Raw genomic sequence first — 72,089 nt, 5'->3', positions numbered from 1 at the left:
AGTTAGTGGGTGTTGTGTGCCTCCAGCACAGCACAATATACACCTATTTCTACCCTTTATTGCTGGTGTTCTCTAATACAGCCATCTGCAGGAGTTAGTGGGTGTTGTTGGCCTCCAGCGCAGTATACACCTGTATCTACCCTTTATTGCTGTTCTCTAATAGAGCCATCTGCAGGAGTTAGTGGGTGTTGTGTGCCTCCAGCATAGCACAGTATACACCTGTATCTACCCTTTATTGCTGGTGTTCTCTCATACAGGCACCTTCAGAATTAAGTGAGTGTTGTGTGCCTCCAGCACAATATACACTAACCAATTGCTGGTTTTCCCATCTCCATGCAGGCCATTACCATGTCTGGAAGGCCAAAAAGGAGAGGCAGACAGGCACAAGCCAATAAAAGAGGGCAAGCAGGTTCTTTGTCTAGAGACAACAGTGCTGGTAGTGGATGCTGTGCATTGTCATCAGCACGTGGCCATGGGACACGCTTGTCCTTATTTTCGTCAGCTGGATGTGTTGAGCCACATCATGCCGAAGACTTGGTAGAGTGGATGACCAAGCCCTCTTCATCCTCCTCATTCTCCCTCACCCAGGCTCAGGGTACCAGCAAAGCAGCTGCCAATGCATCCTCTTCCCTCATCTCAATGTCATCATCAGTCACTCCTTCCTTAGACCCACCATGTCCTCCTGAGGAGTCCCCCAAACTGTTTAAGCACAGTGTTGGGTACATGCTCCAGGAGGATGCCCAGTGTTTTGAAGGCTGTGATGATGGTACTCAGCTAGAGGAAGGCAGTAGCATGAGCGCAGACAGAGGGGATGCTCAAGAAAGAGCGCAATCTGGCAGTCATCTTCCACAAGCTGCAGCATACTGCCAGGTTTGCTCCAGTGATGAAGAGGGAGGGGGTGATGAGGTCACTGACTCCACGTGGGTGCCTGATAGGAGAGAGGAGGAGGAGTAGGAGGAGGAGGTGGGGGAGGAGTCACATCTCCTCCGGGGGCCATGTTAGGGGCAGCACACCGATTGCATCACACCGCAGAGCTCCGCCTGTGCAGGGTGCTGCCTCTGTACGTTATTCCAAAAGTTCTTTGGTGTGGGCCTTTTTTGAGACGAGTGCATCAGATCGCACCGTTGCTATTTGCAATATATGTCTCAAGCGTATCTCGCGTGGTCAAAACATTAGCCGCTTGGGCACCACATGCTTGAACAGACATATGTTGACCTGCCATGCAGCTCGTTGACAAGTGTACCTTAAAGAGCCACACCAAAGAACAAAGCGGACCTCTCTTTGCTCCTCATCATCTGGGATCTCCATCCCCATTAGACCTTCAGTCCACTCTGAAACCTGCACTGAGAGGAATAAAGGTATAGAATTAGGTATGTGCTTGTGGGAACTCTGCTAGCAGTACACCGAAGTCCGATTATAGCAGGCAAATTTCCCTGCCCCAGCTGCTGGACCATAGAAAGAAGTTCACTCCCAGCCAACCACATGGCCAACGGTTGAATGCTAGCTTGGGTAAATTGCTAGCACTTCAACTGCTGCCTTTTCAGTTGGTAGACTCCGGCCCCTTTTCGTGAGTTTGTGCAATGTGCGGTTCCTCAGTGGCAGGTCCCTAAATGTCACTTTTTCTCATGGAAGGCGATTCCAGCTCTCTACCGGCATGTGGAAGGCAATGTCCTCGCTGGACAGGGTGGTCAGCGGTAAGGTGCATATTACCGCTGACTCATGGTCCAGCAGGGACGTTACCTATCTTTCACGGCCCATTGGGTTACTCTTCTGAGAAGCTGGGAAGGATGCAGGACAAGGTGCAGTAGTGTTGGAGGTTGTTGCACCACCACGCTTCCAAAATGCTACTACTGGTTGTGACACACGTCTCTACTCCACCCCATCATCTTCTTCTTCCTCCATGGCCTCTTCTAATGCTCTTTCCTCTGAACCAGCAGTGCTCCATAGGTGTTCAAGGGCTACGCAAGTACGCAGGCTAAAAGATGCCATGCCGTGCTTGTGCTGGTTTGTTTGGGGGACAGGAGCCATTCTGGGGCAGATATTTGGTCAGCTCTGCAGGGGTAGGCTGAGAGGTGGTTGTGACAATGGCACCAACCTCCTCTCCGCCCTCCGACAGGGACAACTGACCCTGTGTGGCTCACGTCCTTAACCTGGTGGTGCAGCGGTTCTTGGGCAGGTACCCAGGCTTACAAGATGTCCTGAAGCAGGCCAGGAAAGTCTGTGTTCATTTCCGCTGATCATTTAATGCCAGTGCTCGGTTGGCTGAGCTCCAAAAGGAGTTGAACCTGCCTAAGAACCGCCTTATATGTGACATGCACACCAGATGGAACTCAACATTGGCCATGCTATAGCGGCTGCACATGCAGCAGAGGGCGATCAATGAGTAACTGTGTGACTACAGCACCAGTACAGGATCAGGGGAGCTTGTTTTTTTCTCACCACGCCAGTGGGGCATGATCAGGGATGCATGCACTGTCCTGTCACCGTTTGAGGAGGCCACAAGGATGTTGAGCAGTGACAGTGCATGCATCAGTGACACTGTACGTCTTGTCCACCTGTTGGAGCATATGCTGCTTGGAATAATGGACAGGGTACTTGAGGCTAGTTGGCCTGTACAAGGGATGGCACTGTGATGGAGTAGTGCTCTTGGGTTTACCATTACTTGAAGCAGACTGGCTGCTTAGGGCTTCAGGATCCCATTGGCCTGGTGGAGTGTCGGCAGTGCCGGGAGCTACTGAGAATCAAGAGGCCTCTGGAGTCAAGAAGTTCCCTTTCTGATGTTGGACTGAGTAATAATACTGAGTAATAATGAACCATGGATATGACCTGAGTTACCAAACCCCTCTATAACTGAATTTCCGGGAAAGCTCTTTCAGGATTCTGAGGCTTAGATGATCCTGCTGGAAAGGTGGTTACAATTTTGACATATCCCAGTCACTAGGGTGAGAGCCTAGGGTTAATAATCTGCTTATACATTGGGCATAGTTGGCATCAAGATTGACTTGACTGTAAACAGTTCAATTTGTTTATGTTATCACAATGTATGGAAGGCTTAAGAGCATCAAATGGGCAAGAAAACAGAACAGACACGGAATCATGAAAAGAAAGAGAAAAATGCTTTTTATCACATTACATATTTTATTAGAAATGCTTTATTTTCTATTTAACTATTGTTTTTAGAAAATCTTTTCATGTAAATTTTAAGCAGACCAAAGCTTTAACTAAAATACAAAGACCTATTTTCCTCTTTTCTACAACTAAATAAACTCGAGGATCTAAATCTCTGCACTTCATGTCTTTATAAACCGAGCACAGAGGGCTCCGACCTGCTGCACCGACAGACACGGCAGCTCACACCATGTAGTGTGGTGTACAGATTTTTTCCCTCTGCATTTGTTCGGATTTATGGAAACATTTCATTTTTTAAAACAATGTGGCCTGTTTTATTAATGTGTTTAACATTATGTCTGATCAATATCCACAGTCCATCACCAGCTTGTCACCTCCAGATTGAACCGGCGTACGAGGATTATGAATATGTTCAGGATGGAGACATCATCATCGGAGGAGTCTTCACCGTCAACTGTCTCATGGCCGGGTACAAGATCCCTGAGAAGCCGAATCTTACTAGAATGTTCTGTATAAAGTAAGTAACTTGAACAAAAAAATATTTTGATACTCATATCTGTAAGGTAATGAAATAATGATGAACTGAATAATTGCAACAATCACGTCTAACAAACACAATTTATGATACCAGATTACTGGATGACGGCTTATGTATTGCTGCATTTTACATATCATTTGCTCCCTTTATTCAAAATAAGTGACTGTGTTGTTTTTACTGATGCAAGAAAATTCTCTCTAAGTTGGTAGAAAAGTCTTTACATTTGTCTATAAAACAATCTCTAAAAGTGACCCTATCAGAAAAACAAATGAAAGTACTCTGCTGTAGAAGAAGAAATCTACTGATCTCTCTGAAGACTCATGTCTCCTACCTCTGCCCAGTTGCAGAAATTACATATATTTCAGCAATCAATTGCACTTCTATTGCAGGGACCGTTCACAGTCACTTTAAGCCCAAAAGAGTTTTCCAGTCTTTTGATTCACAAGTTTTCTACCATATAGACACTAAGGTGAATCTTTCAATAACTCAAATATCTCAGCAAACAAGCTAAGTTGGGTTACAACTCTTATCTAACCCGACCTGAAGGTCTTCCCTATTCTCAGGTTTACAGTAATGATACAAAATGAAATCCATCGCACATACCTCTGTGGGAAGCTTCTGATTCAAGCTGATTTTTTTCTCACTTTTTGGCTCAGGCTAGATGTAGGGCAATTAGGCCGTGCATATTATTGCTATTATACTACAACAGAGTTCAACCCAATCAGACTTCACAGATATATTTTACTAAGTTTATTGACTGGGGAGTAGGGATGGGCCACAAACCCCCCTGTTCAGTTTGCAGCAGTTCTCCCAAACAGGGGAAATTTTCTAACCTGAATGGCAAATCCTATTCAAGTCTATGGGAGCCGAACAGGATAATTCAAAAGTGACCATTTTGAAGTCTTACTGTATATGCAAATAATTGGCCATGAAAGGAGTATGGGGGTCTGGGTACTGACCTGGGAGACATGTATCAATATATATATATATATTTTTTTTTTTAAAACCAATCTTTTTTCCGGAGCTTAAAGTGTAGCAATGAAAAAAAATCCTTTAAATATAAGAAATAAATGGAGTCAAATCCCATTTAAATTGACTCGCTATGCGCTATAGTCGTTACACGTCGGCAGAATGGCTCTCCTATGGAAACGTATATACCTTTGTCAGTTCACAAAATCAGGATAGTGGGTGTGCCGCGGGAGTGTGCCCGGGGGTCCCACAGATGCTATGTCCTGTGATGTCGGCAAGGAGAGGCAGAACGGGGAACTGTGAACAAGACATATACCTGTTCTGCCTAGTGACATGACAGGGATCTGCTGCTCCCAGTGACTCCTCAAAAAAAATCTGAAAAAAATCTTGCCAGGTTCCCAAAATAGATAAGGGGTAGTCAGATGGGCTCTATTGGTTACAGCAAATTCCACCCATGCAGCCATCAGGGTGTGTTTGAAGTTGTCGTTGTTTACAAGGTAGAAGAGGAAGTGCCACTTGCCCAAGGTACGAGGGGATTTGAGCCCCAACAGCTGCAAGATGATAGAACTGTGGTCCGAGATGACCATGTCACTTATGTCAGAGGAAGTCACCAGAGGAAGCAGGGCAGAGGAACAGAAAGGAGATATTTAAAGTCGGTTGGATGAGAAGTGGACCATACATCTAAGAGATGTATGCTTGCTCACTAGAGATCGAGTGGGCAAGCATAGTGGAGGCTGTGGTCTGAGGCGTCCGTCAATTGAGGCTCGGGGTACGATCCTTGGTGGGGTGCATAACTGAATTAAAATCACCACCAAGAAGATTAAAGAGGTGTTAAAGGGTCGTCTGCTACCAGATGAGTCTTCTGAAGGAGAACAATATCTGTCCACAGGTGTTTCAGATGTCACAAAATTTGCATGCATTTATTAGGGGAACGCAGCCCTTAACAATCCACAAAATTACCTTAAGATGATCCCCAGCATCCAAAGGAGCCATGGCCGTTGCAATGAAGTGAAGTGAAGCAGCCCAAAAAAAGGTAAAAAAAGGTAAAATACTGCATCAAGCCCTGTTGATTCAGGAATCATTGTTGTACTGGAAGAAAATAAAGAAAAAAAAGCAAATAAAAAATTAGGCAAAGCAGAAGCAACAAGGAGGATAGGCCTCCAACAGAACATTATGGAATTTACCTCTTTCCACATGGAGCTAACTCCCAGAATGCTCCCGCAGTGGGTGCTTCCTTCAGGGCAGGGATGTCCAAACTTTTTTCAAAGAGGGCCAGATTTGATGAAGTGAACATGCGCGAGGGCCGACCATTTTGCCTGACATTCTTTGAACCATTAAAATTCGGTCTAAGTGTGTCCATCCGAGCACTAATACACTTCCCCACAAGAATTCTCTTGATTTGTGGCTGTGTGTGGTGAATAGATGAGCTCAAGTGTATTATTTGGATACACCGTATTTATTGGTGTATAACACGCACCTTCACTTTAAGAAAACTTCAGGAAAAAAAAAACTTAAAATTTTAAATAAAGAACTGTGAAGCAAAACAAGGATCAGTGTCTATCTGCAGACCCACAATTGCTAGGAATGCAGCGGCCACCATTGCCAGGGATGCACCCACCATTACCAGAGAATTCACTCACCATTGCCGGGAATGCAGCCACCATTGCCAGGGATTCACCCGCCATTGCCAGGGATTCACTCACCATTGCCGGGAATGCAGCCACCATTGCCGGGAATGCAGCCACCATTGCCGGGAATGCAGCCACCATTGCCAGGAATGCACCCGCCATTGCCAGGGATTCACTCACCATTGCCGGGAATGCTGCCACCATTGCCGGGAATGCATCCACCAATGCCAGAAATGCAGCCACCATTGCTAGGAATGCAGCCACCATTGCCAGGAATTTCACCCACCATTGCCAGGAATTTCACCCACCATTGCCAGGAATGCAGCCACCATTGCCAGGAATTTCACTCACCATTGCCAGGAATTTCACCCACCATTGCCAGGAATGCAGCCACCATTGCTAGTAATTCACTCACCATTGCCAGGAATGCAGCTCCACAATTGCAATTGCCAGGAATGCAGCCACCATTACCATCAGTGCAGCCATGGAGGGCAGGACGAGCGCCAAAGACATCTTACAGGAGAATCTCCTGTTTACACAACGGCCTCTTTAAGAGAAAGTCCCGCCTCCTTTGATGGACAGCACAGTCGTCCAATGGCAGAGACGGGACTTCCTATTACAGCTGCCGTATAAACAGGAAGTTCTCCTCCTGTGTGCACGGCACTCGTCCCGCCTCCTCCCTCCGAGGCAGCCGGACTATACATCTTTTGTGTCCCCGGCGCTGGGAGATCGCCGGGAGCCACAAAAAATATATATGTTTAAACAACCAGGCGGGCCGTTCAAAACCGGACCGCGGGCTGCAATTGGCCCGCGGGCCGGACTTTGGACATGCCTGCTTTAGGACAAAGAGCATTGAACAGCTCCAAGGAGGGGAAGAGGGTGTAGGGAAAAGATAGTAGGATGGAAGGATAGAAGGAAAGGGAGAGGAGGAGGGGGAGAGCGAGGGGAAGGAGGGAGAATCCAGTAATTTAAGGTGCCTGTGCGGCAGATGAAATGGCAATTGGTGAAGGCAAATATAAGGGAGCTTACACAAGAGAAATAAAATGGGCCAGATCCCTACTTCCCATAATGGGGAGAGCCCATATGTTCCAAGAGAGAAACCAATTTGTAGTATCTAGCAGATAAGAAAACAAACTAAAAACCAACCAGAGAGCGTTAACAAACAATGAGAGTAAATCAAGTGTAAGCTTAGGTAGAGCAGTTCAGCAGTTTACAGAGATTCTGAGGGCTTTGTGGATTCCATGAGGATAAATCAGATCTTCCAGGGGAGCAGGGTCCATGACAGGGGGAATATTCTTCTTGATCCATAGCAGTGAGTTGAGTACTGTTGAGGTAGTGCTCCACTTCCGAGGGAGATATGAAGGAGATGTAGTCTCCAGTGGAGGGTTGAATATGGAGAACAGCCAGGCATGCCAAGGCAAATTTGACATAGTTGTTGTAGAGGGAGGAGCAGATGGATGAGAAGGCTTTCTGTTGGAGCAGCACCTAAATGGAGTAGTCAGCAAAAAGTAGTAGCAGATGATCAATGGAAAGATTACATATCCACAGGAATTTTTAAAGAATGGCATGTTTGTTGGCATAATTGAGGTAGAGGACAATTAGCATTCAAGGCTTGAAATGGGACTCTGAGGGTGCCCAATGTGATGAGCATGCTTCACCAGGCATTTTGAGCCGAGACCCAACTGTTCTGGGGCAGAAGTGGAATGTGTAGGATTCTGGTAGCCCTATGATGCTCAAATTGTTGCATCTTGATTGATTTTCCAGGTCATTAACCTTATCTTGAAGCTCCCTTTGAATGTTAGAGAGTCTAGCCACCACTGCAGATACTTCTGCAGCTTCATCTTCAATAGGGGAGATCAGCTGCTCAGTCTGCCACTGAGGTGCCAGAGTCAATGTAAACAATGGGCGCCATATTGGCTACATTGGGAACTGTGTCCCCTGTGGCTGTTTGAGAAGACATGACTTTGTGAAGGATTGATCGCTCTGCAAAGCGATCCATAAAGTTCCCCTGGGCAGTGTTGTAGCAGCAGGTAAACGAGGAGTGCAATGTTGTGAGCCAATGCAACCCAGCTCCTCTCCATATGGCGCCAGAACTGGAAGTCTTAGTTTTAGTTTAATGTTCAGAACAGTTCAGTAATCCTCCTGCAGAACAAACAGATACATTTTACACCCCGACAAGTTTACTTCCTGGTGTTGAAAGTAGAATGGTTTGCTATGGTTCAGGATGGTGGTCGCCTGTTAGCTGCCCCTTTCCCATTCCTGTCCAGCCAGGCTACACATAATGGTCTGGAGTTGATTCCAGGAGGACTGCATCCCATATTTTTTTAAGTTTTTTGTGTGATGCCCCCTTCAAAATCCAAAAGGAGAGGACTGGGCTATGATAATATCTGATCAATGAAATCACCCAGGATAGCTGCTGGATTGGTCACAATTTAAAACAAAGATGGTGGGCAGCCTGAAAATGTCATCGGTTAGTGGCTGTACTGATACCACCATTAAATTACTTCCTTCTGCAGTAGCCAATGATTCAGGTGGTGGGTGAACTGACCAATACTAGCCATTTAATTTGTCCATTCAGCAAATGGCAAACAGCTTGGGTTAAGGTTGAACTCATTTCAATCAGCTTCAGGTTCAGTAACTTGAACCTGAAGCTCATCCCCATTGGTAAGCTAGTTTATGAGATATTAACTGAAACAATACTGATTTCTGTATCTGTCTAAGTTCAACTTTAATGGGTTGGTATAAGCTTTTTCATTTCCATTTTGGTATTAGACCAAAAAGTGTTAGGAAACTGATGACTTCTTGTACCCATATTATGAATCCATTATATTAACAGACCTATGCAACATTACTACAAGAATATTCAAATGTTCCTTTTTGCCATTGACCAAATTAATAAAAATCCAACAATCCTGCCTAATGTGACCCTAGGATATCATCTTTATGACTCGTGTTCTGATCCCAGAAAAGCCATAAAAAGTGTTTTACAGATTTTATCCGGACCGGGGGAGACTATCCCAAATTATTCCTGCCGAGATCACCATAAATTAGCTGGTTTTATTGGAGACCAGAGTTTAACCACAACCTTGCCTATATATCAGCTGTTATTTGTATATAACTACATGCATGTGAGTATAATAACATGAATTATGTCTGAAGTCTGGTATATCAGGGCTGTTTTGTCAGTCTCATCTGTTATTAATTTTTTTGCATAAACATTTTCAGAAAACTTTTCAACATTACAGAAGTTCAGTATAGCTGTCATATGCATAAGCATACAAGTACAATTAAAAACATAAATATATATATAAGTGAGTACACCCCTAATTTGGAAATTTCCAAATTGGGACCAATTAGCCATTTTCCCGCCCCGTTGTCATTTGACTAGTAAATGTTACGAGGTCTCAGGTATGAATGGGAAGCAGGTGTGTTAAATTTGGTGTTATCGCTCTCACTCTCCCATACCCGTCACTGGAAGTTCAAAATGGCACCTCATGGCAAAGAACTCTTTGTGGATCTGAAAAAATAATTGTTGCTTTACATAAAGATGGCCTAGGCTATAAGAAAATTGCCAAGACCCTGAAACTGAGCTATAGATAGGAAATTGTTCTGGACAGCCAAACTCCGAAGCAAAATTCCTTTTATTAAAAAAACTAAATCCAAGAGTACATGTCACAGCAGAACAAGAAAGTGACTTGTTTCGCGCTACAAACATTGCTTAATTATAGCTCATGATTGCGTGCGGCTGTCCAGAACAATTTCCTACCTATTGTTATAGCATTGCCAGCACCCGTGGCTTCCAATACTGGTGAAGAGGTTTACTGCTGGTTGATCCTCCTAAAGCGGTGACACTCCCTTTCTCTAACCTGAAATTGAGCTGCAAAACGGTGGCCAAGACCATACGGCAGTTTAACAGAATAGGTTCCATTCAGAACAGGCCTCACAATGGTTCACCAAAGAAGTTGAGTGCACATGCTCAGAGTCATATCCAGAGATTGTCTTTGGAAAGTAGACGTATGAGTGCTGCCAGCATTGCTGAAGAGGTTGAAGGGGTGGGGAGTCAGCCTGTCAGTGCGCAGACCATACGCCGCAGACTGCATCATATATATATATATATATACCTGTACTCTCCACTATATCCATAGCTCCATCAGAGAGCACAGACACATAAGCAGTGACTAGTAATCTCAGTAATTATGAATAGTAAACATAATTTAGCTCTTTTCATTTTGATCCCAGCAGAGGATCTGGCATTGGTAAAGATAACTTAAAAAACCTAAAAGGCTCCTAACGTGTCCTTGTGTTTTTCTATGGTGTTCCACACTGTGTATTGCCATATCCCTCAACTGTTGGCTCTCGCATAATGTTGGACCATAGCTGAAAACACCTCCTACAGGTAAAGGAACCTTCAGGCCGCGTACACACGAACGGACTGTCCGCTCAACCTTGTTCGTCAAACAATTTCCGAAACAGTCCGCTCAAACTTCGAATGAACAAACTTGCCTACACACGACGAACGAACAGTCCGCTGAAACCTAGCGCAATGACGTATACAGCACGTACGACGGGACTCGAAAAACGACGTCCTATACACTGCAATGCAACCTTCACCGTGAAAATCCTTTCTGAGCATGCGCGCAACTTAGTTTGTCGAACAAGCCTACACACGAGGGAACAAAGTTTCAGCGGACAAATTTTCGGAAATTCCGAAAAACTTGGTTCAGCAAACTGTTCGCTGAAACTGTCCGCTGAAGCCCACACACGAGCGGACTGTCCGCTGAAACACGGTTCAGCGGACAAAGTTGAGCGAACAGTCCCCGCGTGTGTACGCGGCCTTACCCTAAAAAAAACAAAAACAAAAAAAAACAACAGTTGGTGTAAAAGTGACAATGGCTAGCTGTGGGCTGAAAGCTTTTTATGTCAATGAGGACCATAACCTGCATGTGATCACTATGTCATATTTGGATACTGATCATTAGTTGTATTCCATCTGTCAGTGACAGAAGGGATTGAGAGGCAGTAGTCATGCAAAGTTTCCACTAGTGTCCCTCAAAGGGAGGCGATCTTTATGGCTTTATGGATCTCCAAGAAAAAAAAGTTTTTAGGTGGCTATTAAGTGAATGTCACTTTTGCGGCTAAAGTGCAGATTTTGGTGAATGAGGATATATGTTGCTTGGCCCACTGAATGTGCAGGTTATTCTTTATGTGGATGTATTTCATGGACGCAGCTAAAGATTTGTATGTAAATGTTTAGAGAATGTTTAGCAAATCTCATTTTAGAAAAAGTGCTTCTTCTTAAATCCTTTGAAGCTTAGCCATTTCTTGAAAGTTTTAGCCAAAATGTTTAAACACACCGTCCTGTATTTTAGATCAGTTATGGGTCAGTGGATCATACTTTGACCAACAGAGCTAGCGTTCCCTCTTTTTACCATGCAGTCCAAGATGACTTTATGATTTATCATTATATAACAGAATTACTGAGACATTTTGGATGGACTTGGGTTGGAATAATATCATCTGGAGATGAAAGTGGAGAAAGGGAATCATTTTGGTTAATAAATATTTTATCGAATCATAGGTATTGTGTGGCCTTTAAAATAACAACTGGTATCAATGTATTAATGCCTGAAAGTCGTGTTTTGGAAAACGCATATAACGGCATTGAGAGATCATCGGTAAAAGTGATCATACTCTGTGGAACATATCATGATACCATGTTTCATTCCTCACTGAGAAGATTATACAGGGATGTAACATTCATCCTCCCTCCTAATTGGGCCACAAATATTCCTCTTATAGAAAAGTATCCGGAGATTTTGAATTGTAGTTTATCCTTGAACTTTTGGTCTGAAGCTGATAAGAATTTTAAGGATTTTCTTGATGGTTTCCATCCAATGATCCGCCCAAAAGACAAGTTACTTGAAAATCTGTGGATGACAACACTTTTCTGCTTGTCAGGGAACAAAAAAAAAGATACTTTCTATGAAAAATTGTATTGTATTTCTCTTCACAATTGTACAGGTCAGGAACATTTACCGGACTCCGGAGATTATTCATCTAACATTACTACAGATCCTGTGTATCGTGCGGTGGAAATCGTGGTTAATGGTCTACAAGTTCTGTACTCATCTCAGAATTATTCTTGTCTTAAAGGTCAGACAGATGATGAAAGAAATTATAGACACAAGGTGAGCAGAAATGTGGCCAAAAATAGATTAGACTTTTATTAGAATCCTTCAGTGGAGTTGTGTCAACGAGCCGTGATGTGTGACAGGTGACCAACTTGCAGCTTACTGTTTCTAATATTAGGTATAGCAGATAGCCATCCCAATGGTCAACTAAAGAAGTAAGTACAACAGGTTGACAACGCTGCTGAAATTTGTGAAGCATCAGCTTAGTGTTGTCAACCTGAAACAGGAAGTTCTGCTACTTGCTAGAATCTCTGGCTAAGGAACGTTGAAACACATTTACAAAAAAAGAATATGCTTAATAACACTGTATATAGTGAGGCATCATGTGAAACATATCGAAAAATAAATCTAGGATTCACATACTCTCTTCCTGTTCTCTTGTCTAGATATATATTTAGGTGTCAGGAAAAATGAATGGTGCTATAAACATGTGATATTTAAAGATGGGCCGAACACCCCCCTGCCCCCGGTTTCTTTCATGCCAGAATTCTTGAACATCACAAAAGTTCTGCCACAAGCCACTAACCCTATTGAAATCTTCAGGACCCGAACTTGAAAAATGAAAAGTACTAATTTTGAAGTATTATATGCAAGTAATTGGCCATAAAAAGGGTATGGGGGCCCAGCTACTGCCTTGGGGGACATCAATGCAAAAAAAAAACTTTGAAAAAAGATTGTTTTGAAAGGAGCAGTGATTTTAAGGATGCTTAAAGTAAAACAATAAAAAATGAAAATTCCTTTAAATATAGGTCCTATGGGGCCCCTTAGTCTGCCTGTAAAGTGGCCCATTTGTACCCTGTATAGAACCTGCTGCAGCAAATCTAACATTTATAAAGAAATAAAATTACATTTAAATTGATTTTCCCAGCAAGCTTTCTTCATTTAATAAACAACGGCTTGGGGAGACAGTCTTTATGATGAGGCCACAGTTTAGTGCACACGAACAAGATTATACATTTTTTGGATACATTTTGGTGTTTCTTTGGCAAACTTTAGATGAAAATAACAATGTTTTGCACTACAGTGAGTAAGCCTTATGTGAAGAAGCCAAATTATAATACCCTCAGGACAAGATTAACAATTTTTTTTAGATAAAGTCTGGTATCTCTTTTGCAGACTTTGGATAGAAGTAACAGGTATGGAAAAAATTAGGATTTTGAGTGTTGATAATGCCTTCACACCATAACCCTCATAGAGGTACTCTTGATGAAATTAAGTATTGGCCTTGCTGTAAAAAAAATGAGATTTGACACCCCTGTCTCTTAGCTGCAGAAAAATTGGTCTTTGGGCATTGGTGGTACCTTCACCAAGTAACCTTCTAGAGGTACTCTTGATGAAAGTAAGATTTGGACTTGCTGTAAAAAATAAAATGTTATGTACCTGTCAAACAGGTGCGGAAAAATTGGTCTTTGGGGGTTAATTGTACCCATGAAACCTATATAAAGAATTACTGCAAGAAAAAAATCAATGCTCACAAAGCTAGGTAGCCTAGACAGTCTTGCAGAGATTTAAGATTGCAATAACACTTAATCAGTGTCATCGGCATCCGGGGCTTGATAGCTGCTGCTAATCCAGGACTGCTTAATTTTGACAATTGTCAGCCGGTCAACGGAGTCTGTGGACAAAAGTGCTCTTTTTTCTGTCACAAAACCACCAGCAGCACTGAATGCCCCTTCAGAAAGCATGTTGGATGCAGGGTAGCCCAGTAGATCAATTGCATACTGGGCAAGTTCTGGCCAGCAGTCTGTTCTCATGCCCCAGGCACCCAGTGTATCATCTACTGGAAAGCGTTTCATGTTTATTTCCACCCCTGAATAATCTTCCACCATATTATGCAGATGCTGATGATGGAATATGGAAGCTGGCAGTAAACTACCAGAGTCTGGAAAAGCGTTACATAAACTGGTCTTTAAGGTGTTCTCAAGATATTTCATCCTCTGCTCCCTCTGTGAGTGTCAGGGCTGGCTTAGCCCTTCCTCCTCTGGGCTGGCTGCTCAGCTGTCGGCTAATTGCCAGCTCTTTTCTCTTTCCACAGTTACCAGCTGTTCCCGATGATGCTCGTCTGACCTGCCTATTTAAAGCCTTCCAGCTCACTCTTTCCTTTGCCTTCACGTTGGTCACATCACAAGGAACCATCTCCTGCTCGTTGTTTCAAGACTGGCTTGCTGACATCCCTCCTGGCTTCTTATCCTGCTTGCAGTTGTTCTCCTTGGATCCCTGACTTCTGGCCTGGCTGATTACCTGATCTGGTTTATGAACTTTGGACTGGCTGACTACCTGATCTGGCTACTGGACTCTGGCTATGCTTGACTATGCTTTTTTTCTATTTACCTTTTTATTTTTATTAATAAACAAGTGTGATTTGATTGTACTTCTGTCTCAGTCTGTTTTGTGGTTTCTAAAGCCCCCTACACACTATCAGATTGTCTGCTGAGTTTTTCCTTCAGATTTGCCAAAACCATGTAATATGAGGTCAAACCTTAGGAGTTTCAATGTGTATGCAATCAGGCAGGCCCTTCTACTACATGGTTTTGGAAAATATGAAGGAAAAACTCAGCAGACAATCTGATAGTGTGTACGGGGCTTTACAGTACGCGAAGGCCATGAATTCAGAAGATACAATCAATCCACTTGTTGGTAATATTTTTTCCAGATTGGATGAGCAAGATCACAGCATGGATCAGTTTGCTTTGGCGTTACAAATGCTCCTGAATCGGACGGCTCACCTGGAATCCCCTACGGTGGCTGCTCTGGTACAACCTGAGTTGCAGGTTGTCCCTGCTGTTGTGCCAGTCTCTGTGCGGGCACCCGCCTCCAGTATTATCTCTATAAGAGGCATCTCTGGTTCTTCTCTGCTTCCCCAGCGATTTGGGGGTGATCCAATTCAATGCAGAGGGTTTCTCAATTAGGTTGAGATATACTTCGAAATGCTGCCCTAGGCGTTTCCCACGGACAGAAGCAAAGTAGGTTTCATGATATCTTTGCTTTCTGAGAGAGCCTTGGCCTGGGCTAACCCTCTATGGGAGATGCAAAAACCTGTTGTCTTGAGTTACCCTCAGTTTGTGGCTGTCATGGATCTGCCACCTAGGGGTTAAAATAGTGCAAACTAATTTCAGTGATTGGTAACAGGTTTCCTTATTTTAACACCTCAGCAGCACTGTGTCTTTGCTGTCTGGTCTGCAGCTCATACCTGTTCCCGTGACTTCCTGTTCCTGTGATCCGATCTGTTTCCTGGGTTTGACCCGGCTTGTTTGACTATGATTGATCTCTGCTATCCTGACCCTGGTCTGCCTTGTAACCAAGCTCTACTCTGAACTGCTTGATATCCTGTTGATGAACTTTGCCTGTATCCTGACCATTCTCTGCCGGTCGTCTATATCTACATCTGATCATCTGTTACCAAACCCGGCTTGTCTGACTACGTATTCAGTGTCTTCCCAGCTTACCAACCTGCTTCCTGTTTCCTGCTGCACCAGCTGAACTGACAAGAACAAAGACGAACCAGGCACCCATACACCGCCAGGCTCTTGCGGCCACTGTTGCAACATCGGTGACCCTTGAGCCGGGGGGGGGTACGAGACAGCCTTCCCACTGCACGTCAGGCTCACCCAGCAGGTACATAACAGTGGCCTCCTTTAAAAGGGTTTTTGATGTTCCCGCATGCTCCGCTTCTGCTGCCAAGTGCCTCATGTAATTTTTCTTATGTCATTTCCACTGCTGGTTTTTCGATGGACCCAGAGAAACTGTCGGCAGTCCTACAGTGGCCTCGACCCGTGGGTTTACGTCCTCTGCATACTATCGGAAGTTTATTTGTAACTTCTCGTCTCTGGTCAAGCCTCTGACTGATATGACCAGAAAGGACGGTAACCCACAGAGTTGGTCTCCGGAGTCCATTAAGGCCTTTGAGACTCTCAAGGCTGCCTTTGTTTCTGCTCCTGTGTTGGCACATCCTGATCCTATGTTGCCTTTTATCCTAGAAGTTGATGCTTCTGAGACTGGCCCTTCTGTCTCAAAGTCCTAACTCTGAGAGCGCTATGCATCCATGTGGCTACTTTTCCAAGAAATTGTCACCTGCTGAATGGAATTATGAGATTGGTGAAAGAGAGCTGTTGGTGATCATTTTAGCTCTGAAAGAATGGAGACATCTCCTTGAAGGTACCACTGTGCCCGTTCTTATTCTTACTGACCGTAAGAATCTTACATTCTTGTCTGAGGCTAAGAGACTCTCTCCCAGAAGGGCGCGATGGGCTCTTTTTTTGTCGAGCTTTAATTACATTGTCTAATTTTTACCCGGTACTAAGAATGTAAGGGCTTATGCCTTGTCACTGCAATTTTCCTCCACTTCCAAGTCAGAGTCTGTTCCGGTTTCTATGATTCCTCCTGATCGTATCTTGGCTACGGTTCACACCAGTCGTACTTTTCCTTTGGGTGACAAAATTCTTCTGTTTAGGTCCATGCTCCTCCTGATAAATCTTGTGACCGCTGCTTTGTCCCAGAGAGGCTCCGTACTGCAAAGCTCCAGACTTACCATTCTCCCAAGGCAGCTGGTCATCCTGGGAAGAATCAACTAATTTGGGCCATCTCCCAACAATTCTGGTGGCCTAGTCTACGGGCTGATGTTACTGCCTTCATAGCTGCCTGTTCTGTGTGTGCTCAGAGTAAGACTCCACGACACCTTCTAGTGGGCCTCCTACAACCCATACCCAATGGAGAGAGGCCCTGGACTCACCTGTCTATGCATTTCATTGTGGAATTTCCCAACTCTCAAGGCAACACTATTATCCTTATGGTGGTTGACAGGTTCTCAAAGATGTGTCATTGTATTCCACTTAAGAAGTTGCCCACCTTTAAGGAACTGGCTTCCATTTTTGCTCAGGAGATCTTTCGCTTACATGGGCTACCCAAGGTGATTGTCTTAGATAGGGGCAATCAGTTTGTCTCCCAGTTCTGGCGAGCCTTTTGTGCACAGTTGGGAATCCAGCTTGCGTTCTCTTCTGCGTATCACCCGCAGTCTAATGGGGCTGCAGAACGAGCCAATCAGTCCTTGGAGCAATTCCTACATTGCTATATTTATGACCATCATAACAACTGGTCTGACCTATTACCTTGGGCAGAGTTTGCTCACAACAGTGCCTTGAACTCTGCCTCCCGATTGTCTCCATATAAGGCGAATTATGGTTTCCAACCTTCCATGTTGCCTGACTCGTTTGTTCCGCAGAGTATTCCTGCGTTAGAGGAGCAAATCCGTGGTCTTCGTTCCACTTGGGTACAAGTCCAGGAGGCTTTGCGTCATGCTAATGATAGGTACAGACTCCATGCTGACCACAGACGCTTGCCTGCGCCTTCCTACCAGGTTGGGGACAGGGTCTAGCTGTCATCTCGCAACCTCCGGCTTCGTGTTCCCTCACTGAAGTTTGCACCCCGGTTTATTGGGCCTTTCCGTAACCCAGTAGCTTACGCTTTGGACCTTCCTCCTAGTATGGGCATCTCAAATGTGTTTCATGTCTCCTTATTGAAACCATTGGTCTGTAACCGATTTACCACCTCAGTGCCACGTCCTCACACTATTCAGGTTGGGAACCATGAGGAGTATGAGGTACAATCCATTGTTGACTTCCGTAGGTTCTATGGATGCATACAGTACCTGGTGCATTGGAAGGGGTACGGTCCGGAGGAACGCTCCTGGGTTTCATCCTCTGAAGAACATGACTCTGTCCTCCTCCGCGAGTTCCATAGACGGTTTTCCCCTCAAGCCCGGTGACCCTCTGAGGGAGAGGGGTCATTGAGGGGGGGTACTCTCAGGGCTGGCTTAGCCTTTCCTCCTCCGGGCTGGCCGCTCAGCTGTCGGCTAATTGCCAGCTCTCTACTCTTTCCACAGTTACCAGCTGATCATGCTCGTCTGACCTGCCTATTTAAAGCCTTCCTGCTCACTCTTTCCTTTGCCTTCGTGTTGGTCACATCACTAGGAACCATCTCCTGCTGTTTGTTTGAAGACTGTCTTGCTGACATCCCTCCTGGCTTCTTATCCTGCTTGCAGTTGTTCTCCTTTGGATCCCTGACTTCTGGCCTGGCTGATTACCTGATTTGGTTTATGAACTTTGGACTGGCTGGCTACCCGATCTGGCTACTGGACTCTGGCTATGCTTGACTACGCTTTTTTCTATTTACCTTTTTATTTTTATTAATAAACAAGTGTGATTTGATTGTACTTCTGTCTCAGTCTATTTCGTGGTTTCTGACAGTGAGGCAGAATGAGTTCCAAGACTTTCCCCTAACAGTGGTTAACCAATAATGGTCCTTCTCCTTGATGTCACAAATTCTCCGGTCCTTTTGCAGGCTTTGAAGAATAAGGGAGCCCATGCACTGGACATTTGTGGAGGCATGAGAAGCAGAGTCCTTGGGGTCACCGAGGTTAACAGTATCTGTAACTACCTCCTTTCAGCCACGTACTACTCTCAAAGTTTCTGGGGATGGAAAACCTTAATTTAAGGTTTGACGTATGTCTGGCAGACATGGCCGAACTGTTCACCCAGCGGTCGGTTCGCGGTAGGGACTCAGTGTAGGGACTGAGGGACAGTCTGCAAATCACTAGCTACTAGGTCCACAAAGGTCCTTGTAAGGACTGGTATAGGTGTACAATATATAGGGTTGTGGTGCACTGCTGCTGACTGCTGCCCTATTCTGCTGCAGTCTTTTTATCAGTGTAGGGACTGAGGGAAAGTCTGCAAATCACTAGCTACTAGATCCACAAAGGTCATTTTAAGGACTGGTACAGGTGTAGTACAGTATATAGGGTTCAGTGCACTGCTGTGCTAGTGATTGCAGCTGTCTTTTGTCAGTGTAGGGACAGGACGCTGTGTGGAGCAGGGACAGTCAGTTTAATCACTAGCTAGCTATTACTACTAGGTCCACAAAGGTCCTTTTAAGGACTGGTATAGGTGTACAATATATAGGGTGCTGGTGCATTGCTGTGCTGGTGATTGCAGCTGTCTTTTGTCAGTGTAGGGACAGGACGCTGTGTGGAGCAGGGACAGTCAGTTTAATCACTAGCTAGCTATTACTACTAGGTCCACAAAGGTCCTTTTAAGGACTGGTATAGGGGTAGTACAGTATATAGGGTTCAGTGCACTGCTGTCTGGTGATTGCAGCTGTCTTTTGTCAGTGTAGGGACAGGACACTCTGTGGAGCAGGGACAGTCAGTTTAATCACTAGCTAGCTATTACTACTAGGTCCACAAAGGTCCTTTTAAGGACTGGTATAAGTGTAGTCCAGTATATAGGGTTCAGTGCACTGCTGTGCTGGTGATTGCATCTGTCTTTTGTCAGTGTAGGGACAGGACGCTGTGTGGAGCAGGGACAGTCAGTTTAATCACTAGCTAGCTATTACTACTAGGTCCACAAAGGTCCTTTTAAGGACTGGTATAGGTGTACAATATATAGGGTGCTGGTGCATTGCTGTGCTGGTGATTGCAGCTGTCTTTTGTCAGTGTAGGGACAGGACGCTGTGTGGAGCAGGGACAGTCAGTTTAATCACTAGCTAGCTATTACTACTAGGTCCACAAAGGTCCTTTTGAGGACTGGTATAGGTGTAGTACAGTATCTAGGGTACAGTGCACTGCTGTGCTGGTGATTGCAGCTGTCTTTTGTCAATGTAGGGACAGGACGCTGTGTGGAGCAGGGACCGTCAGTTTAATCACTAGCTAGCTATTACTACTAGGTCCACAAAGGTCCTTTTAAAGACTGGTATAGGTGTACAATATATAGGGTGCTGGTGCATTGCTGTGCTGGTGATTGCATCTGTCTTTTGTCAGTGTAGGGACAGGACGTTGTGTGGAGCAAGGACAGTCAGTTTAATCACTAGCTAGCTATTACTACTAGGTCCACAAAGGTCCTTTTAAGGTGTACTATTTGGTGTGCAGTATATAGGTGTGTAATACACGTATAAAATACTTGCACATATAGAAAGCATAGTATAGTGCATTTCCACTGTGCAGCATTGTGACTGAGCGTTTCTGCAGCGATACTACAAAGAGTGACAAACACAATAAAAAAAAAGTATTTTAACTGGTGTGATAGACCACCAGTGGCCCCCAAAAACGACAGATTGAAGCGGGGTGTTAAATACCTTCTTCCACATATATACTGCACTTCTCTAGAGACTTTTGTCACAGGGTCATTTAAAAAATGACAGGCAGAGGAAGAGGCAGGCCCTTCCGCAGGGGTGGTTGGGGTAGGGCAGGAGCAATAGGCTTGAGCCAAAGTGGCAAATTGCTGAAGGTGCATGCGATTACGTCAAAGGACGCACCAGACTTGGTTGAGTGGCTCACTCATCCTTACTCTTCTGCACCCTCCTCATCCTCTCAATCTGCACCCTCTTCTTCACTCTCTGTTGTGTGCACCCCCAAAGACACTACCACCAACACCACCACCACTACCATATACCTTCCACTTGCGTCACAGGAATTATTTTCCGATCCATATCAAGACATTTCTGATGCGCAGCCACTCTTGGCATTGGATCAGGAAGAGGAGGTAGCAACACCCGCCACTCAGGAGTCTGACGACAGTACCCAGATCAGCCCAAGGAGGAGGTTGGTCCCTGCTGTTGCTGCCTACTCCCAGATCTCTAATTATAGCGGTGGGGAAGGTGACGTCGATGATGACGTGTCTAGTGATGTCACATGGGTGTCCACAAGAGAGGAAGAGGAAGGGAGTTCAGAGGGAGATATTGACCAGCAGATAGGGAGGAGAAGCAGGAAGAACTTAGATTGCACAGGAGGGACAAAGCAGACTGCAAATTTATCAGAAGCGAGGCATCAACCATGTATGGTCACATCTGGCGCTCCCAGGACGCCGGCACATGGCTCCGCATGTGGGCTTTTTTGGTTCCGCTGCTGACAATAGTGTTGACATCTGCAATCTTTGCAGTCAACGCATAAGTCGCGGTATGCCCAACACTCACCTAGGGACGACCGCCTAAAGAAGGCCCATGAGCTGCCATCACCGAGCCCAGTGGGAGCAATGGAACACATGAAGCCACACTCCAGGCTCTCACCATCCAGCCTCATCTTCTACTTCTCCTTCTCCTCTCTCCTCACAATTGTCCTCCACTCCACCCACCATAGCGCCATCCTCACGTTTTTCTGCAAAAAGGCAAGCTTCCATGGGCCAAATGTTCGAGCGTAAAAAAATGATGACGCCGGATAACCCTCTTGCCCAACGGTTGACGGCTGGCTTGTCAGAACTGATAGCCCGCCAACTACTGCCATATAAACTGGTGGACTCGGAGGCCTTTCAAAAATTTGTGGCCATTGGAACACCACAATAGAAGGTCCCAGGAAGGAAGTATTTCTCACAGAAGGGCATCCCAGAGCTATATGGCCATGTTCAGCGGCAAGTGAATGTATCTCCGGCACACAGTGTCGCTGCCAAGATACATTTGACCACAGACACGTGGTCTAGCAAACACAGGCAGGGAAGGTATATCACTTTTACTGCCCACTGGGTGAACCTTCTGGCACAAGCATGTAACCCGTGGCACCCGTGTAGATTTGGTTTTACCGCCACGGATTGCATGCAGGCCTGCCTCTTCTTCTCCTCCTCCTACTCCATCCTCGCCCTCTCCTCCTCGGCTGACTCCTCCTTTTTCGCTGCTAGCGTCTCTTCCGCTGAGCAGAAGCTCCCCAGAACCTATTCGACATGCCAGGTGAGACGTTGCCATGCTGTGTTGCGTCTGTTGGGCCTGGAAGCCAAGAGCCACACTAGCCCTGCACTCCTTTCAGCTTTGCATCCACAGGCAGATCAGTGCTAACACCGCTCAATTTGACACTTGGTAAAGTGGTGTGTGACAATGGTACCAATCTGCTTAGCGCATTGAAACAGGGCAAAATTACGCATGTGCCATGCATGGCACACGTCTTAAACTTGGTCGTGCAGCGATTCATTGTCAAATACCCTGGGGTCCAGGACATCTTGCGGTAGGCAAGGAAAATCTCTGCCCATTTCAGAAGATCTTACACGGCCTTGGCTCGCCTTGCTGACATACAGCGGTGACACAATCTGCCGGTCAGACGTCTTATTTGCGATGGAACTCAACCTTCTATATGCTTGATAGGCTGCTCCAGCAGAAACGTGCAGTTAACGTCTACCTGTACGAACTCTGTGGCAGAACAGGTTCTGGGGATCTGGTTTTTTTTTTCAATGTGCCAGTGGCTGCTCATGCGTGACGCATGCAGACTTCTGTGGCCATTTGATGAGATCACCAAACTAGTCAGTGGCAGCCATGGCGCCATCAGTGACATGGTACCTTATGCATAGTTGTGCGTGGATGGGGAGAGGAGAACGAGGAGGGCAGCATTATCCTGGATGATGAGCAGGAGCCAGGCCACCACACCGCTTCCAGTTTAGTGCAAATGGGGGCTTTCATGCTCCAGTCTTTTAATAGGGACCCCCATATAAAAAGCATAAGGGTCAAGGACCAGTACTGGGTGGCTACGCACTTAGACCCCTGGTATAAACACAAAATTGTGGAAATGTTACCACCGTCACAGAGGGCTGTCAGAATGGAGCACTTGTAGGCCTTGCTTCGAGAAATACTGCATTCTGCTTTTGCGTGCTCTGGCAGAGGAGAAATTCCCACTCCCAGAGAAAGAGTTGTGGGTACCAATCCAACAGCGCCTGCAAGAAGAGGGCAGTTTGAAGATGTGTTGGTGACTTTGGATATGAGGTCATTCTTTCAGCTGACCCATCGACAGGTGTCATCCGGATCCAGCATCAGGGAATGCCTAGACCAACAGGTGTCCGACTACATCGGGTTAACGGCCGATGTGGATGCTCTGAGGAGTGATGAGCCCCTGGACTACTGGATGGGCAGGCTTGACCTCTGGCCAGAGCTTGCCCAATTTGCAATGGAACTGTTGGCTCTCTCTTCGTCCAGTGTCCTGTCCGAAAGGACATTCAGCGCAGCAGGGGGGATCGTGACCGATAAGCGCACTCGCCTAGCTCACGACACTGTTGACTACCTCACATTTCTAAAAATGAATGAGGCATGGATCTCGGAGGAATTCAACACGTGTGACCAGTAGACCATGTATATCTCTTTAAACGATTTATTTAATCGAGCACACAGACCTTTTTTCTACATTTGGCTCACTTCCTTGTACAAAAAAAGCACACCATACTATATGCCCGTACCCTCCTGTTTGAAGAGGTTGAGTGGTGTCATATTTTTGGGGCCCAGCAGCGAGTTGCTGGTATCAGTGCTGGTGTCAGTGCTCTCTATCACAGTGCTGGTGTCAGTGCACTCTATTACAGTGTTGTTATCAGTGCTTTGATGGGTGGCACTGATATGTCTTACTGATAGTGGGCGCTGGTAGGTGACACTGATGGGCACTGGTAGGTGACACCAATGGGCACTGGTAAGTGACACCAATGGGCACTGGTAAGTGACGCTGATGGGCACTGGTAGGTGACACTGATGGGCAGCACTGTGGATGAGGCACTGATTGGTGACACTGATAGGTGGCACCATGGGCACTGATAGGGGGCACTGTGGGTACTGATTGGTGGAACTGTGGGCACTTGAAGGCGGCACTATTGTGCACTAGTAGGTGGCACAGGTGGGAACAGATAAGCTGGTGGCAGCTCTCCTTGATTAGGACCGATGTCCCTCTGACAGCCGCTGGTGAATGGCTTTTTTGTTTTGTCCTCACGCTATTAGCTAAATAGCCATTTAGCCATTCAGTTTACATCACATGATCAGCTGTCATTGGCTGACAGCTGATCACGTGGTAAGGGGTCAGGATCGCCCCCTTATTTCGATCTGTGATCAGCCGAGTCTCATAGACTCGCTGATCACAGAGCTCACCACTGCAGGCCGCTCAAGCATTGGAGAACATCTTTTGATACCCTTCCTGCAAAGTAGGTCCACAATGTGCCCATCATTCAGCTATAGTGCGGATCTGAAGAAGTTAAATGTAGTAATTCAGTAACCGTGATATATAATATATTGTGGAATGTTTTTACTCTGTAGTTGAACTTGTGCTTAAAAATTATATCAAATTGGAATGTCGGTACAAGGAAAGGAAATGAAGACCTTTTTCTACAGTTCACTGTTGAGAACCATGTTTTTGTTAATGGGAGTTTGTTTACAAGATCTGTCGGGAATATCCTTAGTGATGGGATTGATTATTGGAAACTTACAATTAATTCTACTTTAATTAAATGGAAAAATAAGAAAAATCAGGTAAAGCTATATGAGATTCTCTAAGGTCCTACAGAAAAAAGTCTTAAAAATGTGGGTCATTCATATCATAACTATCAAGAACTATTACCTCCCAGCAAGGACTCTTCTTTTCCCAAGCTATAGCAAGAATTATGTAAGAGTCTTTTCTCCAGCATTTCTCTTCAATGCCGCGTACACACGATCAAACAATCCGGTGGAAAAGTCAGACGGACTCAAGTCCGCCAGACAATCCTCTCGTGTGTGGGATCCGGTGGACTTTTTTTACCCAAAAGTCCGGCGGACTAAGAAAGTAGTTTTGCACCAAAATATGTCCGCCATGTGTGTGTTAGTTCGCCATACTTTTGAAATGAACAGACTTTTCCTGCACAGAGAAAAGTCCGTTCATTTTGAGCGCGGCTCCAGGTAGCCGGGACCAGCGAATGAGGCGTCGCTGGCCTTGTCACCTGGTATGGAAGCTCTACGCCAAAAAAACAGCATGGGGGTCCTCCCCCTAGGTCCATATCAGACCCTTATCCAAGCACGCAACCCGGCCGGTCAAGAAAGGGGGTGGGGACGAGCGAGCACCCCCCCTCCTGAGCCGTATCAGGCCACGTGCCCTCAACAAGGGGGGCTGCTTTGGGTAAGGAGTGGGCCACGCGGCCCTCCACCCCAAAGCACCTTGTTCCCATGTTGAGGAGGACAAGGACCTCTTCCTGACAACCCTGGACGTTGGTTGTTGGGGTCTGCGGGCAGGGGGCTTATCGGAATCCGGGAGCCCGCTTTAATAAGAGGGACCTCGGATACCGGCCCCCCACCCTATGTGAATGATTATGGGGTACAATGTACCCCTACCCATTCACCTGTGAAAAAAAGTGTAAATAAAACACAACACACAAGGGTTAAAAATAGTTTATTGCACAGTTCCGGGGGTCTTCTTCCGTCTTCGGGGGTCTGCTTCGCCAGACTCCTCCTCTATATTCTGCTCTTTTGCTAGCTCTTTTACTAGCGGAGGAGCCCGGCTTTCTTCTTTGCTGCCGTTCGGGGGTCTCTCCGGGCCTCCGCACCTTCTTCTAGCTCTTTTACAAGTGGTGGCTCGGTCTTCTGTCGCCGCTGTCTTCATCTTCGTTGCCACCTTCTGTTCTTCTCTTCTTGAGCTGTTGCCTGATCGCTGTCTCTGGCCATGATGACAGGCACGCGGCGTGCAGCGACTTATATAGGGACATCGCCGGAGGATGGATGCTTGGACTGTGACATCATAATGGACCTGGGGGGGACCCCACACCGTATTTTTGGCGTAGAACTTCCCCTTTAACTCCATACCAGGTGTGGGGCCAGCGACGCTTCCTTCGCTTCTCCCGGCTACCTGGAGCCACGCTCAAAATGAACGGACTTTCCTCCGTGTGTGTCGGCAAGTCCGTTCATTTCAAAAGTATGGCGGATATTCCGGCCTAGTCCGCCAGAAAAGTCACGTGTGTGGGCAGGCCTACTCGTTCGGACAGTCCGGCGGACTTTACGGCGGTTTGTCCGCCAGACTAAGTCCGCCGGATAGTCTGATTGTGTGTACGCGGCATAAGGCCTCATACACATTATTCGATTTTCTGCAAATTTTTGTCAGATTTACCAAAACCATATAATATGAGGTCAAACCTTAATGCCGTGTACACACTATCAGATTTTCCACCAGCAAAAGACCGGTGAGAGCTTTTGGTCAGAAATTCCGATCGTGTGTATGCTCCATCTGACTTTTGCTGGCGGAATTCCTGCCAGCAAAATATTGAGAGCATGTTCTCAATTTTTCGGTCGGAAAAAGTTCCGATCGGAAATTCTGATCGTCTGTTCCAATTCCGCAGTGCAAAATTCCTACGCATGCTCGGAAACAATTCAATGCATGCTCTGAAGCATTGAACTTCATTTTCTCGGTTCATCATATTGTACGCCATCGCGTTCTTGACGGTCAAAAGTTCAGAGAGCTCTTGTGTGACCGTGTGTATGCAAGTCAAGCTTGAGTGGAATTCCGTCGGAAAAAACTTGGATGGAAAATCCAATTGTGTGTATGCGGTATAAGAGTTTCAATTTGTATGCAATCAGGAAGGCCCTTGTGCTACATGGTTTTGGTAAATCTGAAGACAAAAATCTGCAGAAAATCTAATAGTGTGTATGGGGTCTTAAGCCTTACAATGCGATTGTTGTCCAACTGAGTGTCTGATTTTTGTCAAAAGGGCGTGTGCCAGGATCTTGTCTTGTATACTAACGTTACACAATTGTCGTGCCATAAACATGAACATAGTGACATACTACGAGGAATTTCAGCTCTTGCACGCCACCCTCTTGGGCTTCTTTTATGTTTGGTGAGCATTGATTCTGAGCCTGCGTGTTTTTACTTTTCGACTTTTGTGTGACGTATTTGTGTACTGAACATACAAAAATAAGACACCAAGCCGCTGTCCGACAAAAATTTACTAGCATGTCATCCAACATTTGATCATCCAACATTTGTTGGCCGAAAATTGCACAACAATTGTAAAAGGAGCACACGAATGGTAAGATTTTAGGATAACAGTCTGTCAACAGACCATCCCCTGCCAACAATCGAACCGCGTGTACAAGGCTTAAGTCCCTTTCTGTCTCCTGTGGGATTTCTGGAAATCATGCTATCAACTGATGAATAATATTAGGATCAGAGATTTGTGCAGGCCACTTGAGTTCCAACACCAAACTCATAAAATCTAATTATCTCTCCCAAACTTTGACTTTGATTTTCTTGTGGGTTGATGGTAATATATTCAAGGGATCATTGATAGGCAAGGGTAAGTTTTCAAATAAATATAAAATTAAACATATAAATAAAAATAAGCATGGGGATACAAGATGCATTAAGAAAAGGTTGTAAGTGGCAAGAATGAGGTACCAGGGGGAATAGAGGCAATGGTTACTAACAACACGTGCCCTTTGGGTACATCCACTAGATAGGCCTCTCCATGGTGAGCTACATGGACCAACCCCTAGGAATGACAATGGCAACTTTCACTTGGACATAACTGGAGAGGAGAAAAATCTATATGAATCCCATAGGGTCACTACCAAGGAATAAGAAGCTACCACACTTAAGGCCCGTACTAGACATGTGCATTCGTTTTCGTCCGAATTTCAGCTATTTTCGTTTTCGTTTTGACTAACGATAACGAAAGCACAAAATCCGAAAAAAAGGAAAGATCCGACATAAATAAATGCTTTATTTTCGTTTTCGTTGTTACAACAGTTCGATATAGAATAGGAGATTCGACATGACTCTGACAACGTGTCTATAGAACCTATGGTCGAATATGCCTAACCTTACCTCTATTAGTCCAAGATTATATAGAGAAAATATTCGACAGAGAAAAGATTTGACGGAGAGGAAAGATTCTGCAAGTTACTGTCCTAAAAAGTGTTTGGGGACCCGGGTCCTGCCCCAGGGGACATGGATCAATGCAAAAAAAAGTTTTAAAAACGGCCGTTTTTTCGGGAGCAGTGATTTTAATAATGATTAAAGTGAAACAATAAAAGTGTAATATTCCTTTAAATTTCGTAGGGGGGGTTGTCTATAGTATGCCTGTGAAGGGGCGCATGTTTCCCGGGCTTAGAACTGTCGCTGCACAAAGTGTCATTTATGCAGGAAAAAAAGTCCTTTAAAATCACTCGCAGCTATTATGAATTGTCGGCTCCGTAATACAGAGAACACTCATTGAAAGTCATTGATAAAAAAATAAATAAAAAAAAAAGCGTGGGGGTCCCCTAAATTCAATTACCAGGCCCTTCAGGTCTGGTATGGATATTAAGGGGAACCCTGCCTCAAATTTAAGAAAAAATTTGACGTGGGGTTCCCCCTAAATATCCATAATCAGACCCTTCAGGTCTGGTATGGATATTAAGGGGAACCCCGCGTCAAATTTAAAAAAAAAATTGACGTGGGGTTCCCCCTAAAAATCCATACCAGACCCTTTATCCGAGCACGCAACCTGGCAGGCCGCAGGAAAAGAGGGGGGGAAGAGAGAGCGGCCCTCCCTCCCTCCTGAACCGTACCAGGCCACATGCCCTCAACATTGGGAGGATGCTTTGGGGGTCTGTGACCCCTCAAAGCACCTTGTCCCCATGTTGATGAGGACAAGGGCCTCATCCCCACAACCCTGGCCGGTGGTTGTGGAGGTCTGCGGGCGGGGGGCTTATCAGAATCTGGAAGTCCCCTTTAACAAGGGGACCCCCAGATCCCGGCCCCCCCCCTGTTTGAAATGGTAAGGTACCCCTACCATTTCACAAAGAAAGTGTAAAAAATGGTTAAATAAAACAAACACACTTTTGAAAAATTCCTTTATTAAAAATAAAAAAATTAAAAAAAGATTCCAGCGGCGGTAATCCACTCTTGCTATCCAGCGACGGACGGTCATCTCTGCAGCGATGTCTCATGTCATCCAGCGCAGCGAATCCATCCTTCTTCTGTCTCCGTGGAGGAGACACTTCAGGCATTCCGGCGGCTGACGTTTCTTATATACGGAGGGCGGGGCCACCCGTCACCTGACCCCCGCCCCCCTCTGACGCAAGGGGAAACCCGGGGTTCCCTGTGATGTATGGGTGACCCCGCACCCCTCTGATGTAACACAGGCAGGTTTCCGTTACATCAGAGGGGGGCGGGGTCACCCATACGTCACGAGGAACCCCGGGTTTCCCCTTGCGTCAGAGGGGGGCGGGGTCAGGTGACGGGTGGCCCCGCCCTCCGTATATAAGAAACGTCAGCCGCCGGAATGCCTGAAGTGTCTCCTCCACGGAGACAGAAGAAGGATGGAGGATTCGCTGCGCTGGAGAGATGAGCCATCGCTGGAGAGATGACCGTCCGTCGCTGGATAGCAAGAGTGGATTACCGCCGCTGGAATCTTTTTTTAATTTTTTTATTTTTAATAAAGGAATTTTTCAAAAGTCTGTTTGTTTTATTTAACCATTTTTTACACTTTCTTTGTGAAATGGTAGGGGTACTTTTGTACCCCCTTACCATTTCAAACAGGGGGGAGGCCGGGATCTGGGGGTCCCCTTGTTAAAGGGGGCTTCCAGATTCTGAAAAGCCCCCCGCCCGCAGACCTCCACAACCACCGGCCAGGGTTGTGGAGATGAGGCCCTTGTCCTCATCAACATGGGGACAAGGTGCTTTGAGGGGTCACAGACCCCCAAAGCATCCTCCCAATGTTGAGGGCATGTGGCCTGGTACGGTTCAGGAGGGAGGGGGGGCCGCTCTCTCGTCCCCCCCCCTCTTTTCCTGCGGCCTGCCAGGTTGCGTGCTCGGATAAAGGGTCTGGTATGGATTTTTAGGGGGAACCCCCCGTCAATTTTTTTTTAAATTTGACGCGGGGTTCCCCTTAATATCCATACCAGACCTGAAGGGTCTGGTTATGGATATTTAGGGGGAACCCCGCGTCAAATTTTTTCTTAAATTTGAGGCAGGGTTCCCCTTAATATCCATACCAGACCTGAAGGGCCTGGTAATTGAATTTGGGGGACCCCCATGCTTTTTATTTATTTATTTATTTATTTTTTTATCAATGACTTTCAATGAGTGTTCTCTGTATTACGGAGCCGACAATTCATAATAGCTGCGAGTGATTTTAAAGGACTTTTTTTCCTGCATAAATGACACTTTGTGCAGGGACAGTTCTAAGCCCCAGAAACATGAGCCCCTTCACAGGCATACTATAGACAACCCCCCCCCCCCCTACGAAATTTAAAGGAATATTACACTTTTATTGTTTTACTTTAATCATTATTAAAATCACTGCTCCCGAAAAAACGGCCGTTTTTAAAACTTTTTTTTGCATTGATACATGTCCCCTGGGGCAGGACCCGGGTCCCCAAACACTTTTTAGGACAGTAACTTGCAAATTAGCCTTTAAAATTAGCACTTTAGATTTTGAACGTTTGAGTCACATAGACTTTAATAGGGTTCTAAAGTATGCTATATAGTTAGCTCCGTCGAATCTTCTTTATACATTCGACAGACACCATAAGCCTTCAAAGACAGATTCGACCGTAATTCATGTGGATTTTCGGACGAATGCAATTTTTTAACGAAAAACGAAATAAATAAAAACAAATTTCGTGAGTAACTAAATAAATTAAGTTTTCGGACGAAAACGAAATTCCGAAACGAAATATTTTACTCTGCACATGTCTAGCCCATACACATTATACAAAAATCAGATGTGAAAATTTGTAAGATGAGCTGTTCTGCTGATTTTGGATCTTTAGTACAGTGCTTTCGACAGCCGATTTCACTTTTTCATCAGACAAAAGCTGGATATGCAGACTAGTACATTTTTGATGAAGGACAGCTCAACGTCTGAATTTTGGATGGTCAGTACAGAAATCGTCACGCAAAAGTCAAAAGTACAAACACACGCATGATCGGAATCTAGGAACGACCCAGAAGAGTTCGGTCTTGTAAACCAGTGGTCATCAACCTTGTCCTCAGGGTCCACTAACAGGCCAGGTTTTATGTATTACCTAGGGGAGATGCAGACTAGAATGCTGCAATCATGGAGCAGCAAATGATAACCCTTGTGATGTATTTCAGTTATTTTGCATACCTGGCCTGTTAGTTGGCCCCGAGGACAGGAGTTGATGACCACTGTTGTAAAATACCATTCGTAACCTAGAATTACCATTTGTGACGCAGCAATTGATGAAATGTCGAAATACAACGCACATTCTGATCTTCTTTTATAGGATAATAATGAAGCTAGTTTGCTGGTGATACTGATGTAGTTATGCCAAATGTATTTTAAAAGGCATTTGTTTTGTATGATCTGAAAATCGCGAATCAACACTCAGCAAACTTCTATTAACACAAAATTTGCAGAAGGGGACCAAAGGGTGGCGCTTGAGAAACTAACTTTTTCTTTATACTCTCGTAGTACGTCACGAAGTTCATGTTTGTCGACAAAATCCTGCACACGCACTTTTGACAAGAATCAGATGCTCGGTCATATGACAATTGAACCGTGTGCATGAGGCTTTACATTTGATTTGGGGGCCAAATATATGTATCAGTGAACCTCAATCACCTTTTGTAACATAGAGATCCCCAAGTGTGGGGGGTGAAAATAAAAAGAAGAGGAGTGGGACCAGATGAGGAGGAGAGAGAACCCAAAAAAGGAAAATTCTAGCAATCAGTCACTCAACTACTAAGATTTTTGTGTATTTAGTTGGGTTTACAGAAGTGGAAGCAATTTTTCTTAAGTAATAATGTACCAATGTTCCATCTTGAACCCCTCCCCTCATTACATCTGTATGAATTGTTTGTTGATCTAAAAAATCATTAGAAATCTTACTATAAAAATTTATTATGTAATGATGGGTGGAAATAACGCTAGGGAAGCAGAAACACTGGCAGAAAGTGAAATAGGCTATAATGAGATGTTGGCTTTGGATATTTTGGAGGAACTCTGGGAAGAAAGCAAGTTGGAGGAAATTTAATTGCTGGAGAAGGTGATAGGAGGAAACTTTGAGCGTGAACTATAATACCCCGTACACACAATCAGAAATTCCGTCAGAAAAAAGTTGGATGGTTTTTCCGACTGAAAAATTCCCCTCAATCTTGCCTTACATACACACGGTCACACAAAAGTTTATTTTTCTTTCGACCGTCAAGAACGCGGTGATGTACAATACTACGACGAGCTGAGAAAATTAAGTTCAATGCTTCCAAGCATGCATCAAATTGTTTCCGAGCATGCGTAGGAATTTTGCACGTTGGAATTTGTACAGACGATCTGAATTTCTGATCGGAACTTTTTACCAGCCAAAAAATAAAGAACTTGCTCTCAATCATTTGCTGGCGGGAATTTGGCCAGCAAATGTCCAATGGAGCATACATACGGTCGCATTTTCCGACCAAAAGCTCTCATCGGTCTTTTGCTGGCCAAATTTCCAATTGTGTGTACAGGGCTTAACAGATGACGGTCATGTCTAAAGCCTCCTTCCATCCCCACTGACGGAAAGGCAATTTAATTCCCACTTTCTAGGTAGCCGTTTACTCTGAGATCATCCAGGTTTGTAAGGAAGCCAAAAATGATTTTAGATCTAATTTGTCATGTAAGGAGAGGTAAGTTATTTGGGGTCTTATGGATAATGCCAATGTCTAGTTGTTTATGGTGCACAAAGCTATGCCAGAAGAGATGTGTGGTGGCATTAAGTACATCTGCACGGCACCTTGCCATAGCTTGTGTTTGGGTTCCATTAATAACATCACAGGTACTTTCTGATGGGCGTCCAGAAGTTCTGTCTTAAGAAATAAAACTTAAGATAGTCTCACCTTATAGAAACACAAATAATATTATGTTGTCATCTCCTTACTGAACAAATAATTTTGTGAATCAATTTCATTCAGGCATGAAATATGTAAAATTTTTAAAAATTATTAGCTGAAGTCAAGTATGTAAGATAATAAGTTGGCTTTTAAAATCTAGTTAGATGTAAACATAACTTGATGTTTAAAAAATATCACACACATTCATTTGGTCATTTACTAATCAGAAAAAAATGTTTTAGAGTTTGTGTAATTAAAAAAAAAATGAAAAGCGTTGTTGAAGTCCACAGTCAGCAAATGGTTTCCAAGTTGAAGAATTTCAGCACAATAATTGCTCTCTATAGGAGAAGAGATTTCATCTGAGAAAGTAGGATAGAAATGAGATTACATCTCTTCTAAAGTCTGAATTATACATTTGAAAACTTATAAAAAAATATAAAATATATATCGTGCTTTCTGTTAGGTTCCAAAATCTCAGTGCTCAATAAGTTGTCTCCCAGGATACCGGAAAGTTCCCGGCTTCGCTGTGTCTCCGTGTTGTCATAGCTGTGTCCTGTGTTCATATGGAGAAATATCAAATATTACAGGTAATGGCCATGAAATATTACTGTGGGTATGCTCTTATTGTATGCATTGTCTCTACAGAACAATAAAAAGGCTGAATTGTAACCTAGAAATAAACAACTTAGCTGATTTGATATGTTGACGCACATTAATATTTGATTATAATAATATATATAAACCAAACAAGATATCCTGTAAGTGATCACAGTGTTCATTGATTTTATTTTGTTTGCCAGATAGTGAAAACTGCATGAAATGCCCCGATCATGAATGGCCAAATGAGGACAGAACTCGCTGTATTCCCAAGGAAGTAGAATTTCTTCCCTTCAACGATGACACGTTCTCACTAGTTTTTATAGTCCTCTCACTGTTGTGTTTTGGGAAGACTCTTCTAGTTCTCATCATTTTTATTTTACACCAGGACACACCAGTTGTGAAAGCCAATAACAAGAGCCTCAGCTTTGTCCTCCTGGTCGCCATCATGTTGGGTTTCCTCTGTGTGTTCCTCTTCCTGGGTCGCCCTGTGGATGTAACCTGCTTGTTACGCCAAGTTTCTTTTGGAATTCTCTTTACAATAGCCGTATCTTCTGTATTGGCCAAGACTATTATGGTTTGCATTGCTTTCAAAGCCACCAAACCCAACAGCGTGTGGAGGAAATGGATTGGAGTAAAACTGCCCATCTGTATAGTCTTAGCTTGTTCTTCTGTTCAGGTTATAATCTGTGTTAGTTGGTTGTCCATCTTTCCTCCCTTCTCGGAATTGGACACACACTCCTACCAGGAGAAGATCATCATTCAGTGTAATGAAGGGTCAGTTATCGGGTTCTACTCTGTCCTGGGTTATATGGGGATCCTGGCTGCTGTCAGTTTTATTATAGCTTTTTTTGCCAGGACATTACCGGACAGTTTTAATGAAGCCAAATACATCACCTTCAGCATGCTGGTGTTCTGCAGTGTCTGGATTGCCATGATCCCGGCCTATCTGAGCACCAAAGGGAAATACACGGTGGCGGTGGAGATATTCGCCATACTGATTTCCAATAATGGTCTCTTATATTGTATATTTCTTACAAAATGCTTTATAATTCTATGTAGGCCGGAACTGAATACAAAAGGCTATCTGCACAGTAAAGGAAATATATAAAAAACTATTTTATTTTAAGACATCACAAAATGTGGAAAGTTATGCAAATGATACATCAGTTTTTGATTTGGCAAAGTTGAAAAAAGTAATATAACATTCTAAAATCCTACTTATAGTGTAAGAGAACATCATTCAAAAGCAAAAAAATCTAATATACAGTATGTCAACTAAATTTAAATACTTAATAAAGAATCCAATCATCAAGATATGCATGCTTCCAAATCATTAAAAACCACAAAAAAAAGAAACAAACACACAGCCATAAAACCGGACATTTGTACTGGTACCATAAAACTTAAAGTGTTAACTCCACACAGATATAAAAGACACACAAAATTGCATCTCTGTAATCAATAATACATCATTAATTGTATTTTCAATTGCTAGAAGTGTAAGTATCCGAATGTGATGTAGTTTTTACCTCTTTTGGTCCCTTGACTGCAGATGCCCGACCGGGAGAGGGGGAAGAAATACAAGTAGCCAATCGGTTTTACTGAATTATACGAAGCAAGCAAGCAAGTCAGAGTACAATCCTCCTCACTCCTCTTTCCCTCTGTAAAGCGAATCCCTAGGTTTCAATTATAGGCGGAGTGTCTGAAGAGAGGCAATCCCATCCTTATAGCAGTCTAGTATTGAGAAGAGCAACAAGAGTGGGACTTTACATGAGGTGCGGGAGTGCAATGAGATAAAATTTGGTGAGCAATTGGGAAAATGTATTAATTGGTTCATAAAGTTAATCAATATAGATACAGTATAGATACAGTATACAGTCAGTATTATCAATTCCATATAAGAATATATTTGGTACAGTAAAGTAAAAATAATGAAACAACTATACATAGTAATATGAACACAAGAAAATTTTCCACCGTACACCAAATTCATGTTAATATAAAACCATAGATATAAGGTAGTGCCTGCCTGACAAATGGCTCGGATATCCAATTGGGAAGAATGTTGATAAAATATATGGAGAGTTAGACATAGTTGAAAATAAACACGACTGTTGATAGCTCTACGCATTTCGTGGCTGAGATACCACTCGTCAGGAGCAAGCGTGTGTCTTCTCTAAAAATATAAATGGTATAGAAATGGTCTGTTATTAACAGATTTACGGTAAACCTGGGGCGATAAGAAAAAACACCCACCCAGAGTACATTCTTACGTGAAATGGTCAAACATGGCAGTAGCTAGTTGTCGGTCGCCGCCAGCCCCCTGGAGGCACCATCCCCGGGAGTCGAGGCGGACAAGTCAGCGGAGGTAACCCACAAGGCGCCATCCGGCCGGCACAAACTCACGAGCCAAATCTGCGTGTAAAGTGAAAAATTAAGCGGCCATAGAAAGCAAAAGGTGTCATCAAAAAAGAACTAAAGTGATTGTGTGAAGAGGAAACAGTGTGTGTAGATTGGGGAAGAAAAAGTAAATATAGAAGTTTAAATAAATATAGAAGACATAATAAATAAATAGCAGTCTAGGCGGGAGAGACTCTTACTCTATAACTATGCACGATAGCAGAGTTATTAAACAGAAAAGTAGTGATTATTAGGCCTTCATTCCCAATTCCAAGATGGCGGGAGGAGCCAAGGGGCCATGCTAAAGATGGCAGGGGTGCTGTTGGTTACCTGGTCAATATGTGTTGGCAATATATACAGGCATAGACATCCCATTTCCCCATGAGTAAGCCATGATGGGTGTGGTGAAATGCACTGAGGGTGGAGCTACATGCTTTTTGCACGTTTGTTTTGTTGAGATCAGCAATATATATATTGTAAGGTTTGCACATAGCAGTAAGACCTTGGTTTGAGAGTAACTTGGTTTGAGAGCGTTTTACAAGACAAGCTCAATTTTTAAATACATGATGACTTGATATACAAGTAGCGTCATGTCACAACTAAGAGAAGATAGGTGCCTCTTAGGCCTTGTACACACGGTCGGAGAATCCGTCAGAATGTGTCCTATCGGACTGTGTCGTCGGATAATCCGACTGTGTGTGGTATGCATCAGACTGATTCCGTCAGAATATCCGTCAGACCCAATTTTCCAACATGTTGGAAATATTTCCCGACCAACTGGGCCGATCGGACATACTCCGATCATGTGTAGAGAATTTTGATCGGACCAAGTGCCACGCATGCTCAGATCAAATTCCTACATCAAAGCTATTGGCTACTAGCCTGAATATAGTCCCATCATAACGAAATTACGTCATCACGTTCTGAAAGATCGGATTTTTCGCCAACTTTGTCGGACCGTGTGTATGCAACAGTTTCGGACAAGATCCGACGGACAAAATCTGGCGGGCAAAATCAGATGGATTTGGTTGTGGAAATCTCCGACCGTGTGTACAGGGGCTTAGCCCTTGTACACACAGTCAGAGAATCCATCGGAATGTGTCCTATCGGACCATGTCGTCGGATAATCCGACTGTGTGTGGTATGCATCAGACCGATTCAGTCGGAATATCCGTCGGACCCAATTTTCCAACATGTTGGAAATATTTCCCAAACCAACTGGTTCGATCGGACATACTCCGATCATGTGTAGAGAATTTTGATCGGACAAAGTGCCACGCATGCTCAGATCAAATTCCTACATCAAAGCTATTGGCTACTAGCCTGAATATAGTCCCATCGTAACAAAATTACGTCATCACGTTCTGAATGATCGGATATTTCGACAACTTAGTCCGACCGTGGTTCCAGTTTTGGACAAGATCCGACGGACAAAATCTGACGGATTTGGTTGCGGAAATCTCCGACCGTGTGTACAGGGGCTAAGTGTAGCAATATGGTTACATTTAATGAAGGTACAACATTTAGCAACTCACATGCTTGATGATTAAAACAGGAACATCTAAGTATACACACATTCGGAGTAAAGCTGTCCACATAGACCATCCTCCTCACCACCATCGATTACGTCCCTTCCACGCTGCGATCCATGAGCCGTTCAATCGCTCTACTGCAGGGTAGTCTTTCTGGTCACGATTGCAGACTCACAGCCGTGAGAGCTGGTGGTGAGGACGGTCTATGTAGACATCTTTACCCCAGAGGTCTGCATACTTAGATGTGCCTCTTTTAATCATCGGCCATTTGAGTTGCTGAATATGATCTGAATATTAAAATTATGGAGGGTAAAATTACTACATCAACTTTTTTAAAAGAGACAGATCATAATTCTCATTAGTTCCAATAGATGTCACCACTCTGCCTGGTTAAAATCTGTTCCCAAAAGTAAATTTTTGAGACTTAAAAGGAACTGTACATACAGAAATTACTTTCTTCATGAGGCCTCAATGCTCAAGTTGAAATTCTTGGAGAAGGGTTATCAGCCATTGAAGTTGGAGGATGCTATTAGATCTGCAGATGAGAAATTCTGGGATGACCTTTTGGTGCCCAAGATAAAGGACCGTAATGATTCCTTTAGATTTTCCTTTTTAATCACCTATTCCAACCAACACTATTCAGTGAAACGATAGGGTTTTGGGTCCTCACCTACCAGAACAGCCGCAGGTGATTTTTAGAGGTGTTCCACCACTATGACTACAAATAGCTCCTAATGCTATTGAGCCCCTAAGCAACTATACTTTTTCCAGAATATGGGTGTCTTATATGTAAAATCAATGCTAACAAAAGTAGATACACTGAATCCTTTAAGACTAGCTCCACTGGTGAGCAGTTTCCTATTAGGCCCTTCATCACATGCACTTCGAGAAATGTTGTTTACGTAGTTCATTGTCCATGTGGACTTCAGTATATTGGCCACATGATTCACATGCTCCACATTAGGCTTAGTGAACATGTGTAGAAATAAATAACTAAACCTAAAGCTAAGGTTGGGACTTTATATGAGGCAACATGAAATATATACATACCCATCCACCCCCAATACATTGAAAGGAAGAGAATGAATAGTGGGACTTTATATGAAGCATATCACTAAATTGAATGAGCCAATTAGTGAACATGTGGCCAATATCAAAAAAGGCTTCCCGAAACATAGTTTGTCCAAACATTATGACTTATGCCACAATCGAGACCCTAAGGGCACTGTGTTCTTTGGGATTGATAAATTCAATAACAATTGGAGAGGCAGCAATATCATCAGAGAAATATTGCGCTTAGAGACCAAGTGGATTTATCAGGTCAGGTGCTATGCTACATATAGGATGAATATAGAGTGAGACGTCAATTATTTTATTAATAATAGCTGACTGGCATTATAAGTCCATAGATTCTAAGTTCTGTCTCCTCATATCTTTTTAATAAAGTTTTTAATATATATTTTTACATATTTTTTTTTTTTAATAAAAATGTTCATTTGAGGCAATATGTTCATTTTCCTGTGATACTGTTGTTATCAATGTATTTGGTTGTATTAACCACAATATGGCGCTGCCTCCTGGTGCGGTTCTTTTATTATTTATATACATTTTGGATTTGCGCTGCTGTACTTTGGACTAACATCTTTTGATTTGTTACCTGTGTGTAATGTCCTGGTCTGTGTTAGCGCTCACCCCCTCCTTATGTATATTCTGTTTATCTAATTGTTTCCGTTACTCAGAACCTTTAGATCCTGATTCGTTCCTATAGGAACAGTTACGGTTTGCTCCTACGGCCACTTCCGGACGTTGGAGAGCAAGCAAACTTCCTCTTTCCTGTGTTTGGTCTATAGATCGATCCACCCATCATTAAGCCGTCCCCTTTATAAACTATAGCTCAACACACGTACTGCCACACACCTGAAGACGTCTACGATGATGAAACGCGTAGGGAGAAGCCTTTTTAATGTGTGACGCGATTGTATTGCTGGGACGCAGCGGATATCTTCTTGGTTTGAAACGCTGGACGTTTCTCCCATTCACATGCCTAATACCTGTCATTTAAATGTGAGTGTAATCTCCTTTTTAAACTTTGCAATAAATTGACTTGCTCGGGATGTCTGTACTATGAAGTGTTCCTTTCTCTTTCATTGGATTATTGCATTGTTGGTAATTTTTAAAAAATTGTGTTGGCAAGTACCTGCCACTGAGAGGCATCCAGGCTTACTGACATTCAAGTGGAGGAGCTGTTGAGTTTACTGCCCCTACTGCCGAGGAGTGGTTGCTGGAAAGTTCACCTATGCCTGTGTTATCTACCTGCTGGTAAGAGGCAGTGTGTTTGGGTGTTGGTGGCGGTGTCCTCACAAGCGGATTTATTTATTTGATCTTGCTGCTGTCAAATCAGATTAATATGGATTTTCTTGATCAATGTTTATATTAAGTTTATCTAAGCATTCTATTGTCTTCTTGTAGTGCTACACCATTCTCTATGTCAAATAAGGTACTACTTGATCACATAGAGGGGGTGGAATGCCTAGGGGAGGGAATATGGGGGGGTGAAAGAGTTGGAGGTGTCCTGGATTCTAAGTTTTGCAAGGGTATTGGCAAGGTCTGCATGCAGGTACCAGTCCGTATAGCGGAAGGGAGTCATGTGAGAAGAGATCTCTTCTGGAGAGAAATCACATTCCATGAAGCGAAGCCATCTGGCAATAAAGCATTTTAGTGATGTAGAATGTTGGGTGATAGTGTCCGGTTTATCAATGTGAAATAGGGTTTGGAGTGCTTGTTTCACCGAAGCAATTTGAGGTGGAGAAGGGTGGATCCAAGTTCGCATTAGTGCCCTGCGAGCTGTCAGAAGGCAGATATGGACCCATTGAGGGAGAGAGTCACAGGTAGACGTTGACAAGGAAGCATGCGAGGTGTCGCTGGGAAAAGGCCTCTTTTCCCAGCGACACCTCATTTGATAACAGTTGTGTTGCATTAAAGTTGTTTAAATGCTCCCTAAATCAGCTGAATGTTCTGTGTCTGTAATGTGCTGGGATAAAGAGTGAGTGAAAATGCTAATGGGCTCTGTGGTGAAGGAATACTTGGCCTGTACAAGGGATGGCACTGTGATGGAGTAGTGCTCTTGGGTTTACCATTACTTGAAGCAGACTGGCTGCTTAGGGCTTCAGGATCCCATTGGCCTGGTGGAATGTCAGCAGTGTCGGGAGCTACTGAGAATCAAGAAGTCTCTGGAGTCAAGAAGTTCCCTTTCTGATGTTGGACTGAGTAATAATACTGAGTAATAATGAGCCATGGATACGACCTGAGTTACCAAACCCCTCTATAACTGAATTTTCGGGAAAGCTCTTACAGGATTCTGAGGCTTGGATGATCCTGCTGGAAAGGTGGTTGCAATTTTGACATATCCCAGTCACTAGGGTGAGAGCCTGGTGTTAACAATCTGCTTATACATTGGGCATAGTTGGCATCAAGATTGATTTGACTGTAAACAATTCAATTTGTTTATGTTATCATAATGTATGGAACGTTTAAGAGCATCAAATGGGCAAGAAAACAGAACAGACACGGAATCATGAAAAGAAAGAGAGAAAAATACTTTTTATGACATTACATATTTTATTAGAAATGCTTTATTTTCTATTTAACTATTGCTTTTAGAAAATCTTTTCATGTAAATTTTAAGCAGACCAAAGCTTTAACTAAAATACAAAGACCTATTTTCCTCTTTTCTACAACTAAATAAACTCGAGGATCTAAATCTCTGCACTTCACGTCTTTATAAACCGAGCACAGAGGGCTCCGACCTGCTGCACCGACAGACACGGCAGCTCACACTATGTAGTGTGGTGTACAGATTTTTTCCCTCTGCATTTGTTCAGATTTAAGAAAACATTTCATTTTGGAAAACAATGTGGCCTGTTTTATTAATGTGTTTAACATTATGTCTGATCAATGATATCCACAGTGCATCACCAGCTTGTCACCTCCAGATTGAACCGGCGTACGAGGATTATGAATATGTTCAGGATGGAGACATCATCATCGGAGGAGTCTTCACCATCAACTGTCTCATTGCCGGGTACAAGATCCCTGAGAAGCCGAATCTTACTAGAATGTTCTGTATAAAGTATGTAACTTGAACAAAAAAATATTTTGATACTCATATCTGTAAGGTAATGAAATAATGATGAACTGAATAATTGCAACAATCACGTCTAACAAAGACAATTTATGATGCCAGATTACTGGATGACGGCTTATGTATTGCTGCATTTTACATATCATTTGCTCCCTTTATTCAAAACAAGTGACTGTGTTGTTTTTACTGATGCAAGAAAATTCTCTCTAAGTTGGTAGAAAAGTCTTTACATTTGTCTATAAAACAATCTCTAAAAGTGACCCTATCAGAAAAACAAATGAAAGTACTCTGCTGTAGAAGAAGAAATCTACTGATCTCTCTGAAGACTCATGTCTCCTACCTCTGCCCTGTTGCAGAAATTACATATATTTCAGCAATCAATTGCACTTCTATTGCAGGGACCGTTCACAGTCACTTTAAGCCCAAAAGCGTTTTCCAGTCTTTTGATTCACAAGTTTTCTACCATATAGACACTAAGGTGAATCTTTCAAGAACTCAAATATCTCAGCAAACAAGCTAAGTTGGGTTACAACTCTTATCTAACCCGACCTGAAGGTCTTCCCTATTCTCAGGTTTACAGTCACGATACAAAATTAAATCCATCACACATACCTCTGTGGGAAGCTTCTGATTCAAGCTGATTTTTTCTCACTTTTTGGCTCAGGCTAGTTTTAGGGCAATTAGGCAGTGTATATTATTGCTATTATACTACAACAGAGTTCAACCCAATCAGACTTCACAAATCAATTTTACTAAGTTTATTGACTGGGGAGTAGGGATGGGCCAAACACCCCCCTGTTCAGTTTGCAGCAGTTCTCCCAAACAGGGAAAATGTTCTAACCTGAATGGCATATCCCATTCAAGTCTATGGGAGCCGAACAGGATAATTCAAAAGTGCCCATTTTGAAGTCTTATATGCAAGTAATTGGCCATGAAAGGGGGGGGGGGGGGGGTCTGGGTACTGACCATGTATCAATGTTGTTTATTTTTTTTAAAGCAATCATTTTTTCAGGAGCAGTGATTTTAATTATGCTTAAAGTGCAACAATTAAAATAAAATAAAAATCCTTTCAATATAGGAAAAAAACTGAGTCAAATCCCATTTAAAATGACTAATATACACTCTTTGCAATTTTTTTTTTACCAAATATATGTAGAAGAATACACATCATCCTAAACTGAGGAAGAAATTAGTTTTTTTATATTTTTTTGGAGGATATTTATTACAGCAAAAAGTTGTCAGTCTATTTTTTTTTTAAATTGTCGTTTTATTATAGCGAAAAAAAAAAAACACAGAAGTGATCACATATCACCAAAAGAAAGCTCTATTTGTGGGAAAAAAATAAAGTTTTGTTTAGGTACAGCGTCGCACAACTGGGCAATTGTCAGTTAAATCAACGCAGTGTCATATCACAAAAAAATGCTCTGGTCATTAACCACTTCAGCCCCCCGGAACATTTTGCTGGCCAAAGACCAGACCACTTTTTGCGATTCGGCACTGCGTTGCTTTAACTGACAACTGCGCGGTCGTGCGACATGGATCCCAAACAAAATTGGCGTCCTTTTTTTCCCACAAATAGAGCTTTCTTTTGATGGTATTTGGTCACCTCTGCGGTATTTATTTTTTGCGCTATAAACAAAAATAGATTTTGAAAAAAACACATTATTTTTTACTTTTTGTTATAATAAATATCCCCCAAAAATATATAAAAAAAACTTTTTTTCCCTCAGTTTAGGCCGATACGTATTCTTCTACAAGTTTTTGGTAAAAAAATTGCAATAAACGATTATTGATTGGTTTGCGCAAAAGTTATAGCATTTACAATATAGGGGATAGTTTTTTTTACTAGTAATGGCAGTGATCAGCGATTTTTTTATTGTGACTGCGACATTATGGTGGACGCATCGGACATTTTTGACACATTTTTGGGACCACTGTCATTTATACAGCAATCACTGCTATATAAATGCAGTGATTCCTGTGTAAATGACACTGGCAGTGAAGGGGTCAACCAGTGGGTGGCAGTGTAGGGGTTAAGTGTTCCTAGGGGTGTGTTACTAACTGTGGGGGGCTGGGCTTTCATTTAGTGAACACTGATCTCTGCTCCAATCATATGGAGCAGAGATCAGCATCACTAGTTGCTAGGCAGAACGGGGAAATGCTGTTTACAACAGCATCTCTCCGTTCAGCCGCCTCGTGAGATGATCGCGGTTATACCCGCGACGATCAAGTCCACGGGACCCGCGATCGGACTCACCGGGGCCCCGACCGGAATGCGAGTGAGATTGAACGTACCTGTACGCCAATATGCCTGCCCGTATCATTCTGCCGAAGTACATCAGCGTGCGCCGGTCAGGAACTGGTTAAGAGGGTAAAATCTTCCGGGCTTAAGTGGTTAAAAAAAGAAAAAATGGCATGGGATCCCCCCAGTTGACTGAGGGGGAATTGCCAGCGCCCCGGCTATTAAAATAAAAATAAAATGGCGCGGGGCCCCCCCCAAAATCCATACCAGATCCTTATCTGACCATGCAGCCCGGCAGGTTAGGAAAGGGGATGGGAATAGCAAGTGTCCCTCCCCGAACCATACCAGGCCACATATCCTCAACATTGATATGGGGACAAGGGGCTTTGGGGTGGGGGGGCAGAGCACGTATTGTTTTCTGCGTCCTTTTATTTGTTTTCTTCCCCTGCCGCCTTTTTTTTTAAAACCTACAGGTCATATTTTCAGCCACAAAATACTTACTAGCTGTGCACACATAGTCCCACCACATGGCCACTGGCAAAACAAATGTGTGAAGTGAATCTGGGATCGACAATGACAAGCATTCATATTTTATCTGTGAAATTTTTACAATTCAGGACTCAGGAGCACATGAAGGCAATGGAGGAGAGGAAAGGTCAGGGTAGGCTATGAAGAGGGTGCAGGAGATGATCACCAGCACCGAGATAGAGAGCACTGACAACAGCACCGTGATAGAGAGACAGCACTGACACCAGCACCGTGATAGAAAGCACTGACACCAGCACCGAGATAGAGAGCACTGACACCAGCACTGAGATAGAGAGCACTAACACCAGCACCTTGATATAGAGCACTGACACCAGCACCGAGATAGAGAGCACTGACACCAGCACCGAGATAGAGAGCACTAACACCAGCACCTTGATATAGAGCACTGACACCAGCACCGTGATATAGAGCACTGACAACGGCACCGAGATAGAGAGCACTGACACCAGCACTGTGATATAGAGCACTGACACCAGCAGCGAGATAGAGTGCACTGACATCAGTACCATGATAGAGAGCACTGACACCAGCACTGAGATAGAGAGCACTGACACCAGCACCTTGATAGAGAGCACTGACACCAGCACCTTGATAGAGAGCACTGACACCAGCACCGAGATAGAGTGCACTGACACCAGCACCGTGATATAGAGCACTGACACCAACAACAAGATAGAGAGCACTGACTGTTGCTACCTTCTCTTCCTGATCCAATGCCAAAAGTGGCTGCGCATTGGAAATGTCTTGATATGGATCAGAAAATAATTCCTGTGACTCAAGCGGAAGGTATGTGGTGGTGGTGTTGGTGGTAGTGTCTTTGGGGGTGCACATAGCAGAGAGGGAAGAAGAGGGTGCAGATCGATAGAGTAAAGCTGAGTAAGCCACTCAACCAAGTCTAGTGCGTCCTTTGACGTAATCGCACGCACCTTCTGCAATTAGCCACTTTGGCTCAAGCCTGTTGCTCCTGCCCTACCCCTACCACCCCTGCGGAAGGGCCTGCCTCTTCCTCTGCCTGTCATTTTTTAAATGACTCTGTGACAAAAGTCTCTAGAGAAGTTCAGTATGTATGTGAAAGAAGGTATATAACACCCCGCTTCAATCTGTCTTTTTTGGGGGCCACTGGTCTATCACACCAGTTATAATACTTTTTTTATTGCATTTGTCACTCTTTGTAGTATCGCTGCAGAACCGGTCAGCAGCTACAATGCTGCACAGTGGAAATGCACTATACTATGCGTTCTATATGTGCAAGTATTTTATACGTGCATTACACCACTATATACTGCACACCAAATAGTACACCTATACCAGTCCATAAAAAGGATTTTTGTGGACCTAGTAGCTAGTGATTTGCAAACTGTCCCTCAGTCCCTACACTGATAAAAGACTGCTGCAGAAACAAGCAGTAATCTGCAGCACAGCGCTGCACCACAACCCTATATATTGTACACCTATACCAGTCCTTAAAAGGACCTTTGTGGACCTAGTTGCTAGTGATTTGCAGACTGTCCCTCAGTCCCTACACTGATAAAAGACTGCTGCAGAAACGGGCAGCAGTCAGCAGCAGTGCACCAGCACCCTATATACTGTATACCTATACTAGTGCTTAAAAGGACCTTTGTGGACCTAGTAGTGGACCTAGTAGTAATAGCTAGCTAGTGATTAAACTGACTGTCCCTGCTCCACACAGTGTCCTGTCCCTACTCCGACAAACGACAGCTGCAATCACCAGCACAGCAGTGCACTGAACCCTATATACTGTACTACACCTATACCAGTCCTTAAAAGGACTTTAAAGGTCTCTCCCTGCTCTACACAGCATCCTGTCCCTACACTGACATAAGACAGAATGTAAATGGCCACCAGATCAGGTCTATTTATAAGGTAGGAGGTATGTCCAATTGTCCATGTGCTGAAATGTCTCAATTGGCTGTCCTGTACCCCATGATGGATTAGTCACCATGGGTCAAAGTTCTTTCACACTGTAAACACATATGTCCGCCGGGCGAACAGCGGCAATAGTCCGCTGGTTTGGCGAATCGCGAACACGCAAAATTCGCCGCAAACCGACAGCCGTTCGTTCGTCCATCCCTAGTCGACAGTTAGCAGGGGTACGGCTCTGGGTCAGGGAAAGATGAGCTAGACAAAGGGATTTGCTGGCCTGTTGGTATTTAAAATGAGATTATATTTTGAATTGGGAGGTATAGGAGATAATGCACTCTCTGAGAAAAACCTTGCCAGTTTCCCAAAATAGATAAGGGGTAGTCAGATGGGCTCCATTGGTTACAGCAAATTCCACTCACACAGCCATCATGGTGTGATTGAAGTTGTCGTTATTTACAAGGTAGGAGAGGATTGCCATGTGCCCACGTGATGAGGAGATTTGAGCCTCGACAGCTGCAAGATGATAGAACTGTGGTCCGAGATGACCATGTCACCTACGCCAGAGGAGGTCACTAGAGGAAGAAGGGCAGAGGAACAGAAAAGGTATATTTAAAGTTGGTAGGATGAGAAGTGGACCATACATCTAAGAGATGGAGTGTAGAGATCAAGTGGGCAAGAATAGTGGAGGCTGTGGTCTGAGGAATCCATCAATTGAGCCCCGGGTACGATCCTTGGTGGGGTGCATAACTCAATTAAAATCACAGCCAAGAATAGTACAGAGGTATTAAAGGGTTGTCTGCTACCAGATGTGTCTCCTGAAGGAGAACAATATCTGTCTGATGTTTCAGATGTCACAAAATTTGCATGCGTTTATTAGGGGAATGCAGCCCTTAAAGGGGTTGTAAAGGTTAATTTTTTATTTTCTACATAGGTTCCTCTAAGCTAGTGCATTGTTGGTTCACTTACCTTTTCCTTCGATTTCCCTTCTAAATGTTTTTTTTCTTTGTCTGAATATCTCACTTCCTGTTTCTCCTCAGTAAACTTCTCACCATCATCCGAGCTGGTGGTTAGTCAGCCAGAACAGCTTACTGAGCAGCTTACTGAGGAGGAACAGGAAGTGAGAAATTCAGGCAAAGAAAACAAAGAAAAAAAACATTTATAAGGGAAATCGAAGGAAAAGGTAAGTGAACCAACAATGCACTAGCTTATAGGAACCTATTTAGAAAATAAAAAACTAACCTTTACAACCCCTTTAACACAAAATTATCTTAAGATGATCCTCAGCATCCAAAGGACCCATGGCTGTTGCCATGGAGGGAAGTAAAGCAGCCCAAAAAAGAGCAATACTGCATAAAGCCCTGTTGACTCCAGTATCATTGTTGTACTAGTAGAATCTTACGAATATAAAGAAAACAAGTAAATAACAAATAAGGCAAAATAGAAGAAACAAGGAGGATAGGCCTCCAACAGAACATCATGGACTTCACTTCTTTCCACAAGGAGCTAACTCCCAGAATGCTCCCGCAGTTTGTGCTTCCTCTAGGACAAAAGCATTGAACAGCTCTAAGGGGGGGAAGAGGGCATAGGGAAAAGATAGTCAGATGGAAGGATAGAAGGAAGGGGAGAGGAGGAGGAAGGGGGAACCCAGTAATTTAAGGTGCCTGTGCGGCAGATGAAATGGCAATTGGTGAAGGCGATTATAAGGGAGCTTACACAAGAGAAATAAAATGGGCCAGATCCCTACTTCCCATAATGAGGAGAGCCCATACGTTCCAAGAAAGAAACCAATTTGTAGTATCTAGCAGATAAGAAAACAAACTAAAAACCAACCAGAGGGCAATTAGAGTAACAATAATGCCCCGTACACACGAGAGGGATTAAGTCTGACAGACCTCCAAAGGAGTTCCGCCAGAGTTCCGACGGAGTTCTGGCGGATTTTTCGACCGAACGGACTTGACCACACACCATCACACCAAACTCCGACGGAGTCGAACGTGATGACGTACGACTGGATTCGACGTAGGAAGTTCATAGCCAGTAGCCAATAGCTGCCCTAGCGTCGGTATTAGTCCGTCGGAGTAGCACACACACGAGCGAATTTTTCGAAGGGGACCGGGTCCGGCGGAGTTCCAACGGGAAAATTTAAAGCATGCTTCATTTCTAAAGTCCGTCAGACTTTGGCGAATCAAAAGTCCGTTGCAGCCCACACACGATCGGATAGTCTGACGGACTCGGTCCGTCGGAGTTTGGATGTCGAAAAGTCCGCTCGTGTGTACGGGGCATTAGAGTAACAATTAGAGTAAACCAAGTGTAAGGTTATGTAGAGCAGTTCAGCAGTTTACAGAGATTCCATCTGGAAGGCCAAAGTTAACACACTTGAGAGAAGGCTTCTGAGGGCTTTGTGGATTTCATGAGAATAAAGCAGATCTTCTAGGGAAGGAGGGTCCATGAGAGGGGGAAAATTCTTCTTGATCCATAGCTGTGAGCTGATTAGTATTGAGGTAGTGCTCCACCTCCAAGTGAGATATGGAGGAGATGCAGTCTCCAGTGGAGGGTTGAATATGGAGAACAGCCAGGCATGCCAAGGCTTATCTGACATAGTTGTTGTAGAGGGAGGAGCAGATGGATGAGAAGGCTTTCCGTTGGAGCAGCACCTTAATGGAGTAGTCAGAAAAAAGTAGTAGCAGATGATCAATGGAAATATTACATATCTACAGGAATTTTTAAAGAATGGCATGTTTGTTGGCATAATTGAGGTAGAGGAAAATTAGCATCCAACGCTTGAAATGAGGCTCTGAGGATTGCCCAATTTAATGAGCACACTTCACCAGGCATTTTGAGCGGAGACCCAACTGACATGCAGGTAGGTTAATTGGCTTCTGTCCAAAATTGGCCCTAGTATATGAATGGGGACCCCCGATTGTGGGTTCCTTGAGGGTAGAGACTTCTCTGTGCAATGTACAGGGATAGGGACAATTGTAGACACTCACTCAGGTTGAACTGGATGGACTGGTGTTTTTATTCAATCTTACTAACTATGTAACTATGTAACTGCTCTGGTATAGTAGTGGAATGTGTAGGATTCTGGTAGCCCTATGATGTTCAAATTGTTGCATCTTGATCGATTTTCCAGGTCATTAACCTTATCTTGCAGCTCCCTTGAATGTTAAAGAGTCTAGCCACCACTGCAGATACTTCTGCAGCTTCATCTTCAATAGGGGAGATCAGCTGCTTTGGCTGCGTTATTCGCAAAGGTTTGGATTTGTAGATCCCGATGTTGTTGCTTTAGGCCTTTAAGAACTGATTGGTCCACAGCCTTAGTGATCATGGGGGTGAGGAGTGCTACCACTGCTTGGGCAATGCCAACTGTAGAAGCAGAATCCATCAGTGATGGCGAGCCATGTGTCTGAGGCCGCTGACATGCCGCTAAGGCGCCAAAGTCAGTGTAAACAGTGGGAACCATATTGGGTACATTGGGAGCTGTGTCCCCTGTTGTTGTTTGGGAAGCCAGGACTGTGTGGAGGAACGATCGCTCTGCAAAGTGATCCATGATCTTCCCCTGGGCAGTGTTGTGGCAGCAGTGGGTATACCTTAGGCGGTGGTAGGCTTTGAAAAGCAGGTAAACGAGGAATGCAATGTGAGCCAATGCAATCTAGCTCCTCTCCATGCGGCGCCGGAACTGGAAGTCTCAGTTTTAGTTTAATGTTCAGAAAATCAGAACATTTCAGTAGTCCTCCTGCAGAACAAACTGAGATACATTTTACTCCCCGCCAAGTTTTCTTCCTGGTGTTGAAAGTGGAATAGTCTGTTATGTTTCAGGATGGTGGTCGCCTGTTAGCTGCCCCTTTCCCATTCTCGTCCGGCCAGGCTGCACATAATGGTCTTGACTTGATTCCAGGAGGACTTCATCCCATATTGTTTTTAAAACAAAAGGGGAAAAAGGGGCATAATAATGTTTTAACTTATTAGGGATGTAGACCTAGGTACGTTAGGTTCAAGGCCTCACACAAAGTCCCAACAATTCTTTTTCTTCAAATGTGTAGAAACAGAACAAAACTCTGGATAGCCGCACTCCAGATTGTGTAAAAATTTGATGCTTTTATTTCTTCAAGTGCAAGTGCAAAACTCCATAAAACAAAACATCACAGCAAAAAGGGAACAAAAATGGATTCTTGGACAAAGTTGATGATTCGTTTCACGCTACAAACAGCACTTACTCATAGCTTCTTTTTATTCCATATTGTTTTTAGTTTTTTGTGTGAAGCCTCCTTCAAAATCCATAAGGAAAGGACTAGGCTATGACAATATCTGACCAATGAAATCACCCAGGATAGCTGCTAGATTGGTCATAATTTAAAACAAAGATGGTGGGCAGCCGGAAACTGTCATCAGTTAGTGGCTGTACTGATACCACCATTAAATGACTTCCTTCTGCAGTAGCCAATGATTAAGGTGGTGGGTGAACTGACCAATACTAGCCATTTAGTTTCTCCATTCAGCAAACAGCTGGGGTTAAGGTTGAACTCATGACTGACTTGAACCTGAAGCTCATCCCCATTGGTAATCCAGTTCATGAGATATTAACTGAAACAATACTGATTTCTGTATCTGTCCAAGTTCAACTTTAATGGGTTGGTATAAGCTTTTTTTTTTATTTCCATTTTGGTATTAAACCAAAAATTGTTAGGAAACTGATGACCTCTTGTACCCATATTATGAATCCATTATATTAACAGACCTATGCAACATTACTACAAGAATATTCAAATGTTCTTTTTTGCCATTGACCAAATTAATAATAATCCAACAATCCTGCCTAATGTGACCCTAGGATATCATCTTTATGACTCGTGTTCTGATCCCAGAAAAGCCATAAAAAGTGTTTTACAGATTTTATCCGGACCAGGAGAGACTATCCCAAATTATTCCTGCCGAGACCACCAGAAATTAGCCGGTTTTATTGGAGACCAGAGTTTAACCACAACCTTGCCTATATATCAGCTGTTATTTGTATATAACTACATGCATGTGAGTATAATAACATGAATTATGTCTGATGTCTGGTATATCAGGGCTGTTGTGTCAGTCTCACCTGTTATTTAATTTTGCATAAACATTTTCAGAAAACTTTTCAACATTACACAGCATAGCTGTCATATGCATAAGCATACAGGTACAATTAAAAACATAAATATATATTTATGTGAGTACACCCCTAAGTGAAAATGTCCAAATTAGGCCCAACTAGCCAGTGACTCGTTAGTGTTACAAGGTTTCAGGTATGAATGGGGAGCAGGTGTGTTAAATTTGATGTTATCGCTCTCACTCTCCCATACTCGTCACTGGAAGTTCAACATGGCAGCTCATGGCAAATAACTCTCTGAGGACCTGGAAAAAATAATTGTTGCTCTACATAAAGATGGCCTAGGCTATAAGAAGATTGATGCGTTTTGCACTACAAACAGTGCTTAATCATAGCTTATGATTAAGCACCGTTTGGAGTGCGAAACACATCAGCTTTCTTGTTCTGCTGTGGCATGTACTTTTGGATTTTGTTTTTGGAATAAAAGGCATTTTTTTTGGAGTGCAGCTGTCCAGAACTGCCCAGAACTGCATTGCGATACTGGTGAAAACGTTTACTATTGGTTGATCCTGCTGGAGCAGTGACACTCCGTTTCCCTAACCTGAAACTGAGCTGCAGCATGATGGACAAGACCATACAGCAGTTTAACAGGACAGGTTCCACACAGGCCTTGCCATGGTCCACCAAAGAAGTTGAGTGCACGTGCTCAGCATCATATCTAGAGGTTGTCTTTTGGAAATAGACATATGAGTGCTGCCAGCATTGCTGCAGAGGTTGTAGGGGTGGGGGGTCAGCCTGTTGGTGCTCAGACCATACGACGCACACTGCATCAAATTGGTCTACATGGCTGTCGTCCCAGAAGGAAACCTCTTCTAAAGATGATGCACAAGAAAGCTGACTGGCATGTTCAAGGCTTTGGATATATTTTTATATCCTTTTCTATCTTTGTAAAGTTTCATTACATTGTTACGCATGTCTTTTGACCGTTCTTTTCTACCTCCTCGTGGCTCAGTGTCTAGCCTGGTTAGTGCATCTATGTGAGAGCTAACAAACTCAATGGCTATTTATACGCAGACACTAATTGTGATTTGAGAAGCTGTAAATTTGGGAAACCTTTACTTGCCCTTTTAACCTGTGTGTGCCCCGTTCTGTGTCTGTACCAAGGCCAAACAATCCAGGGTATGTAAACTTTTTATCTGGGCCATTTGGGTGATTTCTGTTATCATTATGATTTAAAACGGATCAAAAAAACAATGTGATAATAAATAGCTTCATGTGATTGTTATCCTTAATTAAAAGACAGTTGTTTTGCATGATCAGTCATATTTTCAATATTAATGTTAAAATTTCACTATTTCTGGCAGGGTATGCAAACTGTTGAGCACAACTGTACATATATATATATATATATATATATATATATATATATATATATATATATATATATGTACAGTTGTGCTCAACAGTTTGCATACCCTGCCAGAAATAGTGAAATTTTAACATTAATATTGAAAATATGACTGATCATGCAAAACAACTGTCTTTTAATTAAGGATAACAATCACATGAAGCTATTTATTATCACATTGTTTTTTTGATCCGTTTTAGAGTACAGGTATATATATATATATATATATATATATATATATATATATATACCTGTACTCTCCACTATATCCATTGCTCCATCAGAGAGCACAGACACATAAGCAGTGATTAGTAGGGATGGCCGAACAGTTCGCCCGGCGGTCGTTTCGCTGCGAATTTCGGCTGTTCGCGGTCCGCCAGTTCAGCGGACTATTGGTGCCGTTCGCCCGGCGGACACTTCTGTGTTTTTACTGTGTAAAGGAACTTTGACCTGAAGACACGTCCATCATGGGGTACAGGACAGCCAATTGAGACATGACAGCACATGGACACTTGGACATTCCCCCTACCTTATAAATACACCCGCCATTTTACATTCTTTCTTCTGTCACTATAGGGAAAGGTTGCTGTTTGGAGCAGGGACAGATAAACCACTAGCTATTTGGTACACAAAAGTTATTTTCAGGACTGGTATAGGTGTTAGGTGTATATAGGTTTGCTGTGCTACTGATTGTTGCAGCAGCCTGAGTGTCTTTTGTCAGTTTAGAGAAAGGGACAGAGTGCTGTGTCTGCTGCTATTTTAGGGACAGCCAGATTAGTCATCATCATCATCATCATCATTAGCTGTTACTATCAGGTCCACAAAAGTGCTATTCGAGTAACCAGTTATCGTTCCAGTCTCCTCTGTTTTGCCAGTTTGTATAGGGACAGGAAGGAAGCAGTGTGTCAGGCAGTGAGGGTCAGTTTAAACAGTAGCTGTTACTATTAGTTCCACAAAGGTTCTTTTCAGGACTGGTATCAGTGGTATGGTAATAGGCTTGTACACGTATAATATTCTTTCTTCCAAATATAGAAAGAATATTATACTTGACTGTTGCCCTTCTGCTGCAGTCTGCTAATCATTCACAACTCACTTGTTCCACAAAGCTCTTTATCAGGACTGGTAACTAGGGTGCTACAGTGCATAGGGTTGAGTGAGGTACAGTCTGCTGTTCTGTAAGGACTGGTATCGGTCCACAATACATAGGGTTGAGGTGCACCACTGCTGACCGCTGCCCTAAACTGCAGCAGTCCTTCAGCAGTATAGGGACTGACGTACAGTCTGCTAATCAGTCACACACAACCTACTTGGTCCACAAAGGTCCTTATAAGGACTGGTAAGGTCCAGTGTGCTACAGTACATAGGTTTGAGTGAGGTACAGTCTGCTGTTCTGTAAGGACCGGTATCGGTCCACAATAGATAGGGTTGAGGTGCACCACTGCTGACCGCTGCCCTATACTGCAGCAGTCCTTCAGCAGTATAGGGACTGACGTACAGTCTGCTAATCAGTCACACACAACCTACTTGGTCCACAAAGGTCCTTATAAGGACTGATAACTTGGTGTAGGGTGCTACAGTACATAGGGTTGAGTGAGGTACAGTCTGCTGTTCTATAAGGACCGGTATCAGTCCACAATAGATAGGGTTGAGGTGCACCACTGCTGACCGCTGCCCTATACTGCAGCAGTCCTTCAGCAGTATAGGGACTGACGTACAGTCTGCTAATCAGTCACACACAACCTACTTGGTCCACAAAGGTCCTTATAAGGACTGGTAACTTGGTGTAGGGTGCTACAGTACATAGGGTTGAGTGAGGTACAGTCTGCTGTTCTATAAGGACGGGTATCGGTCCACAATAGATAGGGTTGAGGTGCACCACTGCTGACCGCTGCCGTATACTGCAGCAGTCCTTCAGCAGTATAGGGACCGACGTACAGTCTGCTAATCAGTCACACATAACCTACTTGGTCCACAAAGGTCCTTATAAGGACTGGTAAGGTCCAGTGTGCTACAGTACATAGGGTTGAGTGAGGTACAGTCTGCTGTTCTGAAAGGACAGGTATCGGTCCACAATAGATAGGGTTGAGGTGCACCACTGCTGACCGCTGCCCTATACTGCAGCAGTCCTTCAGCAGTATAGGGACTGACGTACAGTCTGCTAATCAGTCACACACAACCTACTTGGTCCACAAAGGTCCTTATAAGGACTGGTAAGGTCCAGGGAGCTACAGTACATAGGGGTGGGGTTGAGTGAGGTACAGTCTGCTGTTCTGTAAGGACCGGTATCGGTCCACAATAAATCGGGTTGAGGTGCACCACTGCTGACCGCTGCCCTATACTGCAGCAGTCCTTCAGCAGTACAGGGACTGATGTACAGTCTGCTAATCAGTCACTAGTGATGGACGAACTTCCGAAGGAACGTTTTGCGAACGCGAACCGCGAACACGGCCGATAGTTCGCGAACCGGAAAGTTCGCGGCGAGCCCCATTGACTTCAATGGGAGGCGAACTTCGCAAACCTATAGGTCAAAATTACAGCCACAAAATAATTATTAGCTGGGCAAACATAGTCCCACCACATGGCCAATGACATAACACATGTATGAGGTGAATCTGGGATCGACAACTACAAGCATTCTTTTTTTATATGGGAAATTGTTCTGACAATTCAGGACTGTGGAGCGCATGAAGGCAATGGAGGAGAGGGAAGGTCAGGGACCAGGGTAGGCAAAGAAGAGGGTGCAGGAGATGATCACCAGCAGCGTGACATACAGCAATGACACCTGCACCGTGATAGAGTCATCTGACAACAGCACCGTGATAGAGAGCACTGACATCAGCAGCGTGACATAAAGCATTAACATCAGCACCGTGACATACAGCATTGACAGCAACACCGTGATAGAGAGCACTGACATCAGCAGCGTGACATAAATCACTCACACCAGCACTGTGATATACAGCACTGACAGCAGCACTGTGATAGAGAGCACTGACATCAGCAGCGTGACATACAGCACTGACATCAGCACCGTGATATACAGCACTGACAGCAGCACCGTGATAGAGAGCACTGACATCAGAAGCGTGACATACAGCACTGACATCAGCATCGTGATATACAGCACTGCCAGCAGCACCATGATAGAGAGCACTGACATCAGCATTGTGACATTAACACTCACACCAGCACCATGATATACAGCACCGAGAGCAGCACCGTGATAGAGAGCACTGACATCAGCAGTGTGACATTAAACACTCACACCAGCACTGTGATATAAAGCACTGGCAGCAGCACCGTAAGCAACCCCTGGAGGAAGTCAGCACAGCACAGGGATGGTGTGATCCCCTCATAATAAGAACCCCCAGGAGTAAGTCAGCACAGCACAGGGATGGTGTGATCCCCTCATAATAAGCAGGCCCAGGAGAAAATCAGCACAGCACAGGGATGGTGTGATCCCCTCATAATAAGCAGGCCCAGGAGAAAATCAGCACAGCCAGGGATGGTGTGATCCCCTCATAATAAGCAGGCCCAGGAGAAAATCAGCACAGCACAGGGATGGTGTGATCCCCTCATAATAAGCAGGCCCAGGAGAAAATCAGCACAGCCAGGGATGGTGTGATCCCCTCATAATAAGAACCCCCAGGAGTAAGTCAGCACAGCACAAGGATGGTGTGATCCCCTCATAATAAGCAGGCCCAGGAGAAAATCAGCACAGCACAGGGATCGTGTGATCCCCTCATAATAAGCAGGCCCAGGAGAAAATCAGCACAGCACAGGGATGGTGTGATCTCCTCATAATAAGAACCCCCAGGAGTAAGTCAGCACAGCACAGGGATGGTGTGATCCCCTCATAATAAGCAGGCCCAGGAGAAAATCAGCACAGCACAGGGATGGTGTGATCCCCTCATAATAAGAACCCCCAGGAGTAAGTCAGCACAGCACAGGGATGGTGTGATCCTCTCATAATAAGCAGGCCCAGGAGAAAATCAGCACAGCCAGGGATGGTGTGATCCCCTCATAATAAGAACCCCCAGGAGTAAGTCAGCACAGCACAAGGATGGTGTGATCCCCTCATAATAAGCAGGCCCAGGAGAAAATCAGCACAGCACAGGGATGGTGTGATCCCCTCATAATAAGCAGGCCCAGGAGAAAATCAGCACAGCACAGGGATGGTGTGATCTCCTCATAATAAGAACCCCCAGGAGTAAGTCAGCACAGCACAGGGATGGTGTGATCCCCTCATAATAAGCAGGCCCAGGAGAAAATCAGCACAGCACAGGGATGGTGTGATCCCCTCATAATAAGAACCCCCAGGAGTAAGTCAGCACAGCACAAGGATGGTGTGATCCCCTCATAATAAGCAGGCCCAGGAGAAAATCAGCACAGCACAGGGATGGTGTGATCCCCTCATAATAAGAACCCCCAGGAGTAAGTCAGCACAGCACAGGGATGGTGTGATCCCCTCATAATAAGCAGGCCCAGGAGAAAATCAGCACAGCACAGGGATGGTGTGATCCCCTCATAATAAGAACCCCCAGGAGAAAATCAGCACAGCCAGGGATGGTGTGATCCCCTCATAATAAGAACCCCCAGGAGTAAGTCAGCACAGCACAGGGATGGTGTGATCCCCTCATAAAAAGCAGGCCCAGGAGAAAATCAGCACAGCACAGGGATGGTGTGATCCCCTCATAATAAGAACCCCCAGGAGTAAGTCAGCACAGCACAAGGATGGTGTGATCCCCTCATAATAAGCAGGCCCAGGAGAAAATCAGCACAGCACAGGGATCGTGTGATCCCCTCATAATAAGCAGGCCCAGGAGAAAATCAGCACAGCACAGGGATGGTGTGATCTCCTCATAATAAGAACCCCCAGGAGTAAGTCAGCACAGCACAGGGATGGTGTGATCCCCTCATAATAAGCAGGCCCAGGAGAAAATCAGCACAGCACAGGGATGGTGTGATCCCCTCATAATAAGAACCCCCAGGAGTAAGTCAGCACAGCACAGGGATGGTGTGATCCCCTCATAATAAGCAGGCCCAGGAGAAAATCAGCACAGCACAGGGATGGTGTGATCCCCTCATAATAAGAACCCCCAGGAGTAAGTCAGCACAGCACAGGGATGGTGTGATCCCCTCATAATAAGCAGGCCCAGGAGAAAATCAGCACAGCACAGGGATGGTGTGATCCCCTCATAATAAGCAGGCCCAGGAGAAAATCAGCACAGCCAGGGATGGTGTGATCCCCTCATAATAAGAACCCCCAGGAGTAAGTCAGCACAGCACAGGGATGGTGTGATCCCCTCATAAAAAGCAGGCCCAGGAGAAAATCAGCACAGCACAGGGATGGTGTGATCCCCTCATAATAAGAACCCCCAGGAGGAAGTCAGCACAGCACAGGGATGGTGTGATCCCCTCATAATAAGCAGGCCCAGGAGAAAATCAGCACAGCACAGGGATGGTATGATCCCCTCATAATAAGCAGGCCCAGGAGAAAATCAGCACAGCCAGGGATGGTGTGATCCCCTCATAATAAGAACCCCCAGGAATAAGTCAGCACAGCACAGGGATGGTGTGATCCCCTCATAATAAGCAGGCCCAGGAGAAAATCAGCACAGCACAGGGATGGCGTGATCCCCTCATAATAAGAACCCCCAGGAGGAAGTCAGCACAGCACAGGGATGGTGTGATCCCCTCATAATAAGCAGGCCCAGGAGAAAATCAGCACAGCACAGGGATGGTGTGATCCCCTCATAATAAGCAGGCCCAGGAGAAAATCAGCACAGCCAGGGATGGTGTGATCCCCTCATAATAAGAACCCCCAGGAGTAAGTCTGCACAGCACAAGGATGGTGTGATCCCCTCATAATAAGCAGGCCCAGGAGAAAATCAGCACAGCACAGGGATCGTGTGATCCCCTCATAATAAGCAGGCCCAGGAGAAAATCAGCACAGCACAGGGATGGTGTGATCTCCTCATAATAAGAACCCCCAGGAGTAAGTCAGCACAGCACAGGGATGGTGTGATCCCCTCATAATAAGCAGGCCCAGGACAAAATCAGCACAGCACAGGGATGGTGTGATCCCCTCATAATAAGAACCCCCAGGAGTAAGTCAGCACAGCACAGGGATGGTGTGATCCCCTCATAATAAGCAGGCCCAGGAGAAAATCAGCACAGCACAGGGATGGTGTGATCCCCTCATAATAAGAACCCCCAGGAGTAAGTCAGCACAGCACAGGGATGGTGTGATCCCCTCATAATAAGCAGGCCCAGGAGAAAATCAGCACAGCACAGGGATGGTGTGATCCCCTCATAATAAGAACCCCCAGGAGAAAGTCAGCACAGCACAGGGATGGTGTGATCCCCTCATAATAAGCAGGCCCAGGAGAAAATCAGCACAGCACAGGGATGGTGTGATCCCCTCATAATAAGCAGGCCCAGGAGAAAATCAGCACAGCCAGGGATGGTGTGATCCCCTCATAATAAGAACCCCCAGGAGTAAGTCAGCACAGCACAGGGATGGTGTGATCCCCTCATAAAAAGCAGGCCCAGGAGAAAATCAGCACAGCACAGGGATGGTGTGATCCCCTCATAATAAGAACCCCCAGGAGGAAGTCAGCACAGCACAGGGATGGTGTGATCCCCTCATAATAAGCAGGCCCAGGAGAAAATCAGCACAGCACAGGGATGGCGTGATCCCCTCATAATAAGAACCCCCAGGAGGAAGTCAGCACAGCACAGGGATGGTGTGATCCCCTCATAATAAGCAGGCCCAGGAGAAAATCAGCACAGCACAGGGATGGTGTGATCCCCTCATAATAAGCAGGCCCAGGAGAAAATCAGCACAGCACAGGGATGGCGTGATCCCCTCATAATAAGAACCCCCAGGAGGAAGTCAGCACAGCACAGGGATGGTGTGATCCCCTCATAATAAGCAGGCCCAGGAGAAAATCAGCACAGCACAGGGATGGTGTGATCCCCTCATAATAAGCAGGCCCAGGAGAAAATCAGCACAGCCAGGGATGGTGTGATCCCCTCATAATAAGAACCCCCAGGAGTAAGTCAGCACAGCACAAGGATGGTGTGATCCCCTCATAATAAGCAGGCCCAGGAGAAAATCAGCACAGCACAGGGATCGTGTGATCCCCTCATAATAAGCAGGCCCAGGAGAAAATCAGCACAGCACAGGGATGGTGTGATCTCCTCATAATAAGAACCCCCAGGAGTAAGTCAGCACAGCACAGGGATGGTGTGATCCCCTCATAATAAGCAGGCCCAGGAGAAAATCAGCACAGCACAGGGATGGTGTGATCCCCTCATAATAAGAACCCCCAGGAGTAAGTCAGCACAGCACAGGGATGGTGTGATCCCCTCATAATAAGCAGGCCCAGGAGAAAATCAGCACAGCACAGGGATGGTGTGATCCCCTCATAATAAGAACCCCCAGGAGTAAGTCAGCACAGCACAGGGATGGTGTGATCCCCTCATAATAAGCAGGCCCAGGAGAAAATCAGCACAGCACAGGGATGGTGTGATCCCCTCATAATAAGCAGGCCCAGGAGAAAATCAGCACAGCCAGGGATGGTTTGATCCCCTCATAATAAGAACCCCCAGGAGTAAGTCAGCACAGCACAGGGATGGTGTGATCCCCTCATAAAAAGCAGGCCCAGGAGAAAATCAGCACAGCACAGGGATGGTGTGATCCCCTCATAATAAGAACCCCCAGGAGGAAGTCAGCACAGCACAGGGATGGTGTGATCCCCTCATAATAAGCAGGCCCAGGAGAAAATCAGCACAGCACAGGGATGGTATGATCCCCTCATAATAAGCAGGCCCAGGAGAAAATCAGCACAGCCAGGGATGGTGTGATCCCCTCATAATAAGAACCCCCAGGAGGAAGTCAGCACAGCACAGGGATGGTGTGATCCCCTCATAATAAGCAGGCCCAGGAGAAAATCAGCACAGCACAGGGGTGGCGTGATCCCCTCATAATAAGAACCCCCAGGAAGAAGTCATCACAGCACAGGGATGGTGTGATCCCCTCATAATAAGCAGGCCCAGGAGAAAATCAGCACAGCCAGGGATGGTGTGATCCCCTCATAATAAGAACCCCCAGGAGGAAGTCAGCACAGCACAGGGATGGTGTGATCCCCTCATAAGCAGCCCCAGTAGAAATATGACACCGCTCAACCTCTTCAAAGAGGAGGGTAGGGGCATATAGTACGGTGTGCTTTTTTGTGCTCCTCTGCCAGCGCACGCAAAAGCAGAATGCAGCATTTCTCAAAGCAAGTCCTGGAAGTGCTGCATTCTGACAGCCCTCTGTGACGGCGGTAACATTTCCTCCATTTTGTGTTTGTACCGGGGGTCTAAGTACGTTGCCACCCAGTACTGGTCCTTGACCCTTATGCTTTTTATACGGGGTCCCTATTAAAACACTGGAGCATGAAGGCCCCCATTTGCACTAAAGTGGAAGTGGTGTGGTGGCCTGGCTCCTGCTCATCATCCAGGATAATGTCGTCCTCTTCATTCTCCTCTCCCCATCCACGCACAACAGGGATCCCAGAAAGGTTTAAAGCATGCTCTTCTTGCTCCTCCTCATCCGCCCCGGCACCATCCTCCTCTGACTCCTCTTCAGACTCCTGTTGTTGACTTGTCTCAGATAGAGTAGCCCCCCCTGGAAATTCATCCAGCATTGCAACTTCCTCATCTTCCCGCTCCTGCTCCTCCACAGCTTGATCAATGACATGACGCAATGCACGCTCCATAAAGAAGGCATAAGGTACCATGTCACTGATGGCGCCATGGCTGCGACTGACCAGTTTGGTGATCTCCTCAAATGGCCGCAGAAGTCTGCATGCGTCGCGCATGAGCAGCCACTGGCGCGGTGAAAAAACCCCCAGATCCCCAGAACCATTTCTGCCGCAGAGTTCATACAGGTAGACGTTAACTGCACGTTTCTGCTGGAGCAGCCTATCAAGCATATAGAAGGTTGAGTTCCATCGTGTTGGGCAATCGCAAATAAGACGTCTGACCGGCAGATTGTGTCACCGCTGAATGTCAGCAAGGCGAGCCATGGCCGTGTAAGATCTTCTGAAATGGGCCGAGATTTTCCTTGCCTGGCGCAAGATGTCCTGGACCCCAGGGTATTTGACAACGAATCGATGCACGACCAAGTTTAAGACGTGTGCCATGCATGGCACGTGCGTGATTTTGCCCTGTTTCAATGCGCTAAGCAGATTAGCACCGTTGTCACACACCACTTTACCAACTGTCAAATTGAGCGGTGTTAGCCACTGATCTGCCTATGAACGCAAAGCTGAAAGGAGTGCCGGGCCATTGTGGCTCTTGGCTTCCAGGCACAACAGACACAGCACGGCATGGCAACGTCTCACCTGGCATGTGGAATAGGTTCTGGGGAGCTTGGGCGGTGCAGCGGAAGAGACGCTAGCAGCGGAAAAGGAGGAGGCAGCTGAGGAGGAGAGGGAGGAGGATGGAGTAGGAGGAGGAGGAGAAGAAGAGTCAGGCCTGCATGTAATCCGTGGCGGTAAAACCAAATCTACACGGGTGCCATGGGTTACATGCTTGACGGCCGTCAGAAGGTTCACCCAGTGGGCAGTAAAAGTGATATACCTTCCCTGCCCGTGTTTGCTAGACCACGTGTCTGTGGTCAGATGTATCTTGGCACCGACACTGTGTGCCAGAGATACATTCACTTGCCCCTGAACATGGCCATATAGCTCTGGGATGCCCTTCTCTGAGAAATACTTCCTTCCTGGGACCTTCCATTGTGGTGTTCCAATGGCCACAAATTTGCGAAAGGCCTCCGAGTCCACCAGTTTATATGGCAGTAGTTGGCGGGCTATGAGTTCTGACAAGCCAGCCGTCAATCGTTGGGCAAGAGGGTTATCCGGCGTCATAATTTTTTTACGCTCGTACATTAGGCCCACGGAAGCCTGCCTTTTTGCAGAAAAATTTGAGCTTGGCGTGATGGAAGGTGGAGTGGAGGACAATTGTGAGGAGAGAGGAGAAGGAGAAGTAGAAGACGAGGCTGGACGGTGAGAGCCTGCAGTGTGGCTTTGTGTGTTCCGTTGCTCCCACTCGGCTCGGTGATGGCTGCCCATGTGCCTTCTTAAGGCGGTCGTCCCTAGGTGAGTGTTGGGCTTACCGCGACTAACGCGTTGACTGCAAAGATTGCAGATGGCAACGCTATTGTCAGCAGCGGACACGTTAAAAAAAGCCCACACTGCGGAGCCATGTGTCCTAGGAGTGCCAGATGTGACCGTACATGGTCGATGACTCGCTCCTGATACATTTGCAGTCTGCTTTGTCCCTCCTGTGCAATGTAAGTTATTCCTGCTTCTCCTCCCTATCTACTGGTCCATATCTCCCTCTGAACTCCCCTCCTCTTCCTCTCTTGTGGGCACCCACGTGACATCACTAGACACGTCATCATCAACGTCACCTTCCCCACCGCTATAAGTAGAGATCTATGAGTAGGCAGCAGCAACACCGGGGACCAACCTCCTCCTTGGGCTGATCTGGGTACTGTCGTCAGACTGCTGAATAGCGGTTGTTGCTACCTCCTCTTCCTGATCCAATACCAAGAGTGGCTGCACATTAGAAATGTCCTCTTGATATGGATCGGAAAATAATTCCTGTGACTCAAGCGGAAGGTATGTGGTGGTGGTAGTGGTGGTGTTGTTGGTGGTAGTGTCTTTGGGGGTGCACATAGCAGGGAGTGAAGAAGAGGGTGCAGATCGAGAGGATGAGGAGGGTGCAGAAGAGTAAGGCTGAGTGAGCCACTCAACCAAGTCTGGTGCGTCCTTTAAAATAATTGAACGCACCTTCTGCAACTTCCCACTTTGGCTCAAGGCTGTTGCTCCTGCCCTACCCCTACCACCCCTGCGGAAGGGCCTGCCTCTGCCTCTGCCTGTCATTTTTTAAATGACCCTGTGACAAAACTCTTAGTCCCTATACCGATGAAGGACTGCTGCAGTATAGGGCAGCGATCAGCAGTGGTGCACCTCAACCCTATCTATTGTGGACCGATACCGGTCCTTACAGAACAGCAGACTGTACCTCACTCAACCCTATGTACTGTAGCACCCTACACCAAGTTACCAGTCCTTATAAGGACCTTTGTGGACCAAGCAGGTTGTGTGTGACTGATTAGCAGACTGTACGTCAGTCCCTATACTGCTGAAGGACTGCTACAGTATAGGGCAGCGGTCAGCAGTGGTGCACCTCAACCCTATCTATTGTGGACCGATACCGGTTCTTACAGAACAGCAGACTGTACCTCACTCAACCCTATGTACTGTAGCACCCTACACCAAGTTACCAGTCCTTATAAGGACCTTTGTGGACCAAGCAGGTTGTGTGTGACTGATTAGCAGACTGTACGTCAGTCCCTATACTGCTGAAGGACTGCTGCAGTATAGGGCAGCGGTCAGCAGTGGTGCACCTCAACCCTATCTATTGTGGACCGATACCGGTCCTTACAGAACAGCAGACTGTACCTCACTCCACCCTATGTACTGTAGCACCCTACATCAAGTTACCAGTCCTTATAAGGACCTTTGTGGACCAAGTAGGTTGTGTGTGACTGATTAGCAGACTGTACGTCAGTCCCTATACTGCTGAAGGACTTCTGCAGTATAGGGCAGCGGTCAGCAGTGGTGCACCTCAACCCTATCTATTGTGGACCGATACCGGTCCTTTCAGAACAGCAGACTGTACCTCACTCAACCCTATGTACTGTAGCACCCTAGACACACCAAGTTACCAGTCCTGATAAAGAGCTTTGTGGAACAAGTGAGTTGTGAATGATTAGCAGACTGCAGCAGAAGGGCAGCAGTCAAGTATAATATTCTTTCTATATTTGGAAGAAAGAATATTATACGTGTACAAGCCTATTACCATACCACTGATACCAGTCCTGAAAAGAACCTTTGTGGAACTAATAGTAACAGCTACTGTTTAAACTGACCCTCACTGCCTGACACACTGCTTCCTTCCTGTCCCTATACAAACTGGCAAAACAGAGGAGACTGGAACGATAACTGGTTACTCGAATAGCACTTTTGTGGACCTGATAGTAACAGTAAATGATGATGATGATGATGACTAATCTGGCTGTCCCTAAAATAGCAGCAGACACAGCGCTCTGTCCCTTTCTCTAAACTGACCAAAGACACTCAGGCTGCTGCAACAATCAGTAGCACAGCAAACCTTTATACACCTAACAACTATACCAGTCCTGAAAATAACTTTTGTGTACCAAATAGCTAGCGTTTTATCTCTCCCTGCTCCAAACAGCAACCTTTCCCTATAGTGACTGACGAAAGAATGTAAAATGGCCGCCGGATCGGGTGTATTTATAAGTTAGGGGGAATGTCCAAGTGTCCATGTGCTGTCATGTCTCAATTGGCTGTCCTGTACCCCATGATGGATGTGTCATCAGGTCAAAGTTCCTTTACACAGTAAAAACACGGAAGTGTCCACCGGGCGAACGGCGCCAATAGTCCGCCGAACTGGCGGACAGCGAACAGCCGAAATTTGCCGCGAAACGACCGCCGGGCGAACTGTTCGGCCATCCCTATCAGTCACACCATCCCTGTGCTGTGCTGATTTACTCCTGGGGGTTCTTATTATGAGGGGATCAAACCATCCCTGTGCTGTGCTGATTTTCTCCTGGGCCTGCTTATTATGAGGGGATCACATCATCCCTGTGCTGTGCTGATTTACTCCTGGGCCTGCTTATTATGAGGGGATCACACCATCCCTGTGCTGTGCTGACTTACTCCTGGGGGTTCTTATTATGAGGGGATCACACCATCCCTGTGCTGTGCTGATTTTCTCCTGGGCCTGCTTATTATGAGGGGATCACACCATCCCTGTGCTGTGCTGACTTACTCCTGGGGGTTCTTATTATGAGGGGATCACACCATCCCTGTGCTGTGCTGATTTTCTCCTGGGCCTGCTTATTATGAGGGGATCACACCATCCCTGTGCTGTACTGATTTTCTCCTGGGTCTGCTTATTATGAGGGGATCACACCATCCCTGTGCTGTGCTGACTTACTCCTGGGGGTTCTTATTATGAGGGGATCACACCATCCCTGTGCTGTGCTGACTTACTCCTGGGGGTTCTTATTATGAGGGGATCACACCATCCCTGTGCTGTGCTGACTTACTCCTGGGGGTTCTTATTATGAGGGGATCACACCATCCCTGTGCTGTGCTGACTTACTCCTGGGGGTTCTTATTATGAGGGGATCACACCATCCCTGGATGTGCTGATTTTCTCCTGGGCCTGCTTATTATGAGGGGATCACACCAATCCTGTGCTGTGCTGATTTTCTCCTGGGCCTGCTTATTATGAGGGGATCACACCATCCCTGTGCTGTGCTGACTTACTTCTGGGGGTTCTTATTATGAGGGGATCACACCATCCCTGTGCTGTGCTGATTTTCTGCTGGGCCTGCTTATTATGAGGGGATCACACCATCCCTGTGCTGTGCTGATTTTCTCCTGGGCCTGCTTATTATGAGGGGATCACACCATCCCTGTGCTGTGCTGACTTACTCCTGGGGGTTCTTATTATGAGGGGATCACACCACCCCTGTGCTGTGCTGACTTCCTCCTGGGGCTGCTTACGGTGCTGCTGTCAGTGCTGTATATCACGGTGCTGGTGTGAGTGCTTAATGTCACGCTGCTGATGTCAGTGCTCTCTATCACGGTGCTGCTGTTGGTGCTGTATATCACTGTGCTGGTGTGAGTGCTTAATGTCATGCTGCTGATGTCAGTGCTCTCTATCACGGTGCTGCTGTCAGTGCTGTATATCACGGTGCTGATGTCAGTGCTGTATGTCACGCTTCTGATGTCAGTGCTCTCTATCATGGTGCTGCTGTCAGTGCTGTATATCACGGTGCTGGTGTGAGTGATTTATGTCACGCTGCTGATGTCAGTGCTCTCTATCACGGTGTTGCTGTCAATGCTGCATGTCACGGTGCTGCTGTCAGTGCTGTATATCACGGTGCTGGTGTTAATGCTTTATGTCATGCTGCTGATGTCAGTGCCCTCTATCACAGTGCTGTTGTCAGATGACTCTATCACGGTGCAGGTGTCATTGCTGTATGTCACGCTGCTGGTGATCATCTCCTGCACCCTCTTCTTTGCCTACCCTGGTCCCTGACCTTCCCTCTCCTCCATTGCCTTCATGCGCTCCACAGTCCTGAATTGTCAGAACAATTTCCCATATAAAAAAAGAATGCTTGTAGTTGTCGATCCCAGATTCACCTCATACATGTGTTATGTCATTGGCCATGTGGTGGGACTATGTTTGCCCAGCTAATAATTATTTTGTGGCTGCAAATTTGACCTATAGGTTTGCGAAGTTCGCCTCCCATTGAAGTCAATGGGGCCCGCCGTGAATGTTCCGGTTCGCGAACTATCGGCCGTGTTCGCGGTTCGCGTTCGTGAAACGTCCCGTCGGAAGTTCGTCCATCACTAGTGACTAGTAATCAGTAATCATGAATAGTAAACATCATTTAGATCTTTTCATTTTGATCCCAGCAGAGGATCTGGCATTGGTAAAGATAACTTAAAAAACCTAAAAGGCTCCTAACGCGTCCTTGTGTTTTTCTATGGTGTTCCACACTGTGTATTGCCATATCCCTCAACTGTTGGCTCTCACATAATGTTGGACCATAGCTGAAAACACCTTCTACAGGTAAAGGAACCTTTACCCTAAAAAAACAAAACCCCAAAAAAAAACAGTTAGTGTAAAAGTGACAATGGTTAGCTGTGGGCTGAAAGCTTTTTTTTTTGTCAATGAGGACCATAACCTGCATGTGATCACTATGTCATATTTGGATACTGATCATTAGTTGTATTCCATCTGTCAGTGACAGAAGGGATTGCGAGAAAGTAGTCATGCAAAGTTTCCACTAGTGGCCCTCAAAGGGAGGCAATCTTTATGGCTTTAAGGATCTGCAAGAAAAAAAATTTTTTAGGTGGCTATTAAGTGAATGTCACTTTTCCGGCTAAAGTTCAGATTTTGGTGAATGAGGGTCTATGTTGCTTGGGCCACTGAATGTGCAGGTTATTCTTTATGTGGATGTATTTCATGGACGCAACTAAGGATTTGTATGTAAATGTTTAGAGAATGTTTAGCAAATCTCATTTTAGAAAAAGTGCTTCTTCCTAAATCCTTTGAAGCTTAGCTATTTCTTGAAAGTTTTAGCCAAAATGTTGAAACACATCGTCCTGTGTTTTAGATCAGTTATGGGGCAGTGGATCATACTTTGACCAACAGAGCTAGCGTTCCCTCTTTTCACCATGCAGTCCAAGATGACTTTATGATTTATCATTATATAACAGAATTACTGAGACATTTTGGATGGACTTGGGTTGGAGTAATATCATCTGCAGATGAAAGTGGAGAAAGGGAATCATTTTGGTTAATAAGTATTTTATTGAATCGTAGGTATTGTGTGGCCTTTATAATAACAGCTGGTATCAATGTATTAATGCCTGAAAGTCGTAGTTTGGAAAACGCATATAGCACCATTGAGAGATCATCGGTAAAAGTGATCATACTCTGTGGAACGTATCATGATACCATGTTTCATTCCTCGCTGAGAAGATTATTCAGGGATGTAACATTCATCCTCCCTCCTAATTGGGCCTCAAATATTGCTCTCATAGAAAAGTATCCGGAGATTTTGAATTGTAGTTTATCCTTAAACTTTTGGTCTGAAGCTGATAAGAATTTTAAGAATTTTCTTGATGGTTTCCATCCAATGATCCACCCAAAAGACAAGTTACTTGAAAATCTGTGGATGACAACACTTTTCTGCTTGTCAGGGAACAAAAAAAAAGATACTTTGTATGAAAAATTGTATTGTATTTCTCTTCACAATTGTACAGGTCAGGAACATTTACCGGACTCCGGAGATTATTCATCTAACAGAACTACAGATCCTGTGTATCATGCGGTGGAACTCGTGGTAAATGCTCTACAAGTTCTGTACTCATCTCAGAATTATTCTAGTCTTAAAGGTCAGGCAGATGATGAAGGAAATTATAGACACAAGGTGAGCAGAAATGTGGCCAAAAATAGATTAGACTTTAATACTTCAGTGGAGATGTGTCAATGAGTCGTGATGTGTGACAGGTGACCAACTTGCAGCTTACTGTTTGTAATAATATTGTGTATAGCAGATAGCCATCCCAATGGTCAACTAAAGAAGTAAGTACAGCAGGTTGACAACACTGCTGAAATTTATGAAGCATCAGCTTAGTGTTGCCAACCTGAAATAGGAAGTTCTGCTACTTGCTAGGATCTCTGGCTAAGGAACTTTGAAACACATTTACAAAAAAAGAATATGCTTATTAAAACTGTATATAGTGAGGCATCATATGAAACATATCGAAAAATAAATCTAGGATTCACATACTCTCTTCCTGTTCTCTTGTCTAGATATATATTTGGTGCCAGGAAAAATTTATGGTGCTACAAACATGTGATAATTAGAGATGAGCTGAACACCCTCCCCCACCCCCCAGTCTGGTTCATACCAGAACTCTTGAACATTGCAAAAGTTCGCTCACAAGCCACTAACCCTATTGAAATCTTGGGGAACCAAGCTTGAAAAAGTCCTCATTTTGAAATCTTATATGCAAGTCATTGGCAATAAAACTTTGAAAAAATATTGTTTTTAAAGGAGCAGTGATTTTAACGATGCTTGAAGTGAAACAATAAAAATGAAAATTCCTTTAAATAAAGGGCCTACGGGGCCCCCTTAGTCTACCTGTAAAGTGGCCCATTTGTACCGTGTATAGAACCTGCTGCAGCAAATATGACATTTATAAAGAAAAAAAATGACATTTATATTGATTTTCCCAACAAGTTTTCTTTATTTACTAAACAATGGCTTGGGCAGCCAGTCTATATGGTGAGGCCACAATTTAGTGCACTCGAACAAGATTAGAGAATTGGATACATTTTGGTGTCTCTTTTGCCACGTACACACGATCAGACAATCCGCCAGACTTTGCAGCGGAGGTCCGCGGACTTTACGAATGAGCGGACTTGCCCACACATGTCCACACACGATTGGACTTTTACGGCTGACAATCCGCCGGACTATTGGTGGAGGTCCACCGGACTTTTGAAATGAACGGACTTGTCCACACACAGAGTAAAGTCCATTCATTTTGAACGTGACTCCTGGTAGACGGAACTAGCGAAAAAGTTAATGTCACCACCTCCGTCAGTGAGATTGACACCTTGAGAGCCCCGTCACCTGGTATGGATTTAAAGGGGAAGCCCTACGCCGAAAAAAATGGTGTGGGGTCCCCCCAAAGTCCATAGCAGACCCTTATCTGAGCATGCAGCCTGGTCAGTCAGGAAAGGATGTGGGGACGAACAAGCGCCCCCCACTCCTGAACTGTACCAGGCTGCATGCCCTCAACATGGGGGGTGCTGGGGGGGTGCTTTGGGGAAGGAGGGGCCCTGTGGCCCCCCACCCCAAAGCTCCTTGCCCCCATGTTGATGAGGACAAGAGCCTCTTCCCAACAACCCTGGCCATTGGTTGTCAGGGTCTGCGGGCGGGGGGCTTATCGGAATCCGGGAGCCCCTTTTAATAAGGGGGCCCCAGATCCCGCCCTCCACCCTATGTGAATGAGTATGGAGTACGTGGTACTCATTCACCTGAGGGGAGAAAGTGTTAATAAAAAAACACAACACAGGTTTTTAAACTACTTTATTAGACAGCTCTGGGGGTCTTCTTCCATCTTTGGGGGTCTTCTCGCCGGGCTCCCCCGCTATCTTCTGCTCTTTTACTGCTCTTTTACTAGCGGAGGAGCCCAGCTTTCTCCTTCATCGCAACCGCCACCCGGGAGTCTTCTTACGACTTCAGGGGTCTTCTTCCGACTTCCCGCTCTTCACTTCTTCTGCCGGGCCTCCGCTATCATCTTACAGCTCTTTTACTAGCATTGACCCGGTCTTGTTGCTGTCGCCACCTTCTTCTCTTCTTCTCTTCAGAGACCCCGACAACCGACGGCCATGGAGGCGACGACATTGACTTCCTTCACTAGTCCTGTCTACCTGGAGTCACGTTCAAATTGAACGGACTTTACTCCATGTGTGGGCAAGTCCGTTCATTTAAAAAGTCCAGTGAACTAGCACACAGACGGGCGGATTGTCAATTTTGAGTCAAGGCTTCTTTATAAGTCCTGTGGACTTTTGGGAAGAAAAAGTCATCCGGATAGTCTGATCGTGTGTACGTGGCATCAGGCAAACTTTAGATGGAAATAACAATGTTTTGCACTACAGTGAGCAAGCCTTATGTGAAGAAGCCAAATTATAGTACACTCAGGATAAGATTTCTCAGGACAAGATTTTTATCAAATTTTTATTAGATAAAGTCTGGTGTCTCTTTTGCAGACTTTGAATAGAAGTAACAGGTACAGAAAGTTTGGACTTTGGGTGTTGGTAATGCCTTCACACCGTAACCCTCATAGAGGTACTCTGGATTAAAGTAAGAATTGGCCTTGCTGTAAAAAAAAATGAAATTTGACACCCCTTTCAGGCAGCTACAGAAAAATTGGTATTTGGGCAATGGTGGTGCCTTCACCCTGTAACCTTCTAGAGGTACTCTTGATGAAAGCAGGATTTGGACTTGCTGTAAAAAATTTAAATTTTATGCACCTGTCAAACAGGTGTGGAAAAATCGGTCCTTGGGTGTTAATTGTGCCTATGAAACCTATATAAAGAATTACTGCAAGAAAAAATCAATGCCCACAAAGATAGGTAGCCCAGACAGTCTTGCAGAGATTTCAGATTGCAATAACATTTAATCAGTGCCATCAGCATCAGGGACTTGATAGCTGCTGCTAATCCAGGATGGATTCATTTTGACAATTGTCAGCTGGTCAATGGAGTCTGTGGACAGAAGTGCTCTTTTATCTGTCACAAAACCACCAGCAGCACTGAATGCCCCTTCAGAAAGCAAGTTGGATGCAGGGTATCCCAGCAGCTCAGTTGCATAATGGGCAAGTTCTGGGCAGCGGTCTGTACTCATAACCCAGAGACCCAGTGGATCGTCTACTGGAAAGCTCTTCATGTTTATTTACACCCCTGAATAATCTTCCACCATATTATGCAGATGCTGATGATGGAATATGGAAGCTGACAGTAAGCTACCAGAGTCTGGAAAGACATTAAATAAACTC

General features: G+C 44.9%; 1 protein-coding gene across 1 annotated transcript; it reads left to right on the top strand.

Moving 5' to 3' along the window:
- The first annotated feature begins 11,640 nt into the window (after positions 1-11,640).
- On the top strand, positions 11,641-34,906 carry LOC143929574 (vomeronasal type-2 receptor 26-like). Its single transcript, XM_077453453.1, has 5 exons — positions 11,641-11,644; positions 12,286-12,452; positions 24,486-24,698; positions 33,470-33,593; positions 33,807-34,906. The coding sequence occupies exons 1-5, from the start codon at positions 11,641-11,643 to the stop codon at positions 34,712-34,714; spliced, it is 1,416 nt and encodes a 471-aa protein (XP_077309579.1). The 3' UTR covers positions 34,715-34,906.
- The last annotated feature ends 37,183 nt before the right edge of the window (positions 34,907-72,089 follow it).

The sequence above is a fragment of the Lithobates pipiens genome, unplaced genomic scaffold (assembly GCF_037356315.1).
Source record: "Lithobates pipiens isolate NorthernLeopardFrog02 unplaced genomic scaffold, aLitPip1_a1.2 Scaffold_24, whole genome shotgun sequence".
Classification (NCBI taxonomy): domain Eukaryota; kingdom Metazoa; phylum Chordata; class Amphibia; order Anura; family Ranidae; genus Lithobates; species Lithobates pipiens.
The sequence above is the reverse complement of the archived record's forward strand: the minus strand, read 5'-3'. Positions and strand labels throughout refer to the sequence as shown.

Excerpts from the sequence above, each read along its gene's own strand:
- LOC143929574 (XM_077453453.1), top strand. Across the intron at positions 24,699-33,469 it reads GGAAAAATAAGAAAAATCAG|GTTCCAAAATCTCAGTGCTC; the intron begins GTAAAGCTATAT and ends GCTTTCTGTTAG. Across the intron at positions 33,594-33,806 it reads AGAAATATCAAATATTACAG|ATAGTGAAAACTGCATGAAA; the intron begins GTAATGGCCATG and ends TTTGTTTGCCAG.